General features: G+C 45.1%; 2 protein-coding genes and 2 long non-coding RNA genes across 4 annotated transcripts; 3 read left to right on the top strand and 1 right to left on the bottom strand.

The window, feature by feature from the left end:
- Nucleotides 1–1,311: 1,311 nt before the first annotated feature.
- On the bottom strand, nt 1,312–22,187 carry LOC123726794 (UBAP1-MVB12-associated (UMA)-domain containing protein 1). Its single transcript, XM_045694807.1, has 4 exons — nt 21,850–22,187; nt 21,446–21,547; nt 5,611–5,696; nt 1,312–2,873 (listed from the first exon to the last, which is right to left on the bottom strand). Exon 4 carries the CDS (start codon nt 2,790–2,792, stop codon nt 2,568–2,570), a length of 225 nt encoding a protein of 74 aa, XP_045550763.1. The 5' UTR covers nt 2,793–2,873; nt 5,611–5,696; nt 21,446–21,547; nt 21,850–22,187; the 3' UTR covers nt 1,312–2,567.
- A 48-nt stretch (nt 22,188–22,235) lies between these two features.
- Nucleotides 22,236–23,725, top strand: LOC123723805 (replication protein A 14 kDa subunit). Its single transcript, XM_014142491.2, has 4 exons — nt 22,236–22,437; nt 22,706–22,780; nt 22,981–23,092; nt 23,458–23,725. Exons 1-4 carry the CDS (start codon nt 22,264–22,266, stop codon nt 23,538–23,540), a joined length of 444 nt encoding a protein of 147 aa, XP_013997966.1. The 5' UTR covers nt 22,236–22,263; the 3' UTR covers nt 23,541–23,725.
- Nucleotides 23,726–41,401: 17,676 nt separating this feature from the next.
- On the top strand, nt 41,402–42,847 carry LOC123726639 (uncharacterized). Its single transcript, XR_006758697.1, has 3 exons — nt 41,402–41,617; nt 42,390–42,458; nt 42,560–42,847. It is a non-coding gene; the product is annotated as an uncharacterized lncRNA (long non-coding RNA).
- A 3,241-nt stretch (nt 42,848–46,088) lies between these two features.
- On the top strand, nt 46,089–49,422 carry LOC123726638 (uncharacterized). The gene is made up of 3 exons (XR_006758696.1): nt 46,089–46,807; nt 48,361–48,415; nt 49,376–49,422. It is a non-coding gene; the product is annotated as an uncharacterized lncRNA (long non-coding RNA).
- Nucleotides 49,423–52,714: the final 3,292 nt, after the last annotated feature.

The following is a 52,714-nucleotide window of genomic DNA, read 5'->3' as shown; positions in this document are numbered from 1 at the left end:
ATGTTAAAAAAATCCTTATCTACACACAATGCACAAAGCAAAAACTGTTTTTTATACATTTTTGCAAATGTATAAAAATAAATAAAACAAAACTGAAATATTATATTTACATAGCTATTCAGACCCTTTACTCAGCACTTTGTTGAAGAACCTTTGGCAGCGATTACAGCCTCAAGTCTTCTTGGGAATGACACTACAAGTTTGACACACCTGTATTTGGGGAGTTTCTCCCATTCTTCTCTGCAGATCCTCTCAAGCTCTGTCAGGTTGGATGGGGAGCGTTGCTGCACAGCTATTTTCAGGTATCTCCAGAGATGTTCGATCGGGTTCAAGTCTGGGATCTGGCTGGTCCACTCAAGGACATTCAGAGACTTGTCCCAAAGCCACTCCTGAGTTGTCTTGGCTACGTGATTAGGGTCGTTGTCCTGTTGGAAGGTGAACCTTCACCCCAGTCTGAGGTCCTGAGCGCTCTGGAGCAGGTTTTCATCATGGATCTCTCTGTACTTTGCTTCGTTCATCTTTGCCTCGATCCTGACTAGTCTCCCAGTCCCTGCCGCAGAAAAATATCCCCACAGCATGATGCTGCCACCACCATGCTTCACCGTAGGGATAGTGCCTGGTTTCCTCCAGATGTGACGCTTGGCATTCAGACCCAAGAGTTCAATCTTAGTTTCATCAGACCAGAGAACCTTGTTTCTCATGGTCTGAGAGTCTTTAGGTACCATTTGGCAAACTCCAAGCGGACTGTCATGTGCCTTTTAATGAGGAGTGGCTTCCGTCTGGCCACTACCATTAAGGCCTGAGTGCTGGAGTGCTGCAGAGATGGTTGTCCTTCTGGAAGGTTCTCCCATCTTCACAGAGGAACTCTGGAGCTCTGTCAGAGTGACCACCGGATTCTTGGTCATCTCCCTGACCAAGGCCCTTCTCCCCCGATTGCGCAGTTTGGCCGGGCGGCCAGCTTTAGGAAGAGTGTTGGTTGATCCAAACTTCTTCCATTTAAGAATGATGGAGGCCACTGTGTTCTTGTGGACCTTCAATGCTGCAGAAATTATTTGGTACCCTTCCCCAGATCTGTGCCTCGACACAATCCTGCCTCGGAGCTCTATGGACAATTCCTTTGACCTCATGGCTGGGTTTTTGCTCTGACATGAACTGTCAACTGTGGGACCTTATATAGACAGGTGTGTGCCTTTCCAAATCATGTCCAATCAACTAAATTTACCACAGTTGGACTCCAATGAAGTTGTAGAAACATCTAAGGATGATTAATGGAAACAGGATGCACCTGAGCTCAATATCAAGTCTCATAGCAAAGGGCCTGAATACTTATGTAAATACGTAGTTTTTATTTTTTGTAATACATTTGCAAAAATATCTAAAAACCTGCTTTCAATTTGTCATTATTGGTTATTGTGTGTAGATTGCTGAGAAAAATGTTTTATTTAATCCATTTTAGAATAAGGCTGTAACGTAACAAAATGTGGGGGAAAAAAATCTAGGACGGCTGAATGCTTTCCGAAGGCACTGTATATTACAGGATACCTTGAAACACTCAAATCTGAACTGTGCCATGAGAACTGGAGGAAACTTGGTCTGTTAAAAAACCCCAGACTAAAACAGAATAAATAACAAATACAATGTTTGGGAGGTTACAACAAGTAATGAAGATGATCAAAAGAGAAGGACACTATCCTGATAATAACTGTTGAAAATTAGGGGATATATATTCTTACATTTTAAATACATTATCAAAAAGCTACAAAGGTCCATTGTAGAAATGCTTATGCTACACAAACTTTTTGGAAATGTCTTGTTGTCTTGTCTTGTAAACTTCATTGGCAAAGGTGAGGACACCAGGTTAAAAAAACGTAACCAGATAAAGAAGTAATTTCCTTCCTAAGATTCGATTTGAAATCTGTCTGGTACGTACATTAGTGCAAACCCAAAAGGTCAATCAGTGATTCCTAAACCAACAACAACAGCAGGTGAATCTAGACCCTGACTCTGTTCTTCAATGCCAGCCTCAGCTATGTTCAAACATTCCTATCATCAGACATGAAGCTAACGCTCTTCTGACACACACACACACTTAAAACAGTGAACCAGCACTACTATGACATGCATCAGCAAGTGATTAACATTCTTAACTAGTTTTCCTAGTCCGCAATCTTAAAAAGGTGGAACTCTGTGTACCCATCTACCTACATACTGTGTGTACCTACATCACTGCAGGCAGGTGCAATTTTGACCCCACCTAATGATGATCATCACCAGAACCAGGTTTATTATAGTACTGCCATTCTCAGACAGACCCCCATGGAACTGAAACTAAACCTGAATGGTAACGAGACAAGACAGTCCAAGGTTGTGTTCAGTAGAGCACATGTAGCTAAACTCTTTGCAAAGGAAAACAAAAATGTGCCTTTCTTATTAGGCAAGCCCAGGTTGTCCCGCCCTGTTTGTTTGCTTCCCAATGAACACGACCCAGGGTTGACAAAGGGTTGGTATTGGAGGAGAGGTTGACAGATCAAAAAGGTCAGAGGTCATACAGTCAGAAAGTAGACAGGTCAATGGTCACAGAGCACAGAGTTCTCCAGGGTGAAGTCGTAAGTGAAGGAGGCCAGGTTGTGGTTGATGTCTCGGGGGGACATCAGCATCTCAGAAAAGAGGGGGAACCCGGGACCCCCTGTCTGCATGGCCAGGACATGGGGGGCCAGGGTGAATGGGACATCTCCTAGTAGCTCTGGGAGAGACGGTGGGGCCTCCGCGATGGGGGCAGGGGGCTTCCACATGGGCCCTGGTGATGGGGCGATCACGGAAGGTGGAGCGGGGGCTGGAGACTGGTGGGCCTGGGAAGGTGTCGCACTGGAAGACTGGGGAGAAGAGGAGAGAAAATGTCCACCTTCAGGCATTACATTTAGAAACAAGTGTAGGCTACACATGACAAGGAACACTAATGTGGCAAATTTTTGGCAAAACATGAAAACAGATTTAAGGGTGGGTAGGTTGCAACTAAAACACTAGTGATCGAACACAAAACAGTGTCACGACACGGTCAAGATGACGTTTCAGAGGTCTGCAAAGTCCTAATGAAGGAAGTCACAAGGTGTGGCCACGCACGACTCCAACAACATTATGAAGTTCGCTGACAATGGTGGTAGGCCTGATCACCGGCGACGATGAGTCAGCCTACAGGGAGGAGGTCAGTGACCTGGCAATATGGTGTCGGAGCAACAACCTCTCCCTCAACACATGCAAGACCAAGGAGCCGATTGTGGATTATAGGAATTGGGAGGGGGGGGGGGGGCGAGCACAGCCCCATCGACAGGGCGGCAGCAGAGCAGGTAGACAGCTTCAAGTTCCTCAGTGTCCAAATCACTAAAGACTTAAAAATGGTCCAAAACACACACACGCATAGTTGTGAAGAAGGCGCGACAGTGCCTCTTCCCCCTCTGGAGGTTGAAACGGTTTGGCATGGGCCTTCAAATCCTGAAAACATTTTACAGCTGTACCATTGCGAGCATATTGACTGGCTGTGTCACTGTTTGGTATGGCAATAGCTCCACCCTCGATCGCATGGCGCTACAGAGGGTTGTGTGGACAGCCCAGTACATCACTGGGACCGAGCTCCCTGCCATCTAGAACCTCTATATCAGGCAGTGAGAAAAGAAGGCCCGGAAAATCGTCAAAGACTCTAACCACCCAAGCCATAGACTATTTTCTCTGCTGCCGCACGGCAAGAGGTGCCGGTGCATCAAGTCTGACACCAACAGGCTCCTGAACAACTTCTATCCCCAAGCAATACGACGGATAAATAGTTAACAAAATACCTACACGGCCCAAGTTTACTTCGATCTTTATTGACCTATTTCAATATTTGAACTGTCTCTATGCACACACACACAGGGCCCTACACACTCACCCACACTATCACTCCAACACACACACACCATCATTTGCTCACTCACACATAAATTGCACATACATTTACTCTACACACCCGCACACCCACTTACCTTCCAAGCTGCTGCTACTCTGTTTATCTTATATCCTGTTGCCTAGTCACCTTACCCTTTACATATCTACCGCCATCATTCCAGTATTCCTGCACATGTAAATATGGTATTGGAACTGACTTTAAATATTTTCTGTATATAGTACGCTTAGTTACTTAATTGTGTATTTCATATTCTTATCTCTTTTTTTCCCCTTCTAGTAATACATTGATTATTGCATTGTTGGGTTTTGAGTTTGCAAGAAAGGCATTTCACTGTACTTGTGCATGTGACATTAAAACTCAACTAGCATACTAGTGAGTGTACCACAAAACACAAGCAAGCGCCACACAAAATGATTTTAGCCTGTGTCTTCCATGATATTATAGGCCTACTGTTTAACTGACTTCGTTAATTCAAAAGGATCCGGTGTACACACCAAGTGCTAGATTGGAGACTTAAGCTGTGCTTTGGGCCTTGTAATTAAGACCGAATGAAAGCCTAAATGCACAGAAGATGTTGTTACAGGAAATGGCTTATTCCTCTGCAATTAACATAACATTCAGTTGGGACGTAACCACGGAAACATCCTTTAATGAGTCTCAGAGTGTTTGTGCTCTCAAACACGATGATGAGGACTCACCTGGGAGCATGAACAGCAGCATGTGGTCTTTTCCTTATTTTTCATAACTTCTACCACTTCATATATAAAATAAGCTTACATTTTTAAACCTTAACCACTATAGCCTAATATAACCTCTGTAACAACCAATACAGAACACTGTAGGTAGTGTCCCACCATCTGTCCCTCTCGATTTGTCATATATAGCCCATCCTGAAGCAGACCAGGTTTATAGTGTTGTAGGTAGGTGTCTGTACAGTATGAAGGTCATGGGTCTGTAACTTCCTGTGTGCACAACATGAAAGGGCAGGGCACGGCACACCGTAGATCTCACTCATTGAACAACGGGAGCCAAGCTGCAGTGCAATGTCACCATATGAATCTCCAACACACACACACACAGCTTCCATTGACATATTGCCCTTGATTAAACCCATAATGGCCACAGGCGACTTCAAGGACTAGTAGCGCTAACCAGATCATACGGACAACTAGCAGCAACACAATAGAGCTTTTCTACAGCCACCATATGTCCAGACTTCAGTCCAGACCCAGTGTAGCAGGCATGGAGCGTGCTGAATGGTAGTTGCATGCGTTGGCCCGCAAGCCTCTGTGTGTGTGTGTGAGTTTACAGGATCACACCCATGCCACTCAGCATCTGTCACCAACACAGCAGCAGCAGACTGACTGTAGGCAGTATGTATTAAGGCAGGATGAGCTAGGCCAGACAGAGAAGAAGAAAGCAAACTCACAGTCCTTTAAGTCAGTCAGTCTCACTGCTGTCCGTTTAAGTCTACAACAGTTGTGTTTCCTGGTACAGCACATGCATGACGGACATCTTGGCCATTTTGAGTAACGCAACCCAGGTTGCGTCCTAAATGACAGCCCATCGGCCTATCATCTATATGGTGTGCTACTTTTGACCAGATCCCATAGGGAGCGTTATACTGTATGTTCTGCATAGCGCTGCCCCCTGGTTATAAAGACAATCACCTTTGATGGTTGCACTATGACGTTACATGATGGTTTGCTGATGTTCACGTTTTGGATCTTCTGCCTCTGTTCCTCAACAGTTTCTCCTGGAGAGAAAAAAACAAGAGACATTGTGTCATTATACACTGTGGGCTTAGGCCTAGATTCTTCATCAACATACATGTGCATGAGTCCCACTTCTAGACCCCTGTCCAAGTCCTACTTTCCTAGTGGTCTTCGTAACAGAAGTACACCTGATTGGTGTATTTTTTCCTTCATTGGGACAACCAGGTCAGTTGGGTGATTAGATGTGGTTTAACGAGTAGAGTGGCCTTCTGATCACATTAATGGATTACACAGCATTAACACAGTTAACAATACAGTTCCACAGAGCACGACGTGGACCAGAGCACGCCTGCAGCTCTCTCTGGTGTAGCCTAGCCTGTCCCCAACCCTCTCCCTGGCGTGACCTAGCCTGTCCCCAACCCTCTCCCTGGCGTAGCCTAGCCTGTCCCCAACCCTCTCCCTGGCGTAACCCTAGCCTGTCCCCAACCCTCTCTCTGGCGTAACCTAGCCTGTTCCCAACCCTCTCCCTGGCGTAGCCTAACCTGTTCCCAACCCTCTCCCTGGCGTAGCCTAGCCTATGTTCCCAACCCTCTCCTGGCGTAGCCTAGCCTATGTTCCCAACCCTCTCCTGGCGTAACCTAGCCTATGTTCCCAACCCTCTCCCTGGCGTAACCTAGCCTATGTTCCCAACCCTCTCCCTGGTGTAACCTAGCCTATGTTCCCAACCCTCTCCCTGGCGTAACCTAGCCTATGTTCCCAACCCTCTCCCTGGTGTAACCTAGCCTATGTTCCCAACCCTCTCCCTGGTGTAACCTAGCCTATGTTCCCAACCCTCTCCCTGGTGTAACCTAGCCTATGTTCCCAACCCTCTCCCTGGTGTAACCTAGCCTATGTTCCCAACCCTCTCCCTGGTGTAACCTAGCCTATGTTCCCAACCCTCTCCCTGGTGTAACCTAGCCTATGTTCCCAACCCTCTCCCTGGTGTAACCTAGCCTATGTTCCCAACCCTCTCCCTGGTGTAACCTAGCCTATGTTCCCAACCCTCTCCCTGGTGTAACCTAGCCTATGTTCCCAACCCTCTCCCTGGTGTAACCTAGCCTATGTTCCCAACCCTCTCCCTGGTGTAACCTAGCCTATGTTCCCAACCCTCTCCCTGGTGTAACCTAGCCTATGTTCCCAACCCTCTCCCTGGTGTAACCTAGCCTATGTTCCCAACCCTCTCCCTGGTGTAACCTAGCCTATGTTCCCAACCCTCTCCCTGGTGTAACCTAGCCTATGTTCCCAACCCTCTCCCTGGTGTAACCTAGCCTATGTTCCCAACCCTCTCCCTGGTGTAACCTAGCCTATGTTCCCAACCCTCTCCCTGGTGTAACCTAGCCTATGTTCCCAACCCTCTCCCTGGTGTAACCTAGCCTATGTTCCCAACCCTCTCCCTGGTGTAACCTAGCCTATGTTCCCAACCCTCTCCCTGGTGTAACCTAGCCTATGTTCCCAACCCTCTCCCTGGTGTAACCTAGCCTATGTTCCCAACCCTCTCCCTGGTGTAACCTAGCCTATGTTCCCAACCCTCTCCCTGGCGTAACCTAGCCTATGTTCCCAACCCTCTCCCTGGTGTAACCTAGCCTATGTTCCCAACCCTCTCCCTGGTGTAACCTAGCCTATGTTCCCAACCCTCTCCTGGCGTAACCTAGCCTATGTTCCCAACCCTCTCCCTGGCGTAACCTAGCCTATGTTCCCAACCCTCTCCCTGGCGTAACCTAGCCTATGTTCCCAACCCTCTCCCTGGCGTAACCTAGCCTATGTTCCCAACCCTCTCCCTGGCGTAACCTAGCCTGTCCCCAACCCTCTCCCTGGCGTAACCTAGCCTGTCCCCAACCCTCTCTCTGGCGTAACCTAACCTGTGCCCAACCCTCTCCCTGGCGTAGCCTAACCTGTTCCCAACCCTCTCCCTGGCGTAGCCTAGCCTATGTTCCCAACCCTCTCCCTGGCGTAACCTAGCCTATGTTCCCAACCCTCTCCCTGGCGTAACCTAGCCTATGTTCCCAACCCTCTCCCTGGTGTAACCTAGCCTATGTTCCCAACCCTCTCCCTGGTGTAACCTAGCCTATGTTCCCAACCCTCTCCCTGGTGTAACCCTAGCCTATGTTCCCAACCCTCTCCCTGGTGTAACCTAGCCTATGTTCCCAACCCTCTCCCTGGTGTAACCTAGCCTATGTTCCCAACCCTCTCCCTGGTGTAACCCTAGCCTATGTTCCCAACCCTCTCCCTGGTGTAACCTAGCCTATGTTCCCAACCCTCTCCCTGGTGTAACCTAGCCTATGTTCCCAACCCTCTCCCTGGTGTAACCTAGCCTATGTTCCCAACCCTCTCCCTGGTGTAACCTAGCCTATGTTCCCAACCCTCTCCCTGGTGTAACCTAGCCTATGTTCCCAACCCTCTCCCTGGTGTAACCTAGCCTATGTTCCCAACCCTCTCCCTGGTGTAACCTAGCCTATGTTCCCAACCCTCTCCCTGGTGTAACCTAGCCTATGTTCCCAACCCTCTCCCTGGTGTAACCTAGCCTATGTTCCCAACCCTCTCCCTGGTGTAACCTAGCCTATGTTCCCAACCCTCTCCCTGGTGTAACCTAGCCTATGTTCCCAACCCTCTCCCTGGTGTAACCTAGCCTATGTTCCCAACCCTCTCCCTGGTGTAACCTAGCCTATGTTCCCAACCCTCTCCCTGGTGTAACCTAGCCTATGTTCCCAACCCCTCTCCCTGGTGTAACCTAGCCTATGTTCCCAACCCTCTCCCTGGTGTAACCTAGCCTATGTTCCCAACCCTCTCCCTGGTGTAACCTAGCCTATGTTCCCAACCCTCTCCCTGGTGTAACCTAGCCTATGTTCCCAACCCTCTCCCTGGTGTAACCTAGCCTATGTTCCCAACCCTCTCCCTGGTGTAACCTAGCCTATGTTCCCAACCCTCTCCCTGGTGTAACCTAGCCTATGTTCCCAACCCTCTCCCTGGTGTAACCTAGCCTATGTTCCCAACCCTCTCCCTGGTGTAACCTAGCCTATGTTCCCAACCCTCTCCCTGGTGTAACCTAGCCTATGTTCCCAACCCTCTCCCTGGTGTAACCTAGCCTATGTTCCCAACCCTCTCCCTGGTGTAACCTAGCCTATGTTCCCAACCCTCTCCCTGGTGTAACCTAGCCTATGTTCCCAACCCTCTCCCTGGTGTAACCTAGCCTATGTTCCCAACCCTCTCCCTGGTGTAACCTAGCCTATGTTCCCAACCCTCTCCCTGGTGTAACCTAGCCTATGTTCCCAACCCTCTCCCTGGTGTAACCTAGCCTATGTTCCCAACCCTCTCCCTGGTGTAACCTAGCCTATGTTCCCAACCCTCTCCCTGGTGTAACCTAGCCTATGTTCCCAACCCTCTCCCTGGTGTAACCTAGCCTATGTTCCCAACCCTCTCCCTGGTGTAACCTAGCCTATGTTCCCAACCCTCTCCCTGGTGTAACCTAGCCTATGTTCCCAACCCTCTCCCTGGTGTAACCTAGCCTATGTTCCCAACCCTCTCCCTGGTGTAACCTAGCCTATGTTCCCAACCCTCTCCCTGGTGTAACCTAGCCTATGTTCCCAACCCTCTCCCTGGTGTAACCTAGCCTATGTTCCCAACCCTCTCCCTGGTGTAACCTAGCCTATGTTCCTAACCCTCTCTCTGGTGTAACCTAGCCTATGTTCACAACCCTCTCTCTGGTGTAACCTAGCCTGTTCACAACCCTCTCTCTGGTGTAACCAAGCCTGTGTCCACAACCCTCACCCTGGTGTAACCTAGGCTATGGCGGCAGGGTAGCCTAGTGGTTAAAGCGTTGGGCTAGTAACCGAAAGTTTGCAAGTTCGAATCCCCGAGCTGACAAGGTACAAATCTGTCGTTCTGCCCCTGAACAAGGCAGTTAACCCACTGTTCCTAGGCCATCATTGAAAATAAGAATGTGTTCTTATTAACTGACTTGCCTAGTTAAATAAAAAGGTAAAAATAAAAATGTCCCCAACCCCATTCCTCTTGCATCATGTCATCTGGGGGACAACTACTGGACCTTAGTAACTAGACTAATTGACTGCATGTTGTCAATGTCCACAGATAAACACTTTTCAAACCCTCCTCCCTCCCTTTTTCCTTCCCTCTGTAACCATTTCCATCTCCACTCCTACCCCTCTCCTCTGGGAGTGAACTCGCTCTCCAGCATGGAGTCATCCTCCCTGATCTCACCAGCTTCCTTTGATCTGAGCTCAGTGCGTCTACAGAGGGTTAAATTATCTCCATGAGAGGGAATTGAGGCCCAGAGCACCCTGAAAAAAACAAAGGTTACCCTACTCTACACAGGAACAATGGGATCTATCAGCTCACTCTAGTCTAGTAGTACAATGTCTCTCAGCTTCACTAACATCAAGCTCAGATTAGTTTTATTTTAATACAAATATTTTGTCTATTGTCTTAATTTATTGTTATGATGGATATTCATATTTCCATCCATGTTTGAGGTATAGAAGTATGCAATATAAGTGCCTTTTATGCCTTGAATTTATAGCTTTGATTTCCCCCCCCTCAGGCCTACAGGTACAAAAATATCCCTAGCTCTTCTCTCAATTTCCTGACAAGCCCAGATTTCCATCCACATCTGGGAATTAATTCTTGGCATGGTAAGCATTGTTCACCTACAAAGCACTCATTATTCCACAGCAAGCAGTGCAAGTCCTAAGACAACAAGGGCATCTAAATAATGCCATGTAAAGTAAGCCTAGCCTATATTCACCTCTATGTGTCGTCAGCATTGTACATGCATGGCCTTGTCTCTGGACTCAGTCAGTTAGACACAGGCCTCTCTCTCGCTGTCAGTAAAACATAGAGCATGCATCCGTCTGCTCAATAGCATGCAGGAATGTATTTCTCCCATTCACTAAATCCTTCAGGAGAGAGGGATAACCAGCCTAAAGCACTGAAATAAGTATATATATATATCACACACAATCTCTGCTTTATGATACAGAGGACAGGTTAGTTCGGTTGTACTTGACTTCACATTATTGTAAGGCTGCATGTTGTTTTCATGTTCAACATCGTGAAAACACATTCACTTTGTGTGTTTGGATAATTGCCAGTGGAAACTGGACTGGCAAAAAAAAAAGACGTCAAAATGAAAATCTTGTCTAAACGGTGCCAGGGCAGGAGAGGGGCCTAAAACGTTCTGGTTTGGATCATGAGCTGATCAACTTAACACAAGCGAAGAGGAATGAAAAGGAGCACAGTTACATTCTGCATCGACCTGCTCTGTGCAGTGTGGACCTTGTCAATGACATCACGTTATGTCATGATTCATGCTGGAGTTGTGTGACCTGCTTAGAGTGTGGACCTTGACAATGACATGCAGCTTGTCAGGCTAGCAGGCTTCTTTTAAAAACAGCTCTGCCAGTCCAGATAGGATAGAACAAACTAGCTCTACTAATGATAGACACTGTTAGCCTCAGGTTTATTTTCTGGATGGGTTAAGTCACAATCTTCTCTTAAGCGACCAGTGATCAATGACTAAAACACTTATGAACTCACATGCACGATGCACACCCTTGCATTACCTGTAATGATTTTAGGACTCCCTGGAAAACAGTGGCAATTGCTACTGAGTGGCCTACTATCTGAGCTAAATAAATAAAGACTTTAGACACAAAAACAACAGTTGAGGACAAAGGTTCAAATTAATGTGGTGTGGGGGGTGTAGGCTTATTGAACATGAGGTTAGTGAAAGAGACAACTTCAACTGTCGTGAGACTGTAGACACTGACAGCCACCCAAATACAAGTAAGGCTATGGTCTGTCTACCGGCTGGGATTAGAGCCTGTGAGAGAGGGAGATGGGCTCCCAGAAAAGGCACAGGCAGCTGCTCATGACTTCAGCAGTCAACCAGGCCCACTCCTCAAGAGTGTCAGCGTCAGACAGGGATGTGCAAACACACATCCTGCCTTTGAGGGACTGAAGGCCCTCGACTTGGATCGTCACAGAGATGACTAGGGAGATAAAAACAAATCCTTTCTCATCTTATTCCATCTGACAGGACAAAAAAATGTGGTGTTACAGATGAACAGCTTAGACTGGGAAGAGGGATTCGTTGTTATTGTAATAGCTAATTAGCTAATCTTCTGAGGTAAATGAGATTAAACTCCATGGCCCCTGAGAAATGTGAGCCATCCCGCCATCTAGTGTCAGGGGTAGACTCTGCAGATTGCATGCAGTCTTTAAGGGAAAACAATCTTTTTTTATATAAAATGTTTAAATCACACTGTATGTCTAATAAAATCACTGTGTGTGTTTATTTCATGAAAATAACTAAATATATTTTTTGTAATTTATTTCCCTGAGCTTCCTTTGGCCATAGAAATGCTCAGTCTGATCATGTGGGCGTGTTGATACAAATTTGTATATATTTGAATACACAGCCCTGACTGGCAGATAGTCTAGTCTACCCCGCTTACCCCTTCAAAGAAAGAGCATACAAATGAAAATAAAAGATGACTGGTTATTGGTCTGAATAATCAGATTGTGAAGTCATGCTGTGGGCCAAAACCTAGAGAGGCTTTTTCAGCCATAAAAATAAATAACAGCTCTTTCACTAAAAAATCATAAAAAGGGGGGGTCTCATTTTTTAATGCACTGCCTTCTCTCCCTCGCTCTCTTTCCCAAAGAGGATTTCTCTCTGCCTGAATAACCAAATGTGGATGGAAGCGAGAAGGGCCACAGAGGATCCTGCTGCCAGCCTCCCAATCCCAGCGGAAAATCCCAGTGGGCAGGGTTTCTCTCCCACAGCCTCAGCCTGAACCTACCCAACCGGCAGGCTGCTGGCTGGGAAAGTGAACGGTTAATAGAGTGGCACATGATATCAACCCCCCCACCATACGGACCCAGACAGATGATACCCCCCCCTTTACCATACGGACCCAGACAGATGATATCCCCCCTTACCATACGGACCCAGACAGTTGATACCCCCCCCTTTACCATACGGACCCAGACAGATGATATCCCCCCCTTTACCATACGGACCCAGACAGATGATATCCCCCCTTTACCATACGGACCCAGACGGATGATATCCCCCCCTTACCATACGGACCCAGACGGATGATATCCCCCCCTTACCATACGGACCCAGACGGATGATATCCCCCCCTTACCATACGGATGATATCCCCCTTACCATACGGACCCAGGCGGATGATATCCCCCCTTACCATACGGACCCAGACGGATGATATCCCCCCCTTACCATACGGACCCAGACGGATGATATCCCCCTTACCATACGGACCCAGACGGATGATATCCCCCCCCTTAACATACGGACCCAGACGGATGATATCCCCCCTTAACATACGGACTCAGACGGATGATATCCCCCCTTACCATACGGACCCAGACGGATGATATCCCCCTTACCATACGGACCCATACGGATGATATCCCCCCCTTACCATACGGATGATATCCCCCCCTTACCATACGGATGATATCCCCCCCTTACCATACGGATGATATCCCCCCCTTACCATACGGACCCAGACGGATGATATCCCCCCCTTACCATACGGACCCAGACGGATGATATCCCCCCTTACCATACGGACCCAGACGGATGATATCCCCCCCTTACCATACGGACCCAGACGGATGATATCCCCCCTTACCATACGGATGATATCCCCCCTTACCATACGGACCCAGGCGGATGATATCCCCCCTTACCATACGGATGATATCCCCCCTTACCATACGGACCCAGACGGATGATATCCCCCCTTACCATACGGACCCAGACGGATGATATCCCCCCCCTTACCATACGGACCCAGACGGATGATATCCCCCCCTTACCATACGGACCCAGACGGATGATATCCCCCCCTTACCATACGGACCCAGACGGATGATATCCCCCCCTTACCATACGGACCCAGACGGATGATATCCCCCCCTTACCATACGGACCCAGGCGGATGATATCCCCCCTTACCATACGGACCCAGACGGATGATATCCCCCCCTTACCATACGGACCCAGACGGATGATATCCCCCCTTACCATACGGACCCAGACGGATGATATCCCCCCCCTTACCATACGGACCCAGACGGATGATATCCCCCCTTACCATACGGACCCAGACGGATGATATCCCCCCTTACCATACGGACCCAGACGGATGATATCCCCCTTACCATACGGACCCAGACGGATGATATCCCCCCCTTACCATACGGACCCAGACGGATGATATCCCCCCCTTACCATACGGACCCAGACGGATGATATCCCCCCCCTTACCATACGGATGATATCCCCCCTTACCATACGGATGATATCCCCCCTTACCATACGGACCCAGACGGATGATATCCCCCCTTACCATACGGACCCAGACGGATGATATCCCCCCCCCTTACCATACGGACCCAGACGGATGATATCCCCCCCTTACCATACGGACCCAGACGGATGATATCCCCCCTTACCATACGGACCCAGACGGATGATATCCCCCCTTACCATACGGACCCAGACGGATGATATCCCCCCTTACCATACGGATGATATCCCCCCCTTACCATACGGATGATATCCCCCCTTACCATACGGACCCAGACGGATGATATCGCCCCCCTGCCACAGGGACCCAGACAGATGATATGCCCCCTGCCACAGGGACCCAGACAGATGATATGCCCCCTGCCACAGGGACCCAGACAGATGATATGCCCCCTGCCACAGGGACCCAGACAGATGATATGCCCCCTGCCACAGGGACCCAGACAGATGATATGCCCCCTGCCACAGGGACCCAGACAGATGATATGCCCCCTGCCACAGGGACCCAGACAGATGATATGCCCCCTGCCACAGGGACCCAGACAGATGATATGCCCCCTGTCACAGGGACCCAGACAGATGATATGCCCCCTGCCACAGGGACCCAGACAGATGATATGCCCCCTGCCACAGGGACCCAGACAGATGATATGCCCCCTGCCACAGGGACCCAGACAGATGATATGCCCCCTGCCACAGGGACCCAGACAGATGATATGCCCCCTGCCACAGGGACCCAGACAGATGATATGCCCCCGCCACAGGGACCCAGACAGATGATATGCCCCCAGCCACAGGGACCCAGACAGATGATATCCCCCCCGCCACAGGGACCCAGACAGAGCCCCACAGATCAGCTTTGTAAGAACATCTGCTCCCTTTGGTCTGGAGCCATCAGTACCAGGAAAGAGTATAACGTGAAAAGAGGCTGTGGTGCGAACGGCAAACGTGAATGGCAAATTTCAGGGAAACGCGTAGCTAACCTTCACAGATAGTTTTTTACTGTATAAACTTATAAATAAAAAATTGTCTACGAATGTTCATTTTCAATGCAGCTGGACAAATTAGCCTAACTGTACTTTAATTGAAAGCCACTACCACAACTCCCATCAACATTCATTACACCCAGAGTAAATCTATTAATTCCATTTTGGTGATTCACCTTTCAAAACTCCCTGGTTTCCTCATCAGCCACCTGACTGAGCCCTTCCTTCCTTACAAAAACACACGCAGTCATTGGCGTCTTTGAACAGAAAATGTGATTAAACAGAGCACAGTCATTGGGTTTACACTAGAACGTCTGTGAGCTCAGTCAGACTTTCTACTTTATCTGGGAAGAAACGCTGGCTCTGAGACCGGCTCTCTTCTGTCTGCCAAGAGAAACATACAACTCCTGACCATCTGTGTCTACTGCTCCACCAACAGCCAAAGCTGGGTTCAAATACTATTTGAAATCACTTTAAATACGTTTGGCGTTGGCTTTAACCTGTCTGGAGTGCCAGATGGGTTGCATTTGCACTTTTGTGACTACTTTATTGGTTCCATTGCACCAGGCAAGCCCAATCAAGCCCAGCTAAAGTATTTGAAATGACTGAGTAGTATTTGAACCCAGGTCCACCAGCAGCGCTCCCAGTCAACGCCGTTTTTTTAAAGAGCCAATTATACTGCTCTTTACTGGTAGAGGAAAGAGGGGGAGGGAGCTTCCAATAACATCTTCATTATTTGAGGCTTAGAATTTGAAAAGGTACTAAAAGGAGGTTCTTGCATTGAACCTTCAAAATTGGCAGGATTTACCTTCATTTTTCAGTAAAGCATGTAGCAATCCTATATTATGCTCATTTCTTGTTATGCAAAATTACCGTGCCCATGAGCACGAGAAAACTGTTCTGCAACGCCTTACTTTCATTTCAGGTTCATCTCAACCTCAAGTGTTGAAAGACATTATTCAATGCTGGTGACATACTTAAAACAACACGGAACAAAAATATAAAAAAGTATCATGCAATAATTTAAGATTTTACCGAGTTACAGTTCATAAGGTATCAGTCAATTTAAATAATCTATGGATTTCACATGCATCCGAGGTCAACCGATTATGATTTTTCAACGCCGATGCCGATTATTGGAAGACCAAAAAAGCCGATACCGATTAAATCGGCCAATTTAAAAGAAAATGTATTTGTAATAATGACAATTACAACAATACTGAATGAACACTTATTTTAACTTAATATAATACATCAATAAAATCAATTTAGCCTCAAATAAATAATGAAACGTTCAATTTGGTTTAAAATAATGCAAAAACTAAGTGTTGGAGAAGAAAGTAAAAGTGCAATATGTGCCATGTAAGAAAGCTAACGTTTAAGTTCCTTGCTCAGAACATGAGAACATATGAAAGCTGGTGGTTCCTTTTAACATGAGTCTTCATTATTCCCAGGTAAGAAGTTTTAGGTTGTAGTTTTTATAGGAATTATAGGACTATTTCTCTCTATACGATTTGTATTTCATATACCTTTGACTATTGGATGTTCTTATAGGCACTTTAGTATTGCCAGTGTAACAGTATAGCTTCCGTCCCTCTCCTCGCTCCTACCTGGGCTCGAACCAGGAACACATCGACAACAGCCACCCTCGAAGCAGCGTTACCCATGCAGAGCAAGGGGAACAACTACTCCAAGTCTCAGAGCGAGTGACGTTTGAAACGCTATCAGCGCGCACCCGCTAACTAGCTAGCCATTTCACATGGGTTACACCAGCCTAATCTTGGGAGTTGATATGTTTGAAGTCAAACAGCGCACTCCTTGAAGCACAGCGAATTGTCCCTAGAATTTCTAAGCAAACGGCTGGAGGTAGGGCTTTCTCCTATAGAGCTCCATTTTTATGGAATGGTCTGCCTACCAATGTGAGAGACGCAGACTCAGTCTCAACCTTTAAGTCTTTACTGAAGACTTATCTCTTCAGTAGGTCCTATGATTAAGTATAGTCTGGCCCAGGAGTGTGAAGGTGAACGGAAAGGCTGGAGCAACGAACCGCCCTTGCTGTCTCTGCCTTGCCGGTTCCCCTCTTTCCACTGGGATTCTCTGCCTCTAACCCTTTTACAGAGGCTGAGTCACTGGCCTACTGGTGTTCTTCCATGCCGTCCATGGGAGGGGTGCGTCACTTGAGTGGGTTGAGTCACTGACGTGGTCTTCCTGTCTGGGTTGGCGCCCCCCCCCTTGGGTTGTGCCATGGCGGAGATCGTTGTGGGCTATACTCGGCCTTGTCTTAGGACGGTAAGTTGGTGGTTGGAGACATCCCTCTAGTGGTGTGGGGGCTGTGCTTTGGCAAAGTGGGTGGGGTTATATCCTGCCTGTTTGGCCCTGTCCGGGGTATCATCGGATGGGGCCACAGTGTCTTCTGATCCCTCCTGTCTCAGCCTCCAGTATTTATGCTGCAGTAGTTTATGTGTCGGGGGGCTAGGGTCAGTCTGTTACATCTGGAGTATTTCTCTTGTCTTATCCGGTGTCCTGTGTGTATTTAAATATGCTCTCTCTAATTCTCTCTTTCTCTCTTTCTGTCTTTCTCTCGGAGGACCTGAGCCCTAGGACCATGCCTCAGGACTACCTGGTATGATGACTCCTTGCTGTCCCCAGTCCACCTGGCCGTGCTGCTGCTCCAGTTTCAACTGTTCTGCCTGCGGCTATGGAACCCTGACCTGTTCACCGGACGTGCTTGTTGCACCCTCGACAACTACTATGATTATTATTATTTGACCATGCTGGTCATTTATGAACATTTTAACATTTTAACATTTTTGACCATGTTCTGTTATAATATCCACCCTGCACAGCCAGAAGAGGACTGGCCACCCCTCATAGCCTGGTTCCTCTCTAGGTTTCTTCCTAGGTTTTTGGCCTTTCTAGGGAGTTTTTCCTAGGGAGTTTTTCCTAGCCACCGTGCTTCTTTCACATGCTTTGCTTGCTGTTTGGGGTTTTAGGCATGCGTTTCTGTACAGCACTTTGAGAATATCAGCTGATGTACGAAGGGCTATATAAAAATAAATTTGATTTGATTTGAATAAATTTGAAAATTTGAAGAGCTGCTGGCAAACGCACGAAAGTGCTGTTTGAATGAATGCTTACGAGCCTGCTGCTGCCTACCACCGCTCAGTCAGACTGCTCTATCAAATCAGACTTAATTATAACATAATAACACACAGAAATATGAGCCTTTGGTCATTAATATGGTCGAATCCATAAACTATCATCTCGAAAACGTTTTTCCTTACAGTGAAATACGGAACCGTTCTGTATTTTATCTAACGGGTGGCATCCCTAAGTCTAAATATTCCTGTTACATTGCACAGCCTTCAATGTTATGTCATAATTACGTAAAATTCTGGCAAATTAGTTCGCAATGAGCCAGGCGGCCCAAACTGTTGCATATACCCTGACTCTGTGTGCAATGCACACAAGAGAAATGACACAATTTCACCTGGTTAATATTGCCTGCTAACCTGGATTTCTTTTAGCTAAATATGCAGGTTTAAAAATATATACTTCTGTGTATTGATTTTAAGAAAGGCATTGATGTTTATGGTTAGGTACAATCGTGCAACGATTGTGCTTTTTTCGCAAATGCGCTTTTATTAAATCATCCCCCGTTTGGAGAAGTTGGCTGTCTTTGTTAGGAAGAAATAGCATTCACACAGTTCGCAACGAGCCAGGCGGCCCAAAGTGCTGCATATACCCTGACTCTGTTGCAGAGGTGACACATTTTCCCTAGTTAAAAGAAATTAATGTTAGCAGGCAATATTAACTAAATATGCAGGTTTAAAAATATATACTTGTGTATTGATTTTAAGAAAGGCATTGATGTTTATGGTTGGAGCTACGTGTACCTAAGCGATTATATGCAATGCAGGACAGGCTAGATAAACTAGTAATATCATCAACCATGTGTAGTTAACTAGTGATTATGATTGATTGATTGTTTTTTTATAAGATAAGTTTAATGCTAGCTAGCAACTTACCTTGTCTTCTTACTGCATTCGCGTGACAGACAGGCTTCTCGTGGAGTGCAATGTAAAGCAGGTGGTTAGAGTTTTGGACTAGTTAACCGTAAGGTTGCAAGATTGAATCCCCGAGCTGACAAGGTACAAATCGTTCTGCCCCTGAACAAGGCAGTTAACCCACCGTTCCTAGGCCGTCATTGAAAATAAGAATGTGTTGTTAACTGTCTTGCCTAGTTAAATAAAAGGTTAAAAAAAATATTAAAAAACAATAATCGGCGTCCAAAAATACCGATTTTCGTTTGTTATGAAAACTTGAAATCGGCCCTAATTAAAAATCGGCCAATCCGATTAATCGGTCTACCTCTAATCCGTTCGTCACAGATACCTAAAGGTAGCGTTATGGATCAGAAAACCAGTCAGTATCTGGTGTGATCACCACTTGCCTCATGCAGCACGACATCTCCTTCCCATTGAGTTGATCAGGCGTTGATTGTGGCCTGTGGAATGTTGTCCCACTCCTCTTCAATGGCTGTGTGAAGTTACTAGACATTGGCGGGAACTGGAACACGCTGTTGTACACATCCCAAACATGCTCAATTGGTGACATATGTCTGGTGAGTATGCAGGCCATGGAAGAACTGGGACATTTTCAGCTTCCAGAAATTGTGTACAGATCCTTGCGACATGGGGCCGTGTATTATCATGCCGAAACATGAGGTTACGGCGGCGGATGAATGGCACGACAATGGGCCTCAGGATTTCGTCACGATATCTCTTAGCATTCAAATTGCCATCGATAAAATGCAATTGTGTTCGTTGTCTGTAGCTTATGCCTGCCCAAACCATAACCAGCAGGTAGCCTAGTGGTTAGAGCTTTGGGCCAGTAACCAAAATGTTGCTGGATCGAATCCCTGAGCTGACAAGGTAAAAATCTGTCGTTCTGCCCCTGAGCAAGGCAGTTAACCCTGTGGATGTTGATGAAGGCAGCACCTCTCTGATTCAGAGGGGTTGGGTTAAATGCGGAAGACACATTTCAGTTGAAGGCATTCAGTTGTACAACTGACTAGGTATCCCCCCTTTCCCTAACCCCACCACGAGGCACTCTTCAAAGTTGACATCAGCAAATCACTCGCTCACACAATGCCATCTGCCCGGTACAGTTGAAACCGGGATTCATCCATGAAGAGCACACTTCACCAGTGGCCATCGAAGGTGAGCATTTTCCCACTGAAGTCCGTTATAACGTTGAACTGCAGTCAAGACAACAAGCACGCAGATGAGCTTCGCTGAGACTGTTTCAGACAGTTTGTGCAGAAATACTTTGGTTGTGCAAACCCACAGTTTCATCCGCTGTCCAGGTGGCTGGTCTCAGACAATCCCACAGCTGAAGAAGCCGGATGTGGAGGTCCTGGTCTGGAGTTGTGAAACCAGTTGGACTTACTGCCAAATTCTCTAAAACGCCTTGGAGGTGGCATATGAGAACTTAAATTAATTGGCAACAGCTCTGGTGGACATTCCTGCAGTCAGCATGCCAATTGTACGCTCCCTCAAAACGTGAGACATCTGTAGCATTGTGTTATGTGACAAAACTGCACATTTTAGAGTGTCCATTTATTGTCCCCACAGGTGCACCTGTGTAATGATCATGCTGTTTAAATCAGCTTCTTGATACGCCAGATTATCTTGGCAAAGAATAAATGTAAACAAATTTGTGCACAAAATAAGATTTTGTGCGTATGGAACATTTCTGGGATCTTTTATTTCAGCTCATGAAACATGGGACCAACACTTTACATGTTGCGTTTATATTTTTGTTTAGTGTACATGGACTGACTCTTTTTGAAGCTTAGTGTTACAAAGTAGAGGTTCAGGATTTAGTCTTGGTGATAAAAAATGGTTCATATAAAATGTAAAAAGGAACAAGAAACTCAAAATATAGGCCTATGTTCTTGACTAAATGTGTACAGCAATTTGAAACATTTAAAATACAATTTTATAATAAAGTAGTACTGGACACAATGGCAACATTGTGTGCAACTATCTGAGACACAACCCCAAAGCATTGTTCTGGGTGATATCAGTAGGTGATCAGGAGAGGCCCAGCCACCATTTAGAGACATTGATTTATGAAACAAGATTTGTACAACCAGAAGAGCATTGTGGAATCCACACATTTCATGGATTAAATGATAATCACACCATTACTTTGAGTGTGTGTTCCGCCCAACTTGTTAGATGGTGAGTGTTGGTTTCCAAACTGACCGGAGCCTACTGAGCAGTAGGATGGCCTGAAACCTCAAAGTTCTGTTGAGCATCTAGACGTTGATTTACATATAGCAGATTTACATTTCTCACTCTTACAAATTGAGCAAGATGAAGTTTCGTGTGTTTCTCACCGATTATCACGAACCCATCTGTATCCCCCTCTGACGATGACTTCTTGTAAGAGTCTTTATTACGATGTCCGAAAAACTGAACATACTGACTCCTTACGCTGTCTGCAAAGGCGAGAAAAACAACTAAGTAAGACCACATATGGCAACATCATCACGACACTTGGAATTATAAAATGCAGTAAACATTCCACTGTTGTTACCTTTATGTATTTAGAACCTAGGACTATGCCTGAATGTTGATCATAGATTGTAATATCATAACTAAATACAAGGTGACGTTCAGTTTGATATCGTTGTAACTTCCGAAGTATCAAATGTCACGTTTGACCAGCGAGCTAACGTTAGCGGTTCTTTCTAACGTCTAGTTAGCTCGGTTTTCAATAAAACAAATGCGAAGTACTTACCTTACCAGTGTTTCGTTTCTTTAAAAAGTTGAGTAAAGTAACATAAAATGTTGCTATTGTTAGATTATCTATGCAATTTCACTTCGATTTCGTGTAGCTAGTTAGACATAGGCCCGTGTGTTGTTGTGATTGTGTCTTATGTGTTTCCGGTCATTCCTGTCCTATAGATGGTCCGTGTAGAAACAATGTCAAGAATGATCTAAATCTGATTCGTTTTACAATGGTTATGTCGCAATATATCGCTTGGATTCTGGCGTTTGGTTATTATACTCAACTTTAAATGACTGAAGTTGTTTTTATATAAAAGTATCCCTTCAGCTGGCATTTCAATATTAATAGGAGGGACGATACTTAATACGAGCTTGTATCCTGGGAAAGAATGTAACATAGAACAATGCGGAAACATCGTCATTCATGGTATTTCCCGCCCTACAACTTGCTTGTCTGATATTCAATCGTAGCTGCAAGTTGTGCACCGTAAAATCTTTCGAAATGGCAGTTTTCGAGACACAAAAATCCAGGATAAACTCTGATATGCTGTCTCGATATATCAGCAGGCCGATTTGCTTCGTTGGACGCGTTGAGAAGGTAATATGCTAGTGTTATTGGTCCACCGTTAGTTCAGCACTATAAAATAGATTTCTAGTAAGTGTTTCACTGTAAAGTCGACTCCTGTTGTATTCGGCGCGTGTGACAAAGACAAATTGATATGGATGGCGGTCTTCTCTTGACGAAAGATTCGTGGTGGTAACGTTACACCAGACTACACGGCCAGAAATGGCAATGAAATTCGATACTTACCTAGCTAGTTAGTATTATCAAATCGCAATTCATTGTTTAGTGTCGTCTATGACAGGTCAACCCAACAGGAAAATCATTCAGTCTTTCGGACGGAGAAGGGAAGTCTGCATCAGTGGAACTCAACGAGCCTGTAAGTACAGTCACAGCGTTTCTATAACGTTAGTTGCAAGACTTGACCAACTAGCTAGCACAGTAGACTGGTTGAACAGTAAGTAGCTATCTGCTAGGAATTAAGAATACAAAGATTTGACAAAGACAACACAACTGAAAGTGAACATTGTACTTGAGTTTATTATGTTGCCTGATGTAACATTGTTTATTTTTCCCCAGCTTGATGAGGAGCTGAGCGGGGTGGTGGAGGTGCTTGGTATGGTGTCCAACAAAGGGACAATAATGGCCTCTGCATACAACATACTCAGAGAAGACAAAGGCATTCCTTTCGGTAAGTACATAATCTCTCCTGTGGAAAAGGGAATGTGTTCTCAAAGTTAGACTGCTAAATGACATTATACACAGCAGGGTGACTTCCTGCAACAAAGTCAACAAAATATGTTCTCTTCCCAATGTGGGCATATCTCAAGGGAGAGCACATATTTGGGATAAATAATAATGGTGGTCTTGGCATATTTTAATTCTTGTTGATGACGGTGTTTCTAGGATGTCGCCCCACAGTATTTGATGATATTGACCTCTTGCAGAGTCTACTTTTAAACGTACCAAAGACGGTGTTCAACTGGTTTGACATCTCTTTATTTTCTTCACATAATGGCTTAACTAATAGCATTTTAATTTGTGTTTTCTTTTCAGACCTGGAGCTGTACAATGAAGTCCTGAAAGTCATCCACGATTTCCCCCAGCACTATCCATTTGAAATAGCCACCAGTGGATGAGCACTTTGCACTTATTTATTACTTCCTAAAGATCATTGTCAACATGAACCTCCATTCTCTTCTTTGCCATTTTTTTATATACTTGTATATGAGTGTTACATGGATATGTACAGTTTCTTCTATTTCTTCATATGGAAAACAAGTCATTACAACAAGATTCATTAATAAACCCAAAATAAGCCGGGTCTCAATTTGTTTGATATCATCCTCGACTAAAATCAAGCTTTATTATCTTAACTCAACCAAGTTACTGCCTCGACTGTTTATAATATTGTCGTGAGCGGGTCTACTCCTTAGCTAATTAACTTGAACAGCGAGGGTTAGGAGGACTGCACTAAACAGTAGTGCGGCGCACAATTGACCCAGCGTTGTTAGGCTTTTGACGCGGTAGGCCGTCATTGTAAATAAGAATTTATTCTTAACTGACTTGCCTAGTTAAATAAAAAAATATATATATTTTCCCTTCCCAAGTTTTCTGAGCACTTTTTGTTGTTGTTGACAAGACTATAAAAACACCAGCAAATCTGCTTCTTGCGGTCAATTTGCAGTCTACAAATGATTTGTAATTATGTTCCAACCCTCTGACCCTCCGCTCAAGAAAAAAATCGGTCCGCGGCTGAATCTAGTTGATCACTGAGCTAGTGGGGTCTCTGCAATATATATATATACTGTATTTCAAATCTGACTTGAAAATGGCTTTCCACCATCTAGTCTACTGCATGCATGGCTGTGTTGTTACGCCCTCTGTTGATGCAAAGTGTTCAACACAAGCTACTGTACTGCTGGAACCACACTTCTTACCACCAGGTGGTGAGGTAGGGACTAAATAACCATCAGCAACACTATCACTGTATTACTTATCCCTAAAATAAAAAGTAGTTTCCCACCCCTGAAAAAACAATGTTTTTGCTTTTGTTTCATTATATCCCATCAATATATTCATGGTTTGACAAGTTTGAGGTTGTTCATCACTTGGCAAATGCCCTCCAAATATTGTGACATCTATGCATGGTTCATGTTCTTTACCTGAAATCTGAGATGCACAATTGACTATTAACATCACCGGATGTAAAATTCTAATTGGTATTGTAATTTTCTCATCTATAGGACCTGCCCATGCAGTATGTGCATAAAGGCACTATTTGGTTCTGTAATAAACAGTGAGAAATATTTTTCATTTCTCAATGTAATTGTATTTAAGACCTGTTTTGAAATGAAAAATGAAATATTACTTAATGGCAATTGTATGTCTGTGTATATCATCGCAGCACAGGAGCTGCAATGATTGTCTGATAGTGCTAATGTTATATGATATGCTGCTTGCTATATTGTGCTTCTTGATGGGTGTAAGAGGAGTAGCCTAGGGGAGGCAGGGCAGCTGCCATATTGTGGGATGTTCAGACAAACTATAGTGGTGATTGTTAAGTTGCTAGCCTATCACTGTCACTTGATATCATTTATCCCAACCAGAGATAGTCTGTCAAAGATAGCTGTCTTTTTGAGAGAGAGAGAGCTAACAGTCTCTATGAGTAACAGAGTCTGACTAAATCTTAGTTTACATTTTTATTTTATTTCACCTTTATATAACCAGGTAGGCTAGTTGAGAACATTTTGCAACTGCGACCTGGCCAAGGTAAAGCAAAGCAGTTCCGACACATAAAACAACACAGAGTTGCACATGGAATAAACAAACATACAATCAATAATACAGTAGAAAAATGTATATGCAGCATGTGCAAATGAGGTAGGATAAGAGAGGTAAGGCAATAAATAGGCCATGGTGGCAAAGTAATTACAATGTAGCAATTAAACACTGGAATGGTAGGGTGTGCAGAAGATGAATGTGCAAGTAGAAATACTGGGGTGCAAAGGAGCAAGATAAATAAATACAGGATGGGGATGAGGTAGATTGGATGGGCTATTTACAGATGAGCTATGTACAGGTGCAGTGATCTGTGAGCTGCTCTGACAGCTGGTGCTTAAAGCTAGTGAGGGGAGGTAAGAGTCTCCAGCTTCAGAGATTTTTGCAGTTCGTTCCAGTCATTGGCAGCAGAGAACTGGAAGGAGAGGCGGCCAAAGGAAGAATTGGCTTTGGGGGTGACCAGTGATATATACGTGCTGGAGCGCGTGCTACGGGTGGGTGCTGCTATGGTGACCAGTGAGCTGAGATAGGGCCTAGCAGAGACTTGTAAATGACCTGGAGCCAGTGGGTTTGGCGACGAGTATGAAGCGAGGGCCAGCCAACGAGAGCATACAGGTCGCAGTGGTGGGTAGTATATGGGGCTTTGGCGACAATACGGATGGCACTGTGATAGACTGCATCCAATTTGTTGAGTAGAGTGTTGGAGGCTATTTTGTAAATGACATCGCCGAAGTCGAGGATTGGTATGATGGTCAGTTTTACGAGGGTATATTTGGCGGCATGAGTGAAGGATGCTTTGTTGCGAAATAGGAAGCCGATTCTAGATTTAATTTTGGATTGGAGATGCTTAATGTGAGTCTGGAAGGAGAGTTTAGTCTAACCAGACAACCAGATATTTGTAGTTGTCCACATATTCTAAGTCAGAACCGTCCAGAGTAGTGATGCTTATATACCAAGCCAGATATCTCTTCTATTAGCTTCGTGGCTGTTTCCCATGAATGAAACAACTCTCCATCATACAATATGAACTGACATGTCTAAAACAACCTCCTCCTTCACATATCTATCCAGAATCATGCCTATCAGGGGCCCATCTGAAAGGTTTGATACAGCCACATGAAGCCCTCAAACGCACTGAAGTTAAAGCTGAAAACTGCCACAGGCAGTTGAAGCGGAAACTGACACGTTTAACAACTGCTCCAAACATGGCAGTTTCAGGAAAACTCCATACCCGCAGGCCACTCATGTATTAGCACCCAAGGGCGTAAAACTGTTTCTCATTAGTTCTGCTTGCTACTGCTGCAGATATCAAATCAAATTGTATTTATCACATGCCCCGAATAGTAGACCTTACAGTGAAATGCTTACTTACAAGCCCTTTAAGCAACAATGAAGTTTTAAGAAAATGCCTAAAGAAAAGGTAAGAGATAAAAATAACAAATAATCAAAGAGCAGCAGTATGCAGGGGGTACTGGTACATAGTCAATGTCATTGTGCTGGGGCACCGGTGTCAAGGTAATTAAGGTACATGTACATGTAGGTAGAGTTATTAAAGTGACTATGCATAGATGACAGGGTAGCAGCAGCGTTCCAGAGGGTGGGGGGACAATGCAAATAGTCTTGGCGCTCCGGTACCGCTTGCCGTGCGGTAGCAGAGAGAATAGTCTATGACTAGGGTGGCTGGAATCTTTGACAATTTTTAGGGCCTTCCTCTGACACCGCCTGGTATAGAGGTCCTGGATGGCAAGAAGCTTGGCCCCAGTGATGTACTGGGCTGTACGCACTACCTCTGTAGTGCCTTGCGGTCGGAGGCCGAGCAGTTGCCCTACCAGGCTGTGAAGCAACCCGTCAGGATGCTCTTGATGGTGCAGCTGTAAAACATTTTGAGGGTCTGAGGACCCATGCCAAATCTTTTCAGTCTCCTGAATAGGAATAGGTTTTGTCGTGCTCTCTTTACAACTTTCTTGGTGTGCTTGAACCATGTTAGTTTGTTGGTGATGTGGACGCCAAGGAACTTGAAGCTTTCAACCTGCTCCACTACAGCCCCGTCAATGAGAATGGGGCGTGCTCGGTCCTCCTTTTCCTGTAGTCCACAATCATCTCCTTTGTCTTGATCACATTAGGGGAGAGGCTGTTGTCCTTGTACCACACGATCAGGTCTCTGACCTCCTCCTTATAGGCTGTCTCATCGTTGTCGGTGATCAGGCCTACCACTGTTTTATCATCAGCAAACTTAATGATGGTGTTGGAGTTGTGCCTGGCCATGCAGTCATGAGTGAACAGGGAGTACAGGAGGGGACTGAGCACGCACCCCTGAGGGGTCCCCATGTTGAGGATCAGCGTGGTGGATGTGTTGTTACCTACCCTTATCACCTGGAACCTTTAGAATGTGTCTGATGGTACACAGACCTTTAGAATGTGTCTGATAGAACATGGAACATTTAGAATGTGTCTGATAGAACATGGAACCTTTAGAATGTGTTTGATAGAACATGGAACCTTTAGAATTGTCTGATGGTAACAGACCTTTAGAATGTTGCAGATAGAACATGGAACCTTTAGAATGTGTCTGATGGTAAACAGACCTTTAGAATGTGTCTGATAGAACATGGAACCTTTAAAATGTGTCTGATAGAACATGGAACCTTTAGAATGTGTCTGATGGTACACAGACCTTTAGAATGTTGCAGATAGAACATGGAACCTTTAGAACGTTGCCATATTTATATCTGCAGCAAGGCTCTGAACATTGGACTCTGTTGAACAACATGTCTGGTCATGACACAATTTGGTGTTCTTGCCTCTTGGATGACAGACTGTACAAACTTCCAAGTGATGGAGAGACAAGACAACCTGGGTTGGATTCCTCTATTCTCCATCAGAGCCTGCTGTCTATAGTTTTGTTTCATTGTTATCTCAGTCTCATGTTTAGTTGCTGCACCCCAAGAGATGGCAAGAAGCCGCCCTTCAAACTCCCTGGCCGGTGGTGGCAGGGCTGGCATCGGTCTGTTGGTTTAACATAGCCTGGCCCAGACACCCAGCCTGAGCCCAGTTACCGACACAGTACTCACTCTCACAGTGCCAGAGCATGGCTTTCACAACAACCACACTGAATAATAATGACACTATATGCCACTGTGCAGACACTTTCATCCAAATCGACTTACAGCATAGTACAGTTCTTACATTTTGTGTAGGCCTTTGTAATCCCTGTGGGAATTGAACCCACAACCTTGGATTTTGTTAGTGTCCTGCTCTAACCAATAGAGCAACACAGTACTTCAATTCCTATGTAATGTAATGTAATGTAAATGTAATTCCAGCCATGCAGTTATCAAGTAACGTTCCTTCAACATTCTCAGAAGTAGAACTTTTTGGCAGGCATGTTCTGTGGTTTGACATCTTTATAATGTCTGGAAGAAGAAGCAGCATGGTCCCTGTCACAGTGTAGATGTAGATCACTGCCCCCTCCAGCTAATGAGCAACCTTCAACTAAGGAAGTTTATGGCCGATTCCTCAGGGTGACATTTTAAGTACTGCGAAAGACAAATATATGAGGCTACTAATGCCACCAACACCTGTGTCCTATTGTCAATATAGGTTGGTAATTTGTCATTTGAGCAAGTTTGCGAACCTGGGATCTTGTGATAGTGAGTGACCTTGATGAAGTCACTAGGTGTCTTCATTACATCTTCAGAAAAACATATTGTCAACAGAGGTTCACCGTGACTGTTTGTGGGTTCAATGAGACTCCGTAGTGTACAGATATGAATATAAACATATACAGTAGTCCAACTAACGTTATTTATTTCATTGTAGCACATTAATAACAGAGGTTGGGTGGGAGGGATGTTGCACATTGATAGGCCGCAACATGGTTTAGTTGGTATGAATGATGACTGAGAAAACAAGGTGGTCTGACCTCAATATTGTAGAGTGAAAAAAAAACGGATTAACTATTGTTGTTATCAACATCAAAAATGTGTAATAACCAACATTAATTTCTTTCCATCAATCCGTTTGACAACAGTGTGATTGTCGGTGCGCTTCATAAAAATTCAGTGTTCCCAGTGCAGCCCCCTCGTGCAGGTTTGAATCGATTCGAGCAGGTTGATCACGGTTGCTCTCTCCTGCTTTAGGACTAAACCGGGGATAAAAAGGTTGCCCACCGGACTATGTAATTCAGACTAAATTAGCTGACTATTACTGTGATTCATTGTATATAAATAAGAATCAAGGTACGGTTTAATTGATTTGAAACTATGTTTTAAGTAACATTTGTGTCAAGTGGACTGTAGGCTATTGAACATCAAGTCATTTCCAGAGAGAAATTTGTTGTAGGCTATCCAATGACAATCACATGTGTTGCATGTTGTGTTGCAGATTGAAATGCCATTTTTAAAAATGATAATGGGTAACCCTGTCATTTTGATGATGGGTTCAGGGTTATTTGTGCTTTTAAATTAATCAATCCATTGATTTGGGAGCATTAACTAGTTCTCAGAATAATTCTCAGGATTTATACATTTATGATAACATATTTACAATTAAATATTTGATATGAAATAAATCAATTGAAATGGAATTCAAGAAATGTAAAACTTTTTTGGAACTAAATGGGGAACATTTCAGAAGAAAAAATGGTGTTTGACCATATCCTGCAAATTACTGCTATAGAGGCAAAAGTTAACTGGGAATAACTTGGCATCAGAATCTATTCTATCTGGTGAATGAAACAGAGGATCTGACAGAGAGCAGTGGTTTTGGTTCCCTGGGTAGTCATTAAGTTACACCGGCAGCTATTCCCTCACTGGAGGCTTCATGTGCAACCTGTTCCCTTTGCTTGCAAACAAATTATGATATCACACTGGCCCAAATTGATCTGGCATAATTTAGTGTTGTGTATTATGGTGTTGGCGCCCTCTAGTGTGTATATAAGTCATAGCACTCTTCTGTGACGTGTGTGTGTGTGTGTGTGTGTGTGTGTGTGTGTGTGTGTGTGTGTGTGTGTGTGTGTGTGTGTGTGTGTGTGTGTGTGTGTGTGTGTGTGTGTGTGTGTGTGTGTGAGTGAGAGTGAGAGTGAGAGTGAGTGAGTGAGAGGACTAAGGAGGAGTAAGGGCCAGAGAGATGACAACCAGGTCCTCCAAAATGAAGGAATAAGTTAGTGGGTTCCAGAAAGCGGACTTTCTTCATTCATCCATCCATCCATTCGTTCATTAATTCCTTAATGTGTTCATTCACCTTCCATCCTCTCCACCCCACCTCTCTTTCTACTCCTGTCTCTTCTCTCCACCCCTCTTCTCTCCATCTTTCTCTCCTCCTCCCCAATAGTTCTGATCTGCCCCGTGGAGATCATGTTCATCCAGGACAGCTCAGAGAAGACCAAGGTGCTGCTGTTTGAGAAGCAGAAAAACTTTGTCCTGCGTTTCAGCACGCGACTCATGCAGATCCAGGCAGCAGGTTGGGGACTGAGGATGATGCTAGCTGCGCTGCAGTACAGCAGGTTGGAGACTGTGGATGATGCTAGCTGCGCTGCAGTACAGCAGGTTGGAGACTGAGGATGAGGCTAGCTGCGCTGCAGTACAGCAGGTTGGAGACTGAGGATGATGCTAGCTGCACTGCAGTACAGCAGGTTGGGGACTGAGGATGATGCTAGCTGCGCTGCAATACAGCAGGTTGGAGACTGAGGATGATGCTAGCTGCGCTGCAGTACAGCAGGTTGGAGACTGAGGATGATGCTAGCTGCGCTGCAATACAGCAGGTTGGAGACTGAGGATGATGCTAGCTGCGCTGCAGTACAGCAGGTTGGGGACTGAGGATGATGCTAGCTGCGCTGCAATACAGCAGGTTGGAGACTTAGGATGATGCTAGCTGCGCTGCAGTACAGCAGATTGGAGACTGAGGATGATGCTAGCTGCGCTGCAGTACAGCAGGTTGGAGACTGAGGATGATGCTAGCTGCGCTGCAGTACAGCAGGTTGGAGACTGAGGATGATGCTAGCTGCGCTGCAGTACAGCAGGTTGGGGACTGAGGATGATGCTAGCTGCGCTGCAGTACAGCAGGTTGGAGACTGAGGATGATGCTAGCTGCACTGCAGTACAGCAGGTTGGAGACTGAGGATGATGCTAGCTGCACTGCAGTACAGCAGGTTGGAGACTGAGGATGATGTTAGCTGCACTGCAGTACAGCAGGTTGGAGACTGAGGATGATGCTAGCTGCACTGCAGTACAGCAGATTGGAGACTGAGGATGATGCTAGCTGCACTGCAGTACAGCAGGTTGGAGACTGAGGATGATGCTAACACAGGTGTTTAGCCGTGAGACAGCGGCTAACAGCCTGAGGGTGGCGTTGCTGATGACCGACAGCGTGGACCATCCCCGCAGCCCCAGTGATGCGGCCGAGGCCAAGAACCACAACATTTGTCTGTTCACCATCAGGCTGTAGGGACTACCCAGGCAGGGACTGGCCCACCAATGCCAGGCTACGTTCCATCGCCAGCACCCCACCACAGCAGCACGTCCTCAGCCTCACAGACAACCTGCTGGAGGATAAACTCTTTAAAGAACTGGTGAGTGGTGGGAGGGATCTGTCCTCAAGGATACCAACATTCCTATACAATTCTAGATGTTTATATTTTCCCTCAAACCCTAAATCCCAATTCAGTAGAGCTCATGCAGTGAGATGACTGAACAGGATTAAAATGGCTAAATTGAAACATACATTACTGAGCACTGAGTGTGAGCTATTATTTTTTAGAAAGCACTTGTCAACATAGGGGTAAGTGCCTTTTTTTGTAATCATCCATTTGGAATGCAAAGATAATTATCTCTGAGGTGTATATTTAAATGTTGCTTCTCTTACATCACATGATGTATTGTTGTCTCTACCTTTTTGCCCTTTGTGCTGTTGTCTGTGCCCAACAATATTTGTACCATGTTTGTTCTGCTGCTATGTTGTGTTTCTACCGTGTTGTTGTCATGTTGTGTTGCTACCATTCTGTGTTGCTGTGTTAGGTCTCTCTTTATGTAGTGTTGGGGTGTCTCTCCTGCCGTGATGTGTGTTTTGTCCTACATTTGTATTTTTTATCAAATGAAATTGTATTTGTCACATGCGCCGACTACAACAGGTGTAGACCTTACAGTGAAATGCTTACAATCCCAGCCCCCGTCCACGCAGGAGGCCTTTTACCTCTTGGTAGGCTGTCATTTTAAATAAGAATTTGTTTTTAACTGACTAGTTAAATAAAGGTTAAATCAAAAATAAATTCACAAATTATCTTGGTTTTCAGTGCCCACAGCCAAAGTCTTGTCTGTGTGATTTAAGAGAGAGATCCCCCTGGAAGCCTAGTGAGTCCACTTCCTTATCTGTCTCATCAGCTAACCTAGATAGTGTTAAACTCATTCCACATAAATCCCAGTGTCTGCTGGTTTTTGTTTCCTCCTTTCAATTAAGACCAGGTGAAAGGTGAAAGGAGTTATTTACAAATTAGTGACCTTAATTAATCAAAAGCGTCCTCTAGTAGCCAGTAAACGTCATACACTATAACTATCAGTTCAGGAAGTACACTGAATTTAAATTCCCCTATTGAAAAGCAATGACTGGTTTGACCGAATTTACATGAAATTGTCCTCAAACCCGCCCTTCATATTTCCCAGTGTTGTGTCTGTGTGTCAGATCTGGTGTGTCTGAAGTGTCCAGGTTGACAGTGGTTTACTCTGCAGTACAGAGGAGCAGTAATCCTCAGACAGGTCTGTGTTATTGCTGGAAAGTTCACCAGTTGGACAACCATTTGCTATAACCCCCTACACACCCCTCTGTATGCAACCAGGGGCTCTCCCAGGGTTAGCACCCCATTTCTCTCCCAGGGTTAGCACTGGGAGATTGTAACATTCTCTGTATCACGGAAACATGGCTCTCTCGGGATATGTTGTCGGAATTGGTTCAGCCACAGGGCTACTCCATGCATCGCGCCCGACAGAGATAAAAACCTCTCTGGGAAGAGGAAGGTCGGGGGTGTATGCTTCATGATTAACGACTCATGGTGTAATCATAACAACATACAGGAACTCAAGTCCTTCTGCTCACCCGACTTAGAATTCCTTACAATCAAATGCTGGCCATATTACCTCCCAAGAGAATTCTCATCAGTTATCGTCACAGCTGTGTACATTCCCCCTCAAGCAGACACCACGACGGCCCTCAAGGAACTTCACTCGACTCTATGTAAACAGGAAACCATACAGTGCCTTGCAAAAGTATTCATCCTTCTTGGCGTTTTTCCTGTTTTGTTGCATTACAACCTGTAATTTAAATTGATTTTTATTTGGATTTCATGTAATGGACATACACAAAATAGTCCAAATTGGTGAAGTGAAATTAAAAAAATAACTTGTTTCAAAAAATTTTAAAAATATTAAAACGGAAAATTTGTTTGTGCATATGTATTCACCCCCTTTGCTATGAAGCCCCTAAATAAGATTAGTTCAATAAAGTCCACCTGTGTGCAATCTAAGTGTCACATGATCTGTCACATGAACTCAGTATATTTAAACCTGTTCTGAAAGACCCCAGAGTCTGCAACACCACGAAGCAAAGGGCACCACCAAGCAAGCGGCACCATGAAGATAAAGGAGCTCTCCAAACAGGTCAGAGACAAAGTTGTGGAGAAGTACAGATCAGGGTTGGGTTATAAAAAAGTATCTCAAACTTTGAACATCCCACGGAGCACCATTAAATCCATTATTAAAAAATTGAAAGAATATGGCTCCACAGCAAACCTCCCAAGAGAGGGCCGCCCAACAAAACTCACAGACCAGGCAAGGAGGGCATTAATCAGAGAGGCAAAAAAGAGAACAAAGACAACCATGAAGGAGCTGCAAAACTCCACAGCGGAGATTGGAGTATCTGTCCATAGGACCACTTTAAGCTGTACACTCCACAGAGCTGGGCTTTACGGAACAGTGGCCAGAAAAAAGCCATTGCTTAAAGAAAAAAATAAGAAAACACGTTTGGTGTTCGCCAAAAGGCATGTGGGAGACTCCCCAAACATATGGAAGAAGGTACTCTGGTCAGATGAGACTAAAACTGAGCTTTTTGGCCATCAAGGAAAACACTATGTCTGGCGCAAACCCAACACCTCTCATCACCCCGAGAACAACATCCCAGTCAAGCATGGTTTTGGCAGCATCATGCTGTGGGGATGTTTTTCATCGGCAGGGACTGGGAAACTGGTCAGAATTGAAGGAATGATGGATGGCGCTAAATACAGGGAGATTCTGAGGGAAACCTGTTTGTCTTCCAGAGATTTGAGACTGGGACGGAGGTTCACCTTCCAGCAGGGCAATGACCCTAAGCATACTGCTAAAACAACACTTGAGTGGTTTAATGGGAAACATTTACATGCCTTGGAATGGACTAGTCAAAGCCCAGACCTCAATCCAATTGAGAATCTGTGGTATGACTTAAAGATTGCTGTACACCACCGGAACCCATCCAACTTGAAGGAGCTGGGAAAGTTTTGCCTTGAAGAATGGGCAAAAATCCCAGTGGCTAGATGTGCCAAGCTTATAGAGACATACCCCAAGAGTCTTGCAGCTGTAATTGCTGAAAAAAGTGGCTCTACAAAGTATTGATTTTGGGTGAATAGTTACGCTCGCTCAAGTTTTCAGTTTTTTTGTCTTATTTCTTGTTTGTTTCACAATAAAAAAGATTTTGCATCTTCAAAGTGGTAGGCATGTGGTGTAAATCAAATGATACAAACCCCCCCAAAAAATCTATTTTAATTCCAGGTTGTAGGGCAATAAAATAGGAAACATGCCAAGGGGGTGAATACTTTCGCAAGCCACTGTATATCCTGAGGCTGCATTTATTGTAGCTGGGGATTTGAACAAAACAAATCAGCATATTGATTGCAGTACCTGCAGGGGTAATACACTCGATCACTGCTACTCTAACTTCCGCGATGCATACAAGTCCTCCCCGCCCTCCCTTCGGCAAACTCAACCACGACGCCATCTTGCTCCTACCGTCTTATAGGCAGAAACTCAAACAGGATGTACCAGTGACTAGAACCATTCAACGCTGGTCTGACCAATCGGAATCAATGCTTCAAGATTGCTTTGATCACGCAGATTGGGATATGTTCCGGTCAGCCTCAGAGAACAACATTGATCAATACGTTGACTCGGTGAGTGAGTTTATAAGGAAGTGCATTTGAGATGTACCGACTGTGACTTACAACTTACCCTAACCAGAATCCGTGGATGGATGGCGGCATTCGCGCAAAACTGAAAGCGCGAACCACCGCATTTAACCATGGAAAGAGGTCTGAGAATATGGCTGAATATAAACAGTGTAGTTATTCCCTCCGCAAGGCAATCAAACAAGCGGAATGCCAGTACAAGGACAAAAAGTGGAGTCGCAATTCATCGGCTCAGACACGAGACGTTTGTAGCAGGGTCTACAGGAAACCACAGACTACAAAAAGAAAACCAGCCACGTCACAGACACCGACGTCACGCTTCCAGACAAATTAAACACCTTCTTTTCCCGCTTTGAGGATAATACCGTGCCACTGTCGGAGCCTGCTAACAAGGACTGCGCCCCCTCTCCTCCGAGTTAACCCTTGCAAGGCTGCTGGCCCAGACGGCATCCCTAGCCGCGTCCTCAGAGCATGTGCAGACCAGCTGGCTGGTGTGTTGACGGACATGTTCAGTCGCTCCCTATCCCAGTCTGCTGTCCCCACATGCTTCAAGATGGCCACCATTGTTCCTGTACCCAAGAAGGCAAAGATAACTTAACTAAATGACTACCGCTCCATAGCACTCACATCTGTCATCATGTAGTGCTTTGAGAGAGTCAAGGAACATATCACCTCCACCTTACTGGCCACCCTAGACCCACTTCAGTTTGCATACCGCCCCAACAGGTCCACAGACGATGCAATCGCCATCACACTGCACACTGCCCTATTCCATCTGGACAAAAGGAATACCTATGTAAGAATGCTGTTCATTGACTACAGCTCAGCATTCAACACCATAGTACCCTCCAAGCTCATCATCAAGCTGGAGGCCCTGGGTCTCAACCCCGCCCTGTACAATTGTGTCCTGGACTTTCTGACGGGCCGCCCTCGGGTGGTGAAGGTAGGAAACAACATCTCCACTTCACTGAGCCTCAACACTGGGGCCCCACAAGGGTGCGTGCTCAGCCCTCTCCTGTACTCCCTGCTCACCCATGACTGTGTGGCCATGCACGCCTCCAACTCAATCATCAAGTTTGCAGACGACACAACAGTAGTGGGCTTGATTACCAACAATGACGAGACACCCTACAAGGAGGAGGTGAGGGCACTCGGAGTGTGGTGTCAGGAAAACAACCTCTCACTCAACTTCAACAAAACAAAGGAGATGATCGTGGACTTCAGGAAACAGCAGAGGGAGCACCCCCCCCATCCACATCAAAGGGACAGCAGTGGAGAAGGTGGAAAGTTTTTTAAGTTCCTCGGCGTATACATCACAGACAAACTGAAAATGGTCCACCCACACAGACAGCATGGTGAAGAAGGAACAACAGCGCCTCTTCAACCTCAGGAGGCTGTATCAATTTGGCTTGTCACACAAAACCCTGACGAACTTTTACAGATGCACAATCGAGAGCATCGTGTCAGGCTGTATCACATTCTGGTACGGCAACTGCTCCGCCCTCAACCGCAAAGCTCTCCAGAGGGTGGTGCGGTCTGCACAACGCATCACCGGAGGCAAACGACCTGCCCTCCATGACACCAACAGCACCCAATGTCACAGGAAGGCCAAAAAGATCACGAAGGACAACAACCACCCGAGCCACTGCCTGTTCACCCCACTACCATCCAGAAGGCCAGGTCAGTACAGGTGCATCAAAGGGACTGAGAGACTGAAAAACAGCTTCTTTCTCAAGGCCATCAGAATGCTAAACAGCAATCACTAACTAAGAGAGGCTGCTACCTACATTGAGACCCAATCACTGGCCACTTTAATAAATGAATCACTAGTCACTTTAAACAATCCCACTTTAAATAATGCCACTTCAATAATGTTTACATATCTTACATTACTCATATCATATGTACAGTTGAGGTCGGAATTGTACATACACCTTAGCCAAAAACATTTAAACTCAGTTTTTCACAATTCCTGACATTTTTATCCTAGTAAATATTCCCTGTCTTAGGTCAGTTAGGATCACCACTTTATTTTAAGAATGTGAAATGCCAGAATAATAGTAGCGAGAATGATTTATTTCAGCTTTTATTTCTTTCATCACATTCCCAGTGGGTCAGAAGTTTAAAAATACTCAATTAGTATTTGGTAGCATTGCCTTTAAATTGTTTAACTTGGGTCAAATGTTTCAAGTACCCTTCCACAAGCTTCCCAAAATAAGTTGGGTGAATTTTGGCCCATTCCTCCTGACAGAGCTGGTGTAACTGAGTCAGGTTTGTAGGCCTCCCTGCTCGCAGACACATTTTCAGTTCTGCCCACAAATGTTCTATAGGATTGAGGTCAGGGCTTTGTGATGGCCACTCCAATACCTTGACTTTGTTGTCCTTAAGCCATTTTGCCACATCTTTGGAAGTATGTTTGGGGTCATTGTCCATTTGGAAGACCCATTTGCGACCAAGCTTTAACTTCCTGACTGATGTCTTGAGATGTTGCTTCAATATATCCACATAATTTTCCTTCCTTATGACGCCATCTATTTTGTGAAGTGCACCAGTCCCTCCTGCAGTAAAGCACCCCCACAACATGATGCTGTCACCCCGTGCCTCACAGTTGGGATGGTGTTCTTCGGCTTGCAAGCGTTTTGGAGCAGTGGCTTCTTCCTTCATGAGTGACCTTTCAGGTTATGTTGATATTGGACTCGTTTTACTGTGGATATAGATACTTTTGTACCGGTTTCCTCCAGCATCTTCACAAGGTCCTTTGCTGTTGTTCTGGGATTGATTTGGACTTTTTGCACCAAAGTACGTTCATCTCTAGGGGACAGAACGCGTCTCCTTCCTGAGTGGTATGATGGCTGCGTGGTCCCATGGTGTTTATACTTGCGTACTATTGTTTGTACAGATGAACGTGGTACCTTCAGGCATTTGGAAATTGCTCCCAAGGATGAACCAGACTTGTGGAGGTCTACAATTCTTCTTCTGAGATCTTGGCTGATTTCTTTTGATTTCCCATGATGTCAATCAAAGAGGCACTGAGTTTGAAGGTAGGCCTTGAAATGCATCCACAGGTACACCCCAATTGACTCAAATGATGTCAATTAGCCTCTCAGAAGCGTCTAAAGCCATTACATCATTTTCTGGAATTTTCCAAGCTCTTTAAAGGCACAGTCAACTTAGTGTATGTAAACTTCTGACCCACTGGAATTGTGATACAGTGAATTATAAGTGAAATAATCTGTCTGTAAACAATTGTTGGAAAAATGACTTGTGTCATGCACAAAGTCTTAACCGACTTGCCAAAACGCTAGTTTGTTAACAAGAAATTTGTGGAGTGGTTGAAAAACGAGTTTTAATGACTCCATCCTATGCGTATGTAAACTTCCGACTTCAAATGTATATACTGTATTTTATACCATCTATTGCACCTTGCCTATGCCGCTCGGCCATCGGTCATCCATATATTTATATGTACATATTCTCATTCATCCCTTTAGATTTGTGTGTATTAGGTAGTTGTTGGAGAATTGTTAGATTACTTGTTAGATTTTACTCCACTGTCAGAACTAGAAGCACAAGCATTTCACAACACTCACTTTAACATCTGCTAACAGTGTGTTTGTGACCAATAAAATTAGATTTGATTTGACACTATTATGTTGACTGAGGCTATACGGCACAGAGGCCCCTGACACTATTGAGTTGACTGAGGCTATACGGCACAGAGGCCCCTGACACTATTGAGTTGACTGAGGTTATACGGCACAGAGCCCTCTGACACTATTGAGTTGACTGAGGTTATACGGCACACAGAGGCCTCTGACACTATTGAGTTGACTGAGGTTATACGGCACAGAACCCTCTGACACTATTGAGTTGACTGAGGTTATACGGCACAGAACCCTCTGACACTATTGAGTTGACTGAGGTTTTACGGCACAGAATCCTCTGACACTATTGAGTTGACTGAGGTTTTACGGCACAGAATCCTCTGACACTATTGAGTTGACTGAGGTTATACGGCACAGAACCCTCTGACACTATTGAGTTGACTGAGGTTATACGGCACAGAGCCCTCTGACACTATTGAGTTGACTGAGGTTATACGGCACAGAACCCTCTGACACTATTGAGTTGACTGAGACTGTATAGGCTACTACTCAGGGTTTGAGGCTGATAATATACAGAGGTCACAGAAAGAGCATAGACAGAGGATTTACACACCGAACGATCATAGTCACCTACACACGCATTTACAAACACCATGGGGATGTTATGGGAACAACCAGGGATGAAAAAGGGCCCCAAAAAATATATTCTGTCCAATGATCTGTCCTCTGATGGAATGATATCTCCATTCCTGTGTAATTTGCAGGGGAAAACAGGCCGGTCTGGATCTGACGGTACTCCAAGTCCTAAAGGATTTCGTGTAAATTCTTTGTTTTGTCCTAAATGAATCTGTAGTGACAGAAGCAGTGTTTTTACATACGTTGATTTTCCAGGAGAGAGATTTTTTTTTTTACTAAATAAACTAAGAGGGTTCAATGACAGTTCAATGGGATCGAACCCGGGTCTGTAGTGACGCCTATAGCATTGCGAGGCAGTACCTTAGACCGCTGCGCCACTTGGGAGGCCCTGACTGATTGGTTTTCTTATTTGTATTTGTGAAAACCTCAAGGCCCTGTGATTATAGCCCACTGCAGAGGATTTATATTCACGCATTGACCGAGGTGTTTTTCTTGTCTCTTTTGCAGGGTCTTTTTAATGAATTAATTTTTATTTAACTTGGCAAGTCAGTTAAGAAAAAAGTATTATTTGCAATGACTGCCTACCCCGGCCAAACCCTAACAACGCTTATGCCAATTGTGCGCCGCCTTATGGGACTCCCAATCACGGCTGATTGTGATACAGCCTGGAATCGAACCAGGGTCTGTAGTGACACCTCTAGCACTGAGATGCAGTGCCTTAGACCGCTGCACCAGTTAGTGGAGGTCTTGGGGACCAGGGCCCTGAAGGACCTTTAGGACCCAAAGTAAGGATTATGCTAAACTTCCTATACCTCCAGAAATGTTCTAGATAAAGATACAGCTAAAATGTACAGAGAAAGTTGGGGAAAGGTGAATGATGCCCCTCTTTCCCAGGGTGACCTAGTGGAGTGACGGAACCTCCTGGGGATACTGGCATCAGGTTTCCTACACCTAAGGCCAGTTTAAATCTGTTGTTAGAGGTGACTTCTACCTCTTTTCTGTCATACGATCTCTCTAGTCATCTCTGACTCTAATCCTAATTTATCCTGTGTCAGAACACCTAGGGTGATAAAGGAAACCAGGGAAGACCTGGACCTACCAGGGGGGGGGTAGAAGGATTACTTTATCCTATCCCAGGTATTCCTTAAAGAGGTGGAGTTTCAGGTGTCTCCGGATGGGACTGGGATGGGGGGTGGGACTGGGATGGGGGGTGGGACTGGGATGGGGGGTTGGACTGGACTGGGATAGGGGGACTGGGATGGGGATGGTTGGACTGGTGATTGTTGACCCTGACCTTAACCTAAACCACCTCAAGATGGGAGGTATTGAAGTGCTGTGTGTCTGTGGTGATGATGGTCATGAAAACATGGCGTACAGTAAGGCAGGGGGTCCGGCGACAGAATTGTCTCTCTGCCCCAAGTCTAAATTTGTAGAATAGCAGGAAATGTGCTTTAAAACTGGAAAATTGTCTCTCTGATGCCAAGAGGGGGGCCTTTTAAATGTTCAGTCCCTGGGGCCAAGACTTGAGTCCAGCCATGCACGGCAGAAGTCATAGTAAAACCTCTTGTATGCCATTTTTATCACACTGTAGTAGGAGTTGTGTTCTGATATTATGACAGGGTCCTTGATGAGGTTGCTATCATAAATGGGGTCCCGACGCCTAAAAAAATGTTTGGGAACCCCTGCACTAAGGGATTACCTCTTATCCCCCTGATCCTCTAACTTCTGACCTCCAGGGAAACACAGGAGCCCCAGGGTTGTCAGGATTGATGGGTTTTCTAGGAGAAATGGCAGGCCTATCAAATGATTCAATTTTTTCCACTGTGTTCAATTGTTTTGATTTGTATCCCACTGCCATTCTGGTTTGTTCTATCACTCACTTATAACTGAACTGAGTAATCTATGTCCCTCTCTCTCCCTGCAGGGAGACCATGGTCCACCTGGGTCTTCCAGCCCTCGTGGGCCACCAGGGCTGGGAATAGTCGGCCCGAAGGTGAGTAGAACTAAATATGGGAGTGGGTGATATGGTACATTGCCCCCTTACTCAAATCCAGACCTCGAGGTGCTTAGTACAGCTGGTTTTCATTCTTCACCTCTATTTATTTTTTTATTTTATTTCACCTTTATTTAACCAGGTAGGCTAGTTGAGAACAAGTGCTCATTTACAACTGCATCCTGGCCAAGATAAAGCAAAGCAGTGCGACACAAACAACACAGAGTTACACATGGGATAAACAAACGTACAGTCAATAACACAATAGAAAAAACATCTATATACAGTGTGTGCAAATGAGGTAAGATTAGGGAGGTAAGGCAATAAATAGGCCGTAGTGGCGAAGTAATTACAATTTAGCAATTAAACACTGGAGTGATAGATGTGCAGAAGATTAATGTGCAAGTAGAGATACTGGGGTGGAAAGGAGCAAAAAAATAAATAACAATATGGGGATGAGGTTGTTGGATGGGCTATTTACAGATGGGCTATGTACAGGTGCAATGATCTGTGAGCTACTCTGACAGCTGATGTTTAAAGTTAGTGAGGCAGGGTAGGATAGGTATAGGTCTGTAACAGTTTGGATCTAGATTGTCTCCCCCCTTTGAAGAGGGGGATGACCGCGGCAGCTTTCCAATCTTTAGGAATCTCGGACGATACGAAAGAGAGGTTGAACAGGCTAGTAATAGGGGTTTGCAACAATTGCGGCGGATAATTTTAGAGAGGGTCCAGGTCCTCTAATCAGGGACTGATTCAGTTGTCTTCTCCACAGGGTGACCAGGGCTTCCCAGGGCAGCACGGACCACAGGGAGAGAGAGGAGTTGTGGAGCCAGGGCCGAAGGTGAGTGGATGGCAAAGGTCTCCAATGCAGCATACAATATACAGCTGAGATGAGCAGGTGTTGAATGTGGAGGTGAGTGTCTGATCTGTGGTCGTCTCCAGGGTGAACCAGGACCTGACGGATCCTCTGGGATACCTGGTATACTTGGGGAAGATGGAGCGGTCCAACCTAAGGTTGTCACGTCCTGACCAGTATAAGGGTTATTTGTTATTGTAGTTTGGTCAGGACGTGGCAGAGGGTATTTTGTTTATGTGGTTCGGGGTGGTGATTTATTTAATAGGGTGTTGGTTTAGTTAGTTCTGGGTTTTTGGGGTTATGTTCTAGGTTTGTATTTCTATGTGGTCTCTAGTCTTTTGTATTTCTATGTCTAGTTTATTGGGGTTGGACTCTCAATTGGAGGCAGGTGTTTTCTAGTTGCCTCTGATTGAGAGTCCTATATATGGGTATGTGCTTGTGGGAGATTGTTTCTTGTTTTGCCTGTGGGAGCCTGACAAGACTGTTTTGTTGTTCGTGCATTCTTCGTTTTGTTATTTTGGTGTTCCCTTTATTTAAAATAAATAACAAGATGAGCATCCACATTCCTGCTGCGTTTTGGTCCTCTATTCCCGACGACAGCCGTTACAAAGGTAAGCAAGGTGTCAAAAGTTCATTTAGAGGTCAAAGTTCATTGGGCCCCATTGTTCATCTACTATACAGTATAAAGAGCACAGACATTTGAAGTAGTTATTACATAACTTGTTTATTGTCTGCATTTTCTTTGTGTCTTGAAACAGGGTGAGATTGGTTTGCCAGGACTGCGAGGAACAGAGTGTGCGCCTGGGAAAGGAATTCCTGGATTTTTTTTGAAGGTTTAGGGATCTAGAATGTTTACCCAGACAACCACCCAGAGTCCTATAGAAACCTTTAGTAGTTCTGGCCTACCTGCATACACCTACGTTATACACAGCATTGTCTGCTTCCAGTATAAGAGTCATACTGATTAACTCAAACTTAAGCAATACAAGAGAGGATATCCTGAATAGTCAACCTTTGAAGTACAGGATGGACAAATATTGTGCTGGGTCTTACACAACTTAATTGAGTGAGTTTACCAGTCACCCTCTCCTGGGTGACAAAATATTGAACATGCCCTATACGTCAGGCTGGCTGAATAAACATTTCCTGAACACAAAGTCAATATATATCCACTACAACTAGACTCCCTGACTGGTGCTTCACCTTTAAAAGGCAGTTCCAAGCAATATTATATGTCATAATGAAATATGATAAGTTATGAATGGTACCTCTATTGATAACGGAAGCTTAAACACAGTAGTGGTGCTTTTAGAGAATCCAGACAGGGTTGGGCGTCCCAAATAGCATCTTATACCCTTAAAGTGTGGTCCACTGCACTCTCGTGGAACTGGGTCCTTTCTATGACTTCTGCAGTGAAACCTTTGACAATGACGACCAAAATGGTCAAGAATTTGTCCAGGTCCTAGTTATAGGCTAGCTACCTGAGCAGGTAATATGGGAAATGTTAGGGTTAACAATGTTAGGGTTACCAATTCCCCCACCAAAAAAACCTCAGTCTCAACTTACTGTTGATAGTTAAGTTAATAGAATACACAAGGTGCAATTTCGAAATTTGGTTGTGCATCACCAGTCACTCAATTAGCCCATGTCAATTTCTTTTTTAGGTTGGTAAGTTAGTCTGGTGGCCAGCTATCTAAACTTGTAGTAAGCATGGTCGAATTACCGACCGGGGTGGGGCCCATTGATCATCAGCTATCATGTTAAAAACTGCAAACATTTGCCTTCAACCTATGGCAAATTGTGTAGAATTGCAGGAAATGAGCTGTAAAACTGTACATTTTTATCTCCGCTCCATGGCAAGATGATTAGAAATGTAGCGAACTTGCTTTAAAACTGCAACATTTTCTCTATGCCCCATGGCAAAATGTGCAGAATTGCAGTAAATTAACTTTAAAACAGATTTTTTTTCCCCTTTCGCTATTACGAGGGGGCCGCTAAAATGTTTTGCTCGCAAGGTGGAGAGATATTGATGTGGGTACACAGACCCACAAGCCACTGGGGCCCCTTATGATGAGTTCGGTTTTTTAGTGGCCCCCACCCCCATCAAAGTTGCCCATCCCTGCTGTAGATGTTAGAGAATGTTAGTGTTTAAGGCGGGTCATCTTTAATAGAGGAGGCATTAGGATTTATGGCTGGGTTTGGTTTGAAGTGTTTTTTAAAGGAATTCTAGGGGCTAACTTTAGGGTTCGATTATATGGCTGTTTATGAGTGTCATCTGAGGTTCCCTTTCAAGTTACATGTGTGGAATGCCACTTGGAATTCTTCAACTTTTTCAGTCTGGGTGGTTTTCGGTCTTGAGATCTTCACACAACATTTTTAATTATAGATGGTTATAGGCTACATGTGCACCACCAAGTCAGGACAGTTGGCAAAATTAAGAGGGGTAAATAGACCAAATTATTAGGGTGAGGCACATGGGCTACTAACAGCTTACTACACAACATACACTTATTATTACTTTCTTAGCTACAGTGTACATATCTCCCTGGCATATTACATAATTTACGCAGCAGCATACAATAAATGTTTTGGAATCACCTTGTTGTGCTCACTTGAACAGGAAGGTGGCGTGGGAAAATCCTTAATGGGAAAATTTTGCCATCGAAGTCTGGCATTCTCTGGATTTAGGGTGCTTTCAAGACAACTGGGAACTCTGGGGGGGAAGAAAAGGTTGAATCATGATGACGTCAGTGATCTCCAGGTTGTAGCTCTAGAAAGAGGCCCGAGTTCCGAATGTACAATTCCAAGTTGGATGAAAGTTCAAAATGTATTTTCCCAGTCATATTTGAGCACGGCACAAATCATGCTTCATTGACAGCATGGCAAATGTTGAATGTTTATCATTTTAAACTAGGAAAAGAGACCCTTAATCTTAGACTTTGGACCACACAGCCGCTTCACTGAATAGCAGGCTAGTGATTGCTAGCCACACTGATTCCTTCCAAACCACTCATTGTTGAATTTGCGATTTCCAACTTGTGTAATGTTTATCTCCAACGGCCGAGGAGCACCGATACGTTCTATCTATAATTTCTCTTCATTATTTCTCTTCATATGACAAGGATTAAACAGGATTTGCCAGTAGATTGTCGACTTGATTCATGATGATGACTGTTAGCTAAGATTTTGAAAGTATGATGTTGACATGGTCAGTGCAATCAAAGCTATTGTAGATGTAATGTGATTTCACATAATTTTATCAGTGGCCAATGACCTTGAGCCTTCTTGGATGGGCACTTCTATTGTAACTCTATGGCAGCACCCAAGGGGCTAGAATTTTCTAGCTCTACCCTTAGACTTGGCGATGACGTGCAGTCCTCATGAGTGACAGAACACTGAGACGATCACGGCGCAAAACCACCACAGAAAACACTGAGCTACACTGAAACACCTGCATTTTGGAGCTGCCTTACTCAAGAAAAGAGACCACGTTTCTATGCGGCTTTATTAACTCAATTATATATTTTTTTTTACATTGTTTGCAAACTGATATGTGACACGTATTAATGCCAAAATAACATGCAAAACAGAAAAGCTCCGCCCAAAAAAATGTTTTGGGGCCCCACCTGCCCTGAATGACGTGTCACCACTGGACATAACATAGTAAATCTAAATCCTGGACACTTAAATTAGTGTAACATGTTACATTTGGTATGAATACATGAGACAGAAAATGTCTTAAGGCAAAAACGAAAGGAACCCTAACCTTAACCGTTTAAACAAATTCATAACCTTAACCCTAAACTAGCTATTGTTAGCCAGCTAGCTAGCGTTAGCGTTGTTTTTACTATCAGTATTTGCCTTCTTACCATAATCCTCAGATTTCAAAAGACATAAGTATTGCTTCTATTACTTTACAAACTATTTGACTATTGTGTGACATGAGGTTGTTTGATTAGGGATAAAGACAGATGAACAATATGCTTTAACAATACCAGTAAGCTCTCCCACCCATGATTGTATTTTACATCTCTTTTAGAGTTGTTGATCCTATGAGAGGTATTTCTTAACTATATGTTTATGACAATAGCAGTGAACTCCCATTACGCTCTTTTACAGTAGATTTGGCTCATAATATGAAATGTGGCTTTTGACAGCTGGTTCAACATATCAGTGGAACAGGTTGTGTGTGTTTGCTGTATTTGCCTGGTTATTGTTGGTCTGTCATTCGAGGTTCATGATGTTGCGTATCTCACGTCTCTGTTCTTCTGCTTGGCAGTTTTGTAATGATGGGTCTACCAGGTCCTCCTGGCAGGGGTCTACCTGGGTCAAAGGTAAGTGGTATACACACAGGTGCATGCAAACAGCTGCGCACACACACACACAGCAATCCAGAAACAGCCTGTATCTCCGTAGCCCCTACCACCTAGTCCCTACCCCTTATCACCCCTTTTCCCTGACCCATTTCCCTGTATTCCTTTCCCCTACCATTTGCCCCTCCCCCCTAATTCCTATCCCCTACCCCCTAGCTCCTACCCTGTAGCCCCTACCCATATCCCCTACCCCCTCGCTCTATCCATAGCCCCTACACCCTATCTCCTACCCCTAGACCCTACTCCTAGCTCCTATCCCTATTCCGTACCCCTAGCTTCTAGCCCCTAGCCACTACCCCCCTAGCCTCTACCCCTAGCTTCTACCACTAGCCCCTAGTCCCTACCCCCTAGCTTCTAGCCCCTATGCCCCAGCCCCTTGCTCCTACCCCTAGCCCCTCTCCCCTTGCTCCTACGCCCTAGCCCCTACGCCCTAGCCCCTCTCCCCCTTGCTCCTACGCCCTAGCCCCTCTCCCTTGCTCCTACCCCTAGCCCCTAAGCCCCTGCCCCCTTGCTCCTACCCCCTAGCCTCTACCCCTAGCTTCTACCACTAGCCCCTAGTCTCTAGCCCCTACGCCCTTGCTCCTACCCCTACACCCCTAGCCCCTTACGCCCTAGCCCCTCCTCCCTTGCTCCTAGCCCCTACTCCCTAGCCCCTCCCCTTGCTCCTAGCCCAATTGCCCCTATGCCCAATAGCCCCTATGCCCTAGTCCCTCCCCCCTTGCTCCTAGCCCAAGGGGGTGGCAAAGTACAGCCCACGGGCCGTATTTATTATTCTAATATATATATATATATATATATATATATATATATATATATATAATAATTATTATTATTTTTAAACCCTTTTTTCCCCCCCCAATTTCGTGGTATCCAATTGGTAGTTACAATCTTGTCCCATCGCTGCAACTCCCATACGGACTTGGGAGAGGCGAAGGTCGAGAGCCGCGCGACCTTCCGAAACACGACTCAGCCAAGCTACACTGCTTCTTGACACACAACGCCGCTTAACCCGGAAGCCAGCCGCACCAATGTGTTGGAGGAAACACCGTACACCAGGCAACCGTGTCAGCGTTCATGCGCGGCCCGCCACAGGAGTCGCTAGAGCGCGATGGGACAAGGAAATCTCAGCCTGCCAAACCCTCTCCTCTCGGGAGGCCCAAATTGATTTTAACAAACAATTGGTCCCCCATAAAATGCAGACCTCCATTGAATTGCAAAATTCCGTGTGGCCTCAAGCCAAAATGTTTGCCTGCCATAGCCCCTACCCCTGGCCCCTACCCTGGCCACCCCTGGCTCCTACCCCTGGCTCCTACCCTAGCTCCTATCACCTAGTGCTATCACCTAGCTCCTACCCCTAGCCCCTACCCCTGGCATAGACCCTTCATCTGCTGTAGATCACTTATTGTCAACATCTCTTGTTTCTTTTCAATACCAGTGTCCCTTTAAAAAGGTCAAATGTTTTTCTTTTTGAAAATTGTCATGTGGAACTGAACTAATGTTTGTATGTTAAGCAGGGTTCTGTGGGCCAGCCAGGTCCACTTGGTCTGTCAGGTATCCCAGGAGCCCAAGGTAGGGTAACATTATCATACTGGACTGGCATGGTGGGGTGTGCGATAGTGATCATCATTTTATTTTACCTTTATTTAACTAGGCAAGTTAGGAACAAATTCTTATTTACAATGACGGCCTAGGAACAGTGGGTTAACTGCCTTGTTCAGGGGCAGAACGACAGATTTTTACCTTGTCAGCTCGGGGATTTAATCTTGCAACCTTTCGAGTCCAACGCTCTAACCACTAGGCTACCTGCTGCCACATAATGGTGATGATGGTGTAATATTTCTTGGATAATTATGTGTAATTGACAATATATCAACTGCAATTCTAGTTAAATGCCCATGTAATTATAGTATGTCGTTCATGGCCCCACAAACAAAAATACTCTGCTGTTCAAGTGGTGAGGTACAGGTAACTGTCAAAATAAAGGAAAACACCAACATAAAGTGTCTTAATAGGGCATTGGGCCACACATGAGCCACCAGAACAGCTTCAGTGTGCATTGGTATAGATTCTACAAGTGTCTGGGACTCTACTGGAGGGTGCGACACCATTCTTCCACAATAAATTCCATAATTTGGTGCTCCAGAATCTCCCATACGTGTTCAATTGGGTTGAGATCTGGTGATTGAGACACACACACCCTTTAAAACCCCATGCTTCTTCTAGCCATTGTGGTGTTCAACTGGCCATTTTATACATGACCCTAAGCATGATGGGAGGTTTTAATTGCTTAATTAACTCAGGAACCACACCTGTGTGGAAGCTACCTGCGACAATATACTTTGCATCCCTCTTTTACTCAAGTGTTTCCTTTATTTTGGCAGTTACCTGTATGCTCAGAGGGGAAATTGGTTTTGGTACTATCCACTGACGTGGCACAATATTCTGTGTGCCACTGTATACAGTGTTGTGAGCTGTTACAGCCATGATTAACCATGCCATCCATTAGTCTGGTCTTCTTGTGACCTTCAGGGGAGCCTGGGTTCCAGGGGCCAATGGGCCCCCGGGGCCTCCAGGGGGACAGCTTTCCAGGAGAAAAGGTACAAACTTAGCCAACGCTTTTTGATCCCTGCGGGAATTGAACCAACAACCTGAGCCACACAGGACTGTAACTGCCAAACAAACACACAGACCGGTTCAATGACAACATGGACACACACAACCATTTGCTGTTCACTATAAATGTTCTTGTTGATGTGCTTAACAATACTGTCATATTACTCTACACAGGGGGATTGGTGGAGACTGTGGGAGGAAAGGAGACAAGGGAGAATTTGGAGAGCCAGGGTCTATAGGACCCATGGTATGATAGTCTTTTGGTCCCATCATGGTTATAAAACTGAGACTGCTCTTCTCTGTGTCACGGAGGCTCTCCGCACTGCTAAAGTTAACCTCTCTCCTCTGCTCTCATCCTTCTAGACCTATCTGTTGCCTTTGATACTGTGAACCATCAGATCCTCCTCTCCACCCCTCTCCGAGTTGGGCATCTCTTTCGGCGCGGCTCACTCTGGATTGTGTCCTACCTGACAGGTCGCCCACCAGGTGGCGTAGCGAGAATCGTCTCCGCACCACGTGCTCTTCACCACTGGTGTCCCCCAGGGCTCAGTTCCTAGGCCCTCTCCTATTCTCGCTATACACCAAGTCACTTGGCTCTGTCATATCCTCACATGGTCTTCCTATCATTGCTACGCATGACGACACACAATTAATCTTCTCCTTTCCCCCTTCTGATAACCAGGTGGCAATTGCATCTCTGCATGTTGGCAGACCTAGTGTGGATGACGGATCACCACCTCAAGCTGAACCCTCGGCAAGACGGGCGCTGCTCTTCCTCCCAGGGAAGGACTGCCCGTTCCATGATCTCGCCATCACGGTTGACAACTCCATTGTGTCCTCCTCCCAGAGTGCTAAGAGCCTTGGCGTGACCCTGGACAACACCCTGTAGTTCTCCGCTAACATAAGGCGGTGACCCAATCCTGTAGGGTTCATGCTCTACAACATTCGCAGAGTACGACCCTGCCTCACACAGGAAGCGGCGCAGGTCCCTAATCCAGGAACTTGTCATCTCCCGTCTGGATTACTGGAACTTCGTTCTGTTGGCGGGGCTCCCTGGCCTGTGCCATTAAACCCCTACAACTCATCCAGAACGCCAGCCGGTCTGGTGTTCCAACCTTCCCAAGTTCTCTCCCGTCACCCCGCTCCTCCGCACACTCCACTGGCTTCCAGTTGAAGCTCGCATCTGCTACAAGACCATGGTGCTTACGCCTACTGGAGCTGTGAGGGGAACGGCACCTCCGTACCTTCAGGCTCTAATCCTTCTAACCACCCCCCTAAAAGATTTAGATGCACTATTGTAAAGTGGTTGTTCCACTGGATATCGATGAATGCACCAATTTGTAAAGTCTCTCTGGATAAGAATGATCCGCTGTAATGACGTAATGTAAAATGACATAGCAGTTGAAGTTCAGAAGTTTACATGCACTTTATGTTGGAGTCTTCAATGCGTTTTTCAACCCACTCCCACAATTTCTTATTAAAAAAACTAGTTTTGGCGGGTCGGTTAGGCATCTACTTTGTGGATGACACAACTGGTAATTTTCCAACAATTGCTTACAGAGATTATTTCACTTTCTAATTCGAGACATATCACAATTCCAGTGGGTCGGAAGTTTACATACACCTAGTTGACTGTGCCTTTAAACAGCTTGGAAAATTCCAGAAAATTATGACATGGCTTTCAAGCTTCTGATAGGCTAATTGACATAATTTGAGTCAATTGAAGGTGTACCTGTGGATGTATTTCGCCTACGTTCAAACTCAGTGCCGCTGTGCTTGACATCAATCTGCGAAAATTGTAGACCTCCACAAGTCTGGTTCATCCTTGGGAGCAATTTCCCCAAATGCCTGAAGGTACGGCGTTCATCTTAAAACAAAGTATGCAAGTTATAAACACCATGTGGGACCACGCAGCTGTCATCCTTACTCAGGAAGGAGACGCGTTCTGTCTCCTAGATGAACTACTTTGTGCAAAAAATGCAAATCAATCCCAGAACCACAGCGAAGGACCTTGTGGCAGAGATGCTGGAAGAGAAAGCGCGAATTACAAAGTATCTATCTCACAGTAAGTGCGTCCTATTAGCTCACATGAAAAACCCTACGCAAGGAAGAAGCCACTGCTCCAAAACCTGCATAAAAACGGGGTTTGCAGCTGTAGCATTGGGACAGAGATGTTACTTGTTGGAGAAATGTTCTCTGTGTCTGATGAAACAAAAATAGAACTGTTTTGACCATAATGACCATCATTATGTTTGGAGGGAGAAAAAGGGAAGCACAAGCCCAAGAACACCATATGGCCAACGTGAAGCACGGGGTGGCAGCATCATGTTGTAGGGGGTGATTTGCTGCAGGAGGGACTGGTGCCCACTTCTGCAAAATAGATGGCATCATGAGAAAGGAAAATGATGCGGATATATTGAAACAATCTCAGAAACATCAGTCAGGAAGTTCAAGACTTGGCGTTCTAAATGGGTCTTCCAAATGGACAATGACCCAAAGCATACTTCTGAAAGATTTGGCAAAGTGGCTTAAGGACAACAAAGTCAAGGTATTGGGGTGGCCATCTCTAAGCGCATGACCTCAACCTATAGAAAAATTTGTGGGCCAGAACTTGAAAAGCGTGTGCCAAGCAAGGGAGGCCTAAGACCTGAAGCTCAGATGCACAGCTCTATCAGGAGGATGAGCCTAATTCATCCAACTTATGAAGCTTGTGGAAGGCTACCAGGCGCAGGGTTGTTAAGTTAAAAAGTTTAAAGGCAATGCTACAAATACAATTGAGTATGTAAACTTCTGACCCATAGATGTAGGTGGAAAGAAACCAAAGCTGAAAGAAATCATTCTCTGTGTCTATTATTTAATTTCACATTCTTTTAAAATAAAGTGGTGATGCTAACTGACCTAAGAGAGGGAAGTTTTATTAGATTTAATGTCAGGAATTTTGAAAAACTGAGTTTAAATGTATATTTGGCAACTGGAGTGTATATAACTGACTAACTATATTTCATGGTTCATTTTATATGTTGATTGCTAACCTGTATCTGAGCTTGCGGGAAATCTGATGAGGAAGAGGACCTGGCCTGACGAGCACAAATCTTACTGTTTCATAATTACTTACCTTTTGTTATATCTCTCAACCATATTTTCTCTCAATGCATTTCTTTTATATTCCACGGAAGAAGTCATCAAATCATCAGGGTTGTGGTTTGAACAAACAACCATTATTCATGGATTAGTGGATGATAAACCTCTTATTGA

Source organism: Salmo salar, chromosome ssa14, assembly GCF_905237065.1.
Source record: "Salmo salar chromosome ssa14, Ssal_v3.1, whole genome shotgun sequence".
Lineage (NCBI taxonomy): Eukaryota > Metazoa > Chordata > Actinopteri > Salmoniformes > Salmonidae > Salmo > Salmo salar.
Note: the sequence above shows the minus strand (reverse complement) of the source record. Positions and strands in the feature narration are given on the sequence as shown.

Bases quoted from the DNA above. Each gene is read 5' to 3' on its own strand.
- LOC123723805 (XM_014142491.2), top strand. From the start codon at position 22,264: ATGGTATTTCCCGCCCTACAACTTGCTTGTCTGATATTCAATCGTAGC. The intron at 22,781-22,980 runs GTAAGTACAGTC...ATTTTTCCCCAG, and splicing joins CAGTGGAACTCAACGAGCCT to CTTGATGAGGAGCTGAGCGG. The intron at 23,093-23,457 runs GTAAGTACATAA...TTTTCTTTTCAG, and splicing joins AGACAAAGGCATTCCTTTCG to ACCTGGAGCTGTACAATGAA.
- LOC123726794 (XM_045694807.1), bottom strand. From the start codon at position 2,792: ATGTGGAAGCCCCCTGCCCCCATCGCGGAGGCCCCACCGTCTCTCCCA.